Source organism: Leptosomus discolor, chromosome 2, assembly GCF_034619465.1.
Source record: "Leptosomus discolor isolate bLepDis1 chromosome 2, bLepDis1.hap2, whole genome shotgun sequence".
In the NCBI taxonomy this organism is placed as follows: Eukaryota; Metazoa; Chordata; class Aves; order Leptosomiformes; family Leptosomidae; genus Leptosomus; species Leptosomus discolor.
This window is the reverse complement of record NC_141392.1, coordinates 124,131,092-124,201,944: the sequence shown is the minus strand read 5'-3', so window position 1 is coordinate 124,201,944 and position 70,853 is coordinate 124,131,092. Positions and strand designations below refer to the sequence as shown.

General features: G+C 49.4%; 1 protein-coding gene across 2 annotated transcripts; it reads left to right on the top strand.

Annotated features, from left to right (window-relative positions):
- Window positions 1–37,385: 37,385 nt before the first annotated feature.
- Window positions 37,386–63,057, top strand: GATA4 (GATA binding protein 4). Of its 2 annotated transcripts, none has more exons than XM_009948783.2 (6): window positions 37,386–37,911; window positions 57,056–57,222; window positions 59,939–60,064; window positions 61,242–61,329; window positions 61,598–61,740; window positions 62,875–63,057. In XM_009948783.2, the coding sequence occupies exons 1-6, from the start codon at window positions 37,386–37,388 to the stop codon at window positions 63,055–63,057; spliced, it is 1,233 nt and encodes a 410-aa protein (XP_009947085.1). The 2 variants fall into 2 exon arrangements, with proteins under 2 accessions (XP_009947085.1, XP_009947077.1); XM_009948775.2 differs by having other exon boundaries at window positions 57,053–57,222.
- The last annotated feature ends 7,796 nt before the right edge of the window (window positions 63,058–70,853 follow it).

Genomic DNA, 70,853 nt, shown 5'->3' with positions numbered 1-70,853 from the left:
GGGCGGACGGAGCTGAGGTGGGAGGATGTGGCTGGGGGTGCAGCTGGTGGCAAACGTCCCGTGAATGCAGGGATGGGGAGCGAGGATGAAGGATGGAAAGGGTCCAGGCTGCAAGCCTGAGCCAGGGTCTGTGTGCAAGGATGTAGCCAGCACAGATCCCTCAGCACCTCCAGTCCTGGCATGGGACGCTACAATTTTAGTGGCTTTTCCTTGCTGTTTCACCTCCCTCCCACTACCTCGTCCCTCTCCCGTATTATCCCCAGGTATTCTGAACTCAGGAAGGGTGGGAAGTCAGATGGAGAATGCAGGTGAAGGATTGCTGATGGCACTGCCCCAGGTAACTGCAGTCTCACAAGTTCTTTTGGGCCATCTTTTCTAGACCGTGCTTTTGCCAAGAAAGGTTGGACCGGATGACCCTTGAGGTCCCTTCCAACCTGGTATTCTGTGATTCTGTGAAGATCACCTCTTCCGCGGGGCTTGAACAGCACCAGGCACAAAAGGGGATGACTCTTTCAAGTCACAGTCTTACACCAGTCCAAATGATAAGGTGGGAGAGGCATGGAGAAGGACACCATGCCTGCATCCACCCGGGTTCCTGGAGCCAGAGAAGGATGTCTGTCTCCATCCCTCCTGTGAACGGGAACTCCCAAAGCCTGACGAGGGCTGCGATTAGTCCCTTCAGCCGGCGAGTGAGGGTGTTTTTCCCTCTACGGGCTCTGCTCTCCTTTTCCTGTGCTGCCCTTTGATCTCCTCTCAACACGGCCCCAGCCCGCGAGGCTGCCCCAAAGGAGGAACTCCAGATTATGTGACAGGGTTATGTCATTTTTCCAGCGGACGTGCTGGCCTGGCTTTCAGTCGAGAGGGCTTTTTTTAGTGCCGACACTGCACTCATTGGCCAGACAGGTCCTAGAGAAACCCTGCGGCGGGGATGTTGCCAAGACCTTGCGCCCCAGCGAAAATCTGGGCCAGCCAAATGGGACCCAGGACAGGCTCAGGAACCCGCCCCGGTCCTTCTCTCGGTGTTTGCTCACACCTCTGTGGGGGTACGAGGGGTTCAGAGCCTGCCACAAGCCAGCTGCTGCAAGATCAGCCCTGGATGAAGCCCTAGCATAAAGGCAGAGCATGGGTTTTACGCTGGGGAATGGGTGCTGCCTCCTACGCAAGTCCCTGGAGGTCAAGCAATGCTACAAGGACACTGCACATTACAGGGGCAGAAAACATGAAACTCCAGTGACTGAGGATCAAATCTGACTGAAAATCTTCATAATTACCCTTCTGTTTCATCAAAAATGGAGAATTTTGCTGAAAAGTAAACAAGCAAACAAAAAGTTATGTTTGGTTTCTGCAAAGATTTCTTACATATATTCCTTCTGAAAAAAAAAAAAAAGTGTTTTAAACCTTTCTTTTCTCCCCAAACTAGTAGGCTTTCTTATCAGTCTGGACACATGGGGACCACTTCCTCATTATCCAAAGGTGGAAGCAAAACCCAAAAGGTTGAAGAGTATAAAAAAAGGATGATGGAGGGCCGTCATCTACATGATTGTGAAGAAGCCAAGATGGCCAGGCAAAGCAGCTGAAGGTGGAGGACTGTGGAGGAGACCCTGTCATGTAAGGAGCTCTGACTCTTGCATCTTGATCCTACTCTGTTTCAATAAACCGATGTTGACTAACTGAAGGAGCCGCCCAAGTCAGTCCCACTGCAAACTCTTTTGAGTGTGGAAAGACCCAGCCTGAACCTGGCTTCTGATACCAGCCAGATTAATGAAGGGTACTTCTGTGTCACAGAGCCTGACTTCAGTACTTAGGTGTACAAGGAAGGACAGAAGGTCCTCTCCATCTGGAAGAAGAGAGGGGAGGAGGCTCAAGCTCCCATTGCTCATCAGGACTGCTGGGAGCACGGTTTCTGCCCTGGTTGCATTGGTTGTAGAGATGTGCTTGTGAAGGACCAAGACAATTTTCCAGAAAGTGCTCCCAAAGTGCTAGAAGTTTCTTCTGAGTCAATCAAGGTGAAGTGGTATTTCAGAGGTTGACCGATGCTCTCCCAAAACTCAGTATCCTCCTGGAGGTTCCTACCTCTTGTCTGTCGTTGATTGAGGCAAACACGGGCCACACAATCTGCACACATTGGCATGGATCAGGACTTGGAGTCTGTCCGCACTGATCACCTCCAGGACAGAGCAGGATAACAGGTCTGGCTTTGTATGGAAACTCCAGGGAGATGTTCACAGGAGAAATTCATTGTCTGCTCTGGAACACCGACATGCAATGGATTAACACCTCTGCTCCCATGGGAACAACTTTAATGACCACAGGAGATTTTCCATGAAGAAAGGACCATTCCAGACAACGAAAAGCATCACCCCTTCTGGAAAGAAAGGGCCCCTGGAACAGCCACTCTCTTCCAGAAGAAATCATGTCACCTTTGACTTGAGACTACCTGAAGAAGAGGGGCTCCGCAGTTCTGAACTGCAGCCCAGAAGAGGAAGGTGTTTCTCTGTGACACGTTTCTCTGTTGAAAACATCAAAGCTGCCTGAGGGCTCAAACTACAGTTGATGCGACCTCAGTGCTGTGCTGTTTCCCTCTCCTGACCTCATCAGGTCTTAGATCTGGCTTTGAAAAGCAGAAGCTGTGTTGTGTTAGCTCCGGACATGGTCGAGGACTGGGGAACAGGCTTCAGAAACCCAGGGAGAGGGGGTGTGGGGTGATTTCAGGAAACAGAACAGCCAGGGTCTGGTCTCAAACTCTTGCAGACGCCCAGTGCTGTGTTTTGGAAATGCTTCAGTAGGAATAATTACGAAATACAAGACTCTCCTGATCAAATCCCCAAAGATCATTTGAATCCAATGGGATTTCCTTATCAATATGACTGTGGGGGTACCGTGCTCTCATGAAAAACCCTTCACCTCCCACAGTACAAAACCCGTGGGGAGATCTTCTTTATATACAGAGAAATGCATAGTGTTTATCCTCCTGCTAAGATCTTGTATGGGCTTCGACTGAAAGATTCAGGAGCCTAAATGTAGGGCTTAAGATGGTTGTCTTCACTGAAGATGCACTAGAGCAGCCAAGATGCCCACATGGGGCTGGAAGACAAAGGAGATACAGGTGACTCATGCCCTTCTGTCCAGCAACTGGGGATTAATTTGGGATACCCCAAGACTGACCTAAGCCTGGTGCCTGGATTAGTGTGAGAATCTGCTCCTCTGCCTTCATGGACTTGATCTCCAGTGGCTATTATGGGAGCTCAGGCATTCAGAGCCTATGGAGACCCATCCAGCACGTGTACCCAGTGCAGGTGTCTGATCCTGCAAGCTGAATCCCTCCCTCCATCCCCTTCTGCCAGGACAGGGAGGCCTCAAACTAAGTAGAAACTTGTTCCTATCAATTTTAAACATAGTGTTGTTACTATGGACCTTTTAGAAATGAAGGTTGGGCTTTTTCCTTTTCCTCTTGTCCCTCCAATTATACACAAGAGTCTCTGTCTCAACATCAGTGCGAGGCTTGCAGGCCACCAAGAGCTCAGACCATCACCTACTGGTCACCTACTCCCACTGTAGGTCTGTTTACGTGGAAAAAACCCATTGCTGGAACTTATTTTAAAGCCAGCTTCAAAACCATTTAAAACACGCATGTGTTGGGAGAGGAGCTATGAGGGGAGTGCACTCTGGAGAGTGCAGCTGGGCCGTTGCAGATGGTTTAGATCCTGAGAGCCAGGATCCCACCCATCAGCTCACCCTTTTTCAAGAAAGACAAAGACTGCTGAGTTTCTGCTGGGGAAGAAAAATACAGTCTGGCACTCAACCCTTGAAAGGTTTCCGGCCCCTGGATTAGATGACCTCAGTATGCCTTTTTCATATCTGCTACCACAGATACAGGCCTGACTTGAGCCTGCTGGGAACTTTTGGACAAAACTACTCTTTCTTTTTTCTTTTTTTTTTTTTTTTAAATGGAGAAAGCCAGTTTGTTTAGCTAGTATTGTTATTATTATTATTATTGTTACACTTTTCTGTGGAAATGTGCTTGTTTCAGTGAATCCTGTAAGAATTGCCAGTGTTGGATGGAATTTCTGCTCAAAATTATTTCATTTCTCACCTTATAGATTTGAAGGACTTTGCAGTCCAAATCAGGCATTTAATTCTCAGTTTCTCAGTACAGGAATCAGCTTTTACTCTTTGGACATCTCATTTTAATGCTTCACCGTGACAGCCCGGGGCTGAGCACAAGGGCCTACTGCTTTGTGAATAAATGGCCAGAGAACGGCTTCCCCACTGAAAACGGTCTCTGGATTTCAGAGTCCTGCACAAACCCTTTTTTTCGCCTGTCCTGAAACAAAAATAAAAGGAAACACACACCCGGTCAAAAAGCAGCAGCTCATATCAGGTCTCCTATCCCAACACTCTTGATGATGGTGGTGTTTTCTCATCTTTCTTGCCTTATTCCATGCTACTGATGAGGCAGAGGAACCGGCTGACTCCAGTCCCCCACTTGCCTTCAAGACAGGTTGGGGCTTGCTGCTTATGACCAAATATTAAAGCATCTTGGCTCCCTCCCCCTAACCCCTCGTAGCTCGGTGGTTCTGGCCTCCTGTGCAACACCACATCCTCTGAGAGTGCCATGGAAAGGGAGGACAGCTGTGGCTTGAAGCTAACTGTCCTCAAGGAGTAGAGACGGTTCAGACGTGAACATTGAAGACACCATTCAGCCACGCAGTGCTGTCCTCAGCTTGACAGAAGTCAGCTTCTTCTCAGCTGCATCCTTTTCAGTATTCTCAGACAGCTGGTCCAGTCTCTATCGAAGTCAACAGCAAGTCTTCTACAGAGCAAAGGTATTGAAGTTTGCAGGCTGTGCCTTTTCATGGCCTCTGCCTGCGTATGTGTGAATCCAGCATCCGTTATGATGCTCTGTAACTAGAACTAGATATTCTGTATGCTAGAAGATTTCCATATTATTTATTATGAAATGTGGAATTGCCTTCTTTATGGAAAACAGGCTGACTTAAAAAGCTGATTTCATTTTGGAAGTGATCAGCTTGGCATGCCTTAAAAACATCTTGATGTCATACAGCAGCAAATACATTCTCCTGCCCTGAGATGAAATTGTAAAGTGGCTGGAGTCAAATCTTCCCAAAGCCATTATTGAATGTCTTGGCCTCTACAAGAGATCAATTTTCCTGAAGGAGACACTTTACAGTCTGAGCATCGCCACCACCAACCTCCTAAGAGCAGCTGCGGGGTTAGGAAAGATGCCAGCAACCAGAAATCCCCTTTTTGCCCTGGTAAACCAAATCTGGGATGTCAGAAATCCTCCATGCAGCAATCATGTAAAAATACATCTTCGTGAAAGCCGGTTTGCAAAGATGATGATGCCCTATCTGAAGGCAAGCAAGTTGAAAGGTCTGGGTTGTTTCAGTTTATTTTGCTTTTCAGGGAGGGAAAGGAGTTTCATTTTCAATCAATACTTTAGTGTCAAAGTTTGGCGTCAAAAAGACAAGTTGTGGCTCAAATTAATTTGAAACTGCCCTGAGGGAAAAGGAGATTTTGCGGCCAAAGAAGTTTTAAATTAGGCGTATTTGTTTTACAGATTTATTTTGAAGAAATACAATGACTCTCAGAGTGTGTCCTTTCATGGGTGCAGAAAGGCAGACATGCTCTTTGGAGATACTGCTGCTGAATTCCCCTTTTTTTGGTCCGACACGTTCCTTTCCCGTTCTGCCAAGCCCCATGGTGGGTATGGTGGGACGGGACAGCTGCAGCAGCCGTTTGGGTGCTGGGAGTTGTTTCCATCAGCCCAACGGGAGTATCATGGTCTCCTTCCCGCGCTGTCAATGGGAAAGGCTCCCAGAGCTGGAGGTCCTGGCACAGAAGGAGACTCAGGTGAGGATGCACAAGGGGGGGATGAGGATGGAAAGAGCAAGGGGAGAGGTGAGCTGTATCGATTGGTGTGTGAAAGGCCTCCCGGGAGCCCCGTTGCTGAGAGACAGCCCTGGGAGATGCAAGGCTGGAATTAATAACTGCTCCATTGGGGCCCTGTTTGCTCTCCTTGCCCAGAGTCAGAGGACTTTGGTCGCAGCTTATCACCCAGCCGAAAGCCCCAGGAATGCAGTCACAGGCAAATGTGCATGTTCACACGACATCTATTAATCAAACGGCTCCCCCACCCTTTAACCCTTGGCAGATCAGGGAGGGGGAAGGAGGTGAGCATAGCTCTGCTTTGTCTAAAACCAGGGTCCCCGGAGTCTCTTTAGAGCAACCAGAGATAGGGGTAAGTCTCCTGTGCACTTCAGTTAAGATACCATCCTCCTGGTTTGCATCCAGGGCTTTTCTAGTGTCATATCCCCCCACCCCTTTCAAAATGCTTAGGGAATTGATTTTGGTACCTGCATCTGAAGACATCCCTTTTCAGTGGGAGCTAAGCATTTAACCACCTTAAAATGCCTTGAAAGTCCCAATCGTCAGCCCTGAAAAATTATCACAAACTTTTCTTCACTCTGTTTCAAACTTCAGATGCTGTTTGCACTCACACCACGGTGGTTGTTGTACAGCTTCCCCAAGCTGCTCGTGGCTACGGTTCCTCTGCTGCTGTGCCTGTCCGTAAAAGGATGTTCTCTGCTCTGAACAGCACAGAGCTAATCAGACACACTCTTTTTCCCCAGCTTTCACTTGGGGACACAAAACATCACAGGCAAGTGGCTCTGCTTCAGCCTGCAGAAGGCAGGATTTACCTCAGCTTTGCCATCTCCATGGCAAGACCAACCATCCTCTTGCGTATCTATGTTGGGTGCTTCAGTCTCAGCAGCGTGCAGCAGAGTGTGTTCCTGCCTTAACACACGAAGTTGAGGAAGGTTTTCAGGCTCTTGACTTGTTAGCAGTAACTTAGCCAGCTAAATTAGCCAGAGAGTTTCTGTAAGCCCTCCATGGTGAAGGAATAGACAGTGGCACTTCCCAAGAGCAATTTAACACACCAAATTAGGCTTCTGCTCTGAATCATCCTCTGGAAGATTCTGATGACAGAGACTCCAGGAAACCATCACCTACTGAATTAAATGATGCAAGATGGCCAGGATGGATATTGCTTCATTGGTTACCCTGAGATGTCACCTCATCCTTGCCAACATCCCAAAATCCACAGGGTGAATCAACAAGTTAAACACAGACAGACACCAAATAGACCCTTCAGGAAGGCACCAAAGATGCTCCAGTTCTGCAAGGTACATGTGAGCACAGGAAATGTCAGCTGGGCATTAGAAGATGACTTCTATAGAGGAGTGAGGCTCTGGGACAGACTCCCAGGAGAAGCAGATGGGACAAGAAGCCCACCTAACATACAGATGGACTCTGAGAAACTTCTGGTGTGGTGACCTAGAGTGGAGCCTGATGTTGCTCCTCCCTGCCCTCCTGGATAAACAGTGTCCAGTGATAAGGTGCCCATTTGTAAAAGAGGTGGGGACTGAGCAGACTTGGAGAAGTGTGGTCAGTTCCCCATCACCTGAAGTTGTCCACCCAGATTGGCATCTCCTCTCCCAGCGCCACCACCAGCAGCTGTGTTGGGTGATGGGGTGAGGCTGTGGCTTTTGCCACAGGCCAGATTGGACTGGACAACAGGGTGGATGACTTTTAGCCTTCCCACACCAGGAAGGAAGAAAGATTTTGTGCGTCATGTCTTAAGAAGTCTTTAGCACTGGATCCTGTCCTGTTTACCTTATGTGAAGAGGAGGAGCATGAGCTGAAGAAAGGGCTTGAGTGAAGACAGAAGGCGTCACCCCAGAGTGGGATTTGGTGTATTTTTTTCCTGCATTTGACTTCCTAGCCTAATTAATAAAATCCCCCAGGCTTGGCTCCCAGGATCTCACAAGCCAAAGGTACCAGGACAACATCCCCCTTCTCACAAGGGAAGGTTTCACCTGTTAAGTACAGTGATGGAGACAAAGCAGGTTGTTATTAGCTGGCATTTTTAGGTGTGCAAAATTTTGGGTTCTTCTAGCTGTCAAAGAACCAGGAAGATCTTTTGGAGTTGAAATGGTTCATTTCTGAAGCGTCACCACACTCCAATCTCTGTTTTGAGCCTTGAAATACTACCTGTCAGATCCAAATGTGCCTAAAAACCTGGATTCGTTTTGAATGAAACCAACCCAAAAGATGCACTACAGCGGCTAAAGGATCTTTTTGTCTATGGGACCAGAGCAAACCCTTGCTGAAATGTATGCAGCGTGGACATCATGTGCTCAAGACCAATCATTTAGCTATGCTGACATCTACATGGCCACCCCACTGGCTGATGTAGTGTTTCTTCTTGCTCTTCCACAACCTGTTGCATAGGACTTGCCACGTGTCTGTGCAGCACCCAAAGCAGAGGGATGTAGTGGGGCCCCAGCATGAAAGACAAGCCCTAATGAAGACTAATCGTATCACAGGAGCCTGTTGCTTGTTCCTGATGAATCAATGCACAGAGAGAAAGAGGTATGAACAGGAAAAAATGCATTATGAATTCTGCAGTCCAAACAACCTCCAGCAAATCAGGTATTAAGAGAGGGAAGGGGCGGGGGGGAAACCACCAAGCAATTTGACACTTCTGCCTGTAAATAATTCTTCACCCAAACCCTAGCGATAAGCACATGACACTGCCCATGCAGATTAGGACCTCACCAGAGATGAAAACCCTTCTTGCTTTCCCTCTTCCCGTCAAAGGCCGTATTGTTCCCAAAGAGTTAACAGCAAAGCAAGTCTGCAATTACCCGGGAATAATGGGGTGTGATTGGGGCACTAAAGATCTGGAATCGATCTTTTTTCAGGCTTTCAGGCCTAGAAGCCCCTCCCTGACTTCCTAGTAACTCATGACCAGCAGGGTCAATAGAGCAGAAATCCCTCTAAAGGGCCAATCTGTATTTGAATTATTTAAACAATGTAGTACAGCCAAGTTAAATGGGGCTTATCAAACGCTACACCTCTTAAAGCACAATTGGAGACAGAAGGATATTAGCTGCTGAATGCTCCACTGCTGGCCTGAGAGAGGGGAGGAGAGAAAAAAGGGGGGAGAAAGGAGAAAATAAAAGGGGGGGGCAAGGCAGTTTGGTTTGTACAAGGCGGGGAGCAGGTGTCTGTTGCAGCGTTTTGGCCAGAGATGGTCTCCTCTTCCTTTTGGATACCCTCCATGCTTATCCAAACCAGGGTTGGCTTTACCATCCTGACCCAAAGGAATTAAAAACCCAGACTTGGGGTATTTGAGTGCTTAATCTGCATCATCTCCCCCCCAAGGATGAAAGTGGCTGAGTATACGGTTCTAGAGGGAACGGGTCTTTTTTTCACCTTACCCGAAGGAAATGTAGGCAGAGGTTGTTTCTGTGTCGCAACAAGCTGTGGGTTATTATCCCCGTGCAGAGCTTGGGGTGTGCACTTTGCCCAGAAAGGTCTGAGACATGGAGCCGTCTGCAGGGCACAGTGGAAAAAGGAAAAGGAAGCTAAAAAACATAGTAACAGCAGGGTTTTCTTCCACATTTTGGAGCCAAACAAAAAACTGAGAGGGGCTAAGGACAACTAGGGAAAGTCCAGCTTGCCAAGCAGCCCCAAAAGACAGTTGAGAGTATTTTTTCCAATAAAAGCATTGAGCTTGCTTAGGTTTGGGAGCCGGGAATTTGTCCAGGAAAACAGCTCTTGACTTTCTTACAAAGGTGAAAGCAAACAAGAATCCACCTGGATGTTTTCCTGGCCATTTATCCTGCTTTACCCCAACACTTTCGTGGTGTTTCCAGTGACCAGCCATGCATCGGGAAGCTTAGAGGGTCCCTGGTGGGATGCAGCGAGTAAATAATTTGCAGGTAATTCACGTGCTGACATTTTCACATGACTTATTTGACCCAGAGAGAAAACAAATATGCTTGCAAGTAAGCGTCATCTGCCAACAAACTGCAAACAGGCCCCAGAAGAGCCTGATTCACCAGGTGATGCACGGACGGGTGAGAAATAATTCAGCCACACACAACCGCACAGTAAGGATATAGGGGAAAGCATACAGGGGGAAAGGGTTTGTAAAGGATTCATGGGCCAAAAATGTCTAAATATTGGTTAACTGACTTGCAAAGGTTTTATCAGAAAGCCATGAGTCTAAAGCAAAGAAGAAAAGAGGGAAAAATACAAATTAACAACGCCATCTTAATGACCCACGTTCCTTCATTAATATAGCTACTGCGCTGCCTCTGAGCTAATTAACCTTGTTAGTTAATGGGGATTCAGGATGTTTGCTCTGTGCTGTGTGCACGAAGGCACCAACTCCCCGAGAGCTGATTTTGGGTCTTTTCCCACCCCTGAGCTGAGCTGCCATGCTCAGGCTGAACCCCCAGTGGGTTGGGGACGTGCAGTCGGCCAGAACTGGCCAGGAAAACCCGGAGGGAAACATTTCCTGCTGCGAAAGGCTCTCCCATCCAAACTGGAACATTTCAGGAGACGTTGCTGATTTCACTGAGGTTGTGTATTTTTTTTTTTTTTTTTAAAAAAAGAAGAAAAATAATGAGGGGAAGGAGAGGAAAGTTTTCCTGACTCTGTTCCATCCTTTTTATCAGAAGTTAGGAATATAAGAAGGTGCCTCACGGCTCAAATCCAGCCCAGTGCTATCTCAGTATTTGACATTATTTGTCATTTGGGGAAGAATTTCAAAATGTTTAGATTTCGTTACGGTTCAAAATGAAGCCCCAAACTCAGCCCTTCCTCCCCCTCCTCGCCAAGCGGCGTTTGCCATCCTTCCCCAACCGCGATCTCTGCAAACCCAAACGGGTTTTGGGGCCGATGTCTGTAACCTCCAGCTCAAACAAAACCGGCTGCTGGGTTTGCTCCCTCGGCCGTAGCAAATCCAGCCCCAGACACCCTCTGCCTTCCCGTGCACGTGGGGGTCCCGTCCCCGCCGGCTCTGGACGTCACGTCTCCAACGGGTTCTTCCACCTTGAAGGCCAGACGTCTCGGCGAAGGTCACCATCGCCAGCAGCCCCTGCTTTCGCACGCTGCTTTCCCACCCCGCGGCACCGGGCGACGTTGGAAGGGGACGGGATGATCACAATATTGAGAAAGCTCAACCCAAGCAAATGGAGGATTTATAAACTCCTGGCCTAGCCCACAGGCTGCAAGGTCGCCCCTTATCTCAGTTTGCAGAGGGTTTGCAAAGTGCTGGCAGCCCTCCAAATATGTTTGGGAGTTTTTGCTCTAACCTTAGGCTGCCGGACTCCCACATTTGACATTTTCCAAGTGCTGTTAAACGACGAGGCAGCGACCGGGAACAATGTGTGATTATAACAGCCGGCTGGGATAGGGAGAGCCGCTAGCTGAGGCTTTCCAAGAGCCGTAGCAAGTGTGAAGGCTCAGCAGCCTGGCTGCCCGCCCTGCAGGAGTCGTCTTCATCAGGGGCGCTGCGGGGTGGAGGGGGAGTGATGGGCAAAGCCAGCGCTCGCCCCTTGAAGTTCTCTTAATCACGGCCCAGAGGTGGAATAATGAAGTTTTGCAAAGGGTGAAAAGCTGGGGGAACTTTATCAGAGTTGCTCCGGGACCATCCCTGCCTGGTTGCCTCTGCTTTGCCTGCAGATACCCCGCAGGCTGCACCATCGCAGTGTAAGACCCTGCAAGGGATCCCATGTGCTTCTCTTCACCCATGGGGTCTGGGCTGCCACAGAGAAGAGTCTGTCTCTTCACAGAGAAACGAGACAAAAAAGTGGCCGTAGGGATGATTCAGAGGCAATAAAGGAGCTCATGGACTTGAACCCATGTTTCTCAAGGTCTGCATTAACCCCTGCATGGTCTCTTCTTCCCCTTTGTGCCTTAATTAATCCGTCAGTAGCAAGGGCTAACCAGAGAGCAGCATTCATTAGCAGATGTGCTCAATATTGCACAATAATTTAAATGAGCTGAGGTGCCCTAATTCTCAGCTGCGAATATTTCTGTTAATTGGTGGAAAAAAGGGGAAGAGACAAAACCTGTGCTGAAGACAGATAAAAATACAAATTCGTTTGTTGTTTTATTTCCCCTTTTTCTTCCTTTTATCTGGCTGGAAAACTGACTGTGCAGGACAGGGAGTAAAAGAAAACAAAAGAAAAACGAAAGAAAAACAAAAACCAAAAGTGCCGGTTTTCTTCCTTTCTTTCTCAAGAAAACAAGTCCAGAACATTTTTTCAAAAATACAGTTTTTCACCTGCCAGCTGCCCCCATTTAAAAAATATATTTTTGAGAAGGGAAATGAAAGGAGAGGCATGGCTGAGGAGAAGCGGGATGTGCTTGAATACAAATTGGATTGGAAGTGCAAAGGGGGTTATTAGTCAGATAGGGAGGATTATTTTACATCTCGACCACCTATACAACCACGCGTGCGACCGCCTAAATGAAATGTTGGCTTAATCATCCTGGTCAAAGTGCTCTGGCTACAAGCAAGGATTGTTGTACTGTGGATTAACAGGGGGGGTGGAAATTAAGGGACTCTATACACAGGGTTTTTCTGGCTTTGGTTAGAAACCCCAGGGTCAGACCAAAGCTCTAATTTCAAACAACTGTATTTTGAGTGATCCTGTTTATTTCAAGTGTCTGCTGAGGCTTTGACTCCGAGCTATTAATACAAAATAAATAATTTTCACACGAGATATTTTTATCCCCGTTGCCAGAAAAATAAAGCAAAGCAGCCACAGAAGCGACATGTGTGAACAGGAGAGAGGGAGCAAGAGGAGGCCGTGGGCTGCTGTGATTTTCTCAGCTGCTGAATGACACACGGAGCACAGCTGGGGAAGGATGACGAGCGAGACCGCCTCGGCCAGCACCATGAAGGATGCTTTTGTGACACATTCGGGGCAGTGGGAGACTCCCAGGCTGTGTTAGACCACGGGTTTTACGGCGTCTAAATCCACTGCTGTTGGAGAGGGTGTGTGACCTGCAATAAAGGCAGCTTAGCCTCTGCGAGCGCTAGCTTCAAAAGCTGCACGTTGCAGATCCTGCCAGGCAGATGTGAGCCCAGCTGATGCAGATGTGCTGGTCTGACCCTGCGGTGGGTGCAGATGCTTCCAGAGGACTGTACTTCTGTGGGGCTGGGTGCAAATACGTTTTTCAGGAAGCTGCATCCCATCACAGTGCTCCCAAGTAGGAATCCAAGGGAACCCTTGAGGTGTCTCATTCCCCGTGGTGTGGGATCCATGGAGGCTGGCTGGGATGCTCTTGGACCCACCACATTTGGATCCTCAGGGCTGGGGACCAAGAGGTCAAGAGATAAAGTCAGTGGGTCCCTGCTCAACTGTGTTCCCAGCAGATGCCAGGGACCAGCCGTATTTGCACACCTGCAGCCGAGCCCCCTCCCATACCGATGGCTGTACACTCACAGCCCACTTACCTTCTCCACCAGCCGCTTTCCTGGTCTCCTTTTGGCAGGTTGATGTCTTGAGCTTGTAAGGTCTCTACATCTGGGTACGGATTTCATATCTAGTGACAGAGTGAAACAGGAGGGAGGTTCAAATGGTAGCATGCACACCAACAAATGAGGCCTTGGAGATGGGAAATAATTCTACAAAGCCTCTGCAGAGGCTACCTGGGCTGCTTCTGTGGAGTACCTGAAGGACAGACCTGCTAATGTCTTTAAGAACCACTTTAAAGTCTCCACCATGAGCTTGTGTGCCCCATAATAAAGGGGCTTCATAGAATCATAGAATCACAGAATGGTTTGGGTTGGAAGAGACCTTAAAGCTCATCTAGTTCCAACCCCCCCTGCCATGGGCAGGGACACCTTCCACTAGAACAGGTTGCTCCCAGCCCCATCCAACCTGCCCTTGAGCACTGCCAGGGAGGGGACAGCCACAGCTTCTCTGGGCAACCTGGGCCAGGGTCTCACCACCCTCACAGGGAAGAATTTCTAGAATTCACTAGAGTTTAGAGGTTCAGAAATGATGGCAGCGTTAGGGGAGACCAGCAAGGCAAGGAGGAGGCAGCTAGTGAAAGTGCAAAGTGATTGTCTCTCAAAATCACAGCCCTGCACTTGTATCCATGTCAGGCACTCAAGGCTGCTTGGGGAAACGGAGGTCTGTGCTTTCTGCTAACATGGTGCCCCCTCCGTCAAAATGAGCACCAGCTAGAGCAGGAAAGGCTTTCCCACCTCCTGCCTCTGCTGGATATGAACTGTGGTGGGACACAGCCTGACCTCGAGGTGTTTTGCGTGCTCAGACTCACATAGGCACAAGGAAGGACCTTCAAAGTTGCCGGACAAAGGACGTGGTGTCGGATGCTCCCCCCGGAGTGGGCAAGGAGTTGATTGCTGCAGAGATGTGGGAGGCACTCGCTGGAGTCTGTGAGTCTGCAAGGAGAGCACACGGCTGGAAAACTCTGCCTAACATTCACATGTGGGTCCTGCAGTTCTGGTGCTGTTTTTAAGGATCTATTAGACTATGCATTGATCAATCTAGCTGGCTAGCTTAAAACATCAGGTTATAAAAAGACATTAAATGAATGTATTTTAACCTGTAAGATCTCCAAGGTAGGACTGTGTCCTACAGAACTACTGAGTGTTGCAGTGAGATGTAACATCCCTGTTTAAACTACTGGGATGTAGAAGACACAGACAAGGCTTTAGATACACAGATGTTTCTTGGGGAAAAAAAAAAAAATGAAGCTAAGGATTTAAACACAATTATATCAATTCTGGTTCTGGATATCCATTATGGTTCTGGATATCCATTACCTGCTATTTTCTAGAGGCAGGTGGAGTGTACCAGGGCAAGTTGACTTCAGTCTCATCTTTTCCCACAGGCATCTCCTAACAGCCTCTATTTTCAGTTTGGAGGAAGGAGGTATAAACACAGTCCATCACTGTCACAAATTGTACATTTCTGTTTTCCATGTTTGGCAAAACCAGAGCTCAGCATACCCCTAGTGCAAAGCAGCAGCTTGGTTTTACTGTCGCCCTTGGAGACCCCAGGTGGCTGGACCACTGTCACGTTAATAAGGTCTTGATCCCAAATAGAGCAGCTATACACCCCATAACACGGCTGAATACCAATAAAATCTCATGTATGTTCTGCCCATCATTCCTGAAGGTGATCAGCATCTGCAGTGTCGCTAAGGAAATCTGTGAATAACTCAAATCCGAGGTCCCACCAGGACCAAGGCAGCAGAGCAGAGGGGGCCAGCTGGCTTTCGCGAGCCATGAGCTGTAGGCATCTATTAACAATCAGCTTTTTGGCTCCACTAAGTGCACTCAGCCTGACTTGGTTTTATTGGCATCACCCATCTCCCAGTAAATGTGATAAGAGAGTCTGATTAGCTGCGGTGTTCAGACTGGGCTCTGAGCTGGTCTCCGGCAGGGCTGTCTGAAGGCTACTTACCACATGCGCTTTCCATGCCACGCTTCCAGGCCCAGGAGGGTCTAATGAAGATTGTCCCTGGACCTCATTGTTTACTTTTAGGCAAGCATCAGAATTAAGACCAATTTAGCTGCCCCTTCTTTTCCTTTCCTTTTTTCCACTGGGCTCAGTCTAAACATGCATCTCCAGAAAGAGACTTTTTTTATTGCCAAGACAACGCGCGATAAGGAAAGATCATCTGTCTGCGAGGAAATCACTTCTGTGGGGTTCAGAAAGTGGTCCCAAGGGTCTGCTTCCAGAACAGGCACAGCCCCTGGAGAGCATTAAAGAATTATAACCCCCATGATAAGGCACTTGCTTTTATTTTTTTTTTTTATTTCATAGCAATAGTCACAGCTTAAAGATAAGAACAACATACGTTTTGTTTAACTAGGCTCTTGTTCCTTGGTGTGGGGCTCACTGTGAACTGGCATCCATCAAACTCTTTTGTGATTTAGATGAATACCTGATTCTTCTGATAAGGGAAAGTGTAAGTCAACACAGTTCTGTTGTAATTGGGTGTTACCTGTTTAGATACTGAACTGCTATCTCAGCATCAGTTCACAGGCAAGCTCGACTTTACCTTTCCTTGCTAGGTGCAGAGAGAATGTCTCTCGGTTTTGCATTGGCCCCCAGGTGAGGCAGCAAGATGGCTGGAAGCATCTTTTCTCTTCAGTCTGGTAGAGGTGGCCACAGGACTTGGCGGATGCTAGAAGTCAATGTGCGTTCAAACAGTGATGGGAAATATTTGTGGAAGAAAAATCCCCAGTTAAACCCAAAGTCCCCACTTCAGTTTCAGCATAATCCCTGGCCACAGACTGGTGGAGACTGCATGGTCTAGGAAAGGGGTACTACCATATCCTTGTTTTGCTGGTATAATTATTTACCTCAGTGAGCAGCATTTCATGCTAACAGCATAAAAAAGACTTTACTGATGTGTGTATGATAGCAGCAACCCCTGATCCTCAGCATACCAAGACTTCTTTGCACTAGGTGACAGAGTTACTAAGACATCTCCAAGCCTGGTAAGTTTGCAACCTAAAAACAAACCAAAAAAGAAGACCAGTAAAGGATTTGATTACTGCCATGAAACAGAACTTCTCAGAAGAGAGACAACAGCTCTTTCCTTAGACTGTACCACCTTTAATTAGATGCCAGTGTCCCAGGAGAAAACTGCTTTGCTTCTAACAAAAATAAGAGCACCTGGCCTTCCATAACAAGAATAACTAGGGGGAAAAAAAAAAAAGGAAGAAAGAAGGAAAGACACAAATCTCCCACCTGCAGGCTCTGAGGGACAGAGGACTGAAGGAATGAAATGCAAATCACTAACCAAAACATTCATTTTGGATAAGGAACAAGCCAGTGACTGCCCAGTGTTTGCTCTCTCTCTGCCTGACGTCCTTAGCAGAGCCAAGGTCAGGAACCTGAAATGGAGAAGCAACGTGGAAGTCAGCCATTAGCAGCAAGATGATCTCTTCTGTTTCTATTCCAAGTCTTAATATCAGCCTACAACTTGTCACGGTTTCCCTGGCTTAAGCTAGGGCCCCACCAAACCCGCTGAAGCTGCAGAGGTGTGGGCAGCCGCACAGGACTGCGGAGGTCTCTCAGGAACTGCTGGTAGAGGGGCCAGGAGACCATCAGTCAGTGAGATGCATTCTGGGAAGATCCCATACAAGGGCTGTAAAGGGATGTTTGGATGTACCTCCCTCCCAAAATCAAAGATGAGTCCAAGTGATTTGCCAGCTCCTAGCTGGGATGATACAGGGATGCCCAAAGGTCTTTTATTAGGCCAAATTCTCCCCTTGGTATGAACCCATCTGATTGCAGTGAAGGTGCAGCAGCGTTTTGCCGTGAAAGGGCTGATCACAGCAGATCTCCCCAAACCCCAGTGACATCCCCCGCCCTAATCCTACACCATTGCCCAGGTGGAAGGAACGTTTCTTCCTGCCAGCAAACACTCAGGGCTGGATAAATGAGAGCAGGAGGGTTGATACAGCCTTCTTCCTAGAAGTGGAATCCAGGCCTTCAAAAAGAGACTTAAAGCCTGGTCCTTCCTCAGCCTCCCCAAAAGCTTCTGCTCAATGCAAAGTCTTGGTTGAGCCCTCTCGTCCAAGTGTTGGGCAGTAGGTCATGCCACACCTAAAACATCATCTTGGCCATGCTTGGCCATGCTTGGCCAAGACCTCTCTTTTTGGAATGAGCTACAGGTTGGGTGGTCACCTCTTGGCAGGGGGAGATCACGGCTCTGTTGGCCTCAGGTGTCCTCAGAGGCTGGGAATGTTTGACATTGGGAGAGACCTGAAAAAATGCTCCAGCCTACGTAGTTGAAAAGGCAGCAGCTTGTTGTATTGGCTTGTTTTTATGAGTTTAAAAGAATTTCTTGGCCACCACACTGTTAAAAGACAGGGATTTTATAGAGAAAGAGATATATAGATATATAAAATGCTAAACACACTTTTAGCACGGGAGAGCTGAGGTTTAAGAGGCTATTTCCTGGCTTAGTCTAATTCTCTTACTAGACATTTTCCTTCACCCTAAGTGAAATTCTGGCTGAATTAAAGAACCACTTTTCCTCTTATCTGTTGTTCTCTTATCTAAGTCCAAGGCAAAGGCTGGGAGCTGAGAGACAGCCAGGGCATACCATTTTACAGCTCACCTTCCTACTATTCCCCCAGGCTTGCATCAAATGCCAGGAAGATTTGTTAAAAAACAGTCTGTCATTCTCAACCCAACCATACGGGGGGAACAACAATGGGAAAACCACAAAATATATTGCTTTGCTGGATATCTTGACTTTTTGGGGGCTGATGTCTCCCAAAGTCTCCTACAGACCCCAGTGAAATAGTTGCACTATGATCTCTGTGGAGAACGGACCATCCCTTCCATTAAAAGGTCCAGGTCCATCCACGTGTGCGAGCCTCCTAGGGTGTCATGAAAAGGGAAGGAATAAAAACCACCAACCTGTTCATTATTTACTGTCACTGATTCTTTCTGGCTTCTGAGGCAGGCTGGTGAAACCAGCAGGAGCCAAGAGACCTCAGCTCCCTCCTTGACTCCACCACTGACTTACTGCTTAGTCCTGGGGAAGTCCCGCCGCTTATTTTCACCTCTTTCTTCACCTTCAGCAAAGTCTCTATCTTGGTTATAAAGGTTTCCAGTTTTGGGCGAGCAGGCTATGTTTGTTCAGCACCAACCACAACCAAAGCTCCTATTTCCAACTGATCCTCTTCATGCCATAGTGAGAACAATACTCATGCCCAATTAAGGTAACCCTTAACTAAAAACCCTCTTATATCCTTGGATTTTTCATTAGTGTTTTGTCCCAGAGTTATTCACACACCTCTCTCCAGGTTTCCTCCAGGTCCTCAAGGCATCATCAGCCTCTTCCATGTCTGTGTGTCCCAGACTTTGCGACTGATTTAGCTTTGCCAAGAGCTGCACTTCTCACTCAGGCCAGGTTTATTAGGTTTGCATTGTTATTGTGTGATGGGTCTGTTCCCTAAATTAAGAATACACTGCCAGGCAGAGGTGTTTAGAGCTCTTGAAACCAAATTAGCAACTGTCCGTTCTGCTCACATGCAGGTTCCTTAGAGATATCCTTAATTCAGGGTTCTTGCAGCCCACCTCCTTGAAGCTGTCTCTGCCAACACCAAGTGAAAAACCACCAGCAAAATAGGTCTTTTCTCACAGGGGCCAGACATCCTTCCAAGAAGGGCCCTGCTCTATGGTCAACTGAGCGTTGCAGCAGCCTCAGTGTCAAAGCCCAACACTACCCAACACTGGGTCTCAGGAGAAGCTGTTATTTCCAAGGTTTTCCAGAAATGGACAGGGCAATATTGGTATAGGTCTATGGCAGACTGCACAAGCTGCCATTGTGCCACTGTGAAGTTCTGCCTCTAGAGAAGTGTCAAAACAGGTATTGCCACAGGTAAAATGTGTCTGTAGTTGGACATACACTGGGGGACACTGGGGGGGACTGAGATGGTGCTGAATGCCCAGGTGTTTTGTTACTATTCTTTTCCTCATTGTTTTCACCATCCTTTCGCACTGTCAGTGTTCATCTGTAGACCAGGAGGCCAATAAAATTCAGGAAGTAGAAATCAGCAGATCCACCTCTGAGGGAGCCAAGAGGTCTTGGGTTGAAGCATAATCTCATGCCCAGAGCAATGAAAAGGCACAAAGCTCTGCTAGTGCTCCCAGCCCTCTCCCTCATCTCATGGGGAACTTTAGGAAAGTCTCCTGCTTTGATTTCCCCTCCTGCAAAACAGGAGTGAAATCTGCTTCCTCTCAGATTGGCTAGTGAAAAGGGATGTACAGCATCATAAAATGATGGTGGTTAGAATGACATGCCTCTTCCCATTCGAAACAGATACAGATCTGGCCCAATAATTCCACAAAATAATCTCGGTCTGAATATCTTTAATACACTGATCTGATTTAAAAAGAAACAGAAACCTGGAGTTAAAAAGCAGGTGGGTTTTATCGCCTTTTTTATTATTTAATTTGGCTGGAATGTCTTTCTTTTAAGATGAATGAACCTTCTGTTGACAGCAACTCCCTTACTTTTTGCTTTCAAACCAAAATTGACGGGACTTTAGGGGATTTTCTGTTAAAAAAGCCCCACCTTCCTCATAGTAGAAAGTGTGTTCAGCTGCCGTCATGAAACACTCTGGCTAAAACCACAATATCCTTCTGGGGAAGTTACACCACGTAGAGTAGTTGCAGCCCAGAACATTTCTGGTCTCTCCTGCTGCAGCAGGTTTAGATGTCCAGTCCTTCAGATGTCCACATAAATTCAGGCTACGGTAAGGACAACTTTTAGGGTGCCTGGGACCAGGTCAGCATCCCTGAGCCTACCTGCCACAATGCACTAATCAGGGCTTGGACCTCTTTAAAGTTACGGCGAGTCAGATGGTGTGTACCTTGGCCAAGGCCACCCAAGCTCCAGGGAACTCTGCCTCTAAGACACACAAAACTTGGTACAAGATACCTTGCCATGGTATATGTCTTCCTAAGACTGAGCACTTGCTCGCACGTTGCCAGAAAAGGTGTACATAACAGCACCACCTCGTGACACTTCCCTAACAACGGGCTCGGCCCCATCAGCCTTCGCTCTCTCAAGTCCTCCCATGTGAATCTGTGGGGGTGCTCACTTGGATAAGACAGGTTAGCTGTGAATTCAGCTCAAAGCCAGCCCTCAGAGAGGTGCAGGCAGTCTGGCCTTCACAAATACGTAGAACAGAGAGGCTGGCTCGCATTATTGCTGTCCAGCTCCCCAAGAAGTAATATCACCAGTAAAACATCATGGCCTACTTGGTTTAGGTGAAGATGTAAACAAATATAATCATCGGCATTACCTCAGCGACAGCTAAGCAGGGCTAAACCTGTGGGTGCCCAGTATTTGCTAGTAAAACTCTTTTTAAGCAGGAAACATGTGGCTTCACCTCGAGGCAAATCTCCTCCTGAGCATCAGTGGGGGAGATGAAAAACCTCCATCTAGCAGAGCATAAACTGGAGACCTCCAAAACTTTCCCGAGCAACTTTAGATTTCCCCAATAAAAATAATACGGTCGCTTCTTTGCATTTCCTCTAGCTCATCACACGGACCTGCCCAACCAGCCGTTGTCAATGCCTTTACCTCCCTCCTCTCACCCTTGGGGGACACCACTGCTTGGCCCAGCAGTGAAGGACCTCAGCTGACCCAGGAGACCTGTAAAGCAGAGCAGCAACCTTACAACCCAAACAGAAAATACAGCAGGTAGCGACACATTTTCTTTAGAAAAGGCGTATCAGAACTTTGCTTCTTCACATTGTGTCAACTGTGAGGGTTTTTTTCGTGCTGCAGCAATAGCCCGTGCTCACTAGAAGTAACCTCTGCATCTTTAAGTGCGTAATTCATGAGCTCTGCCAAGTGGACACAAAATTAATGAAGTTTAAATGAAGAGCTGCTCCCTTTTCTAGCCGTTTGATTATTTCTTTTGATTTAGTGTAATCCTGGCAGAGTGCTCCTGATCTAATCATAGGAGCTTGCACTTCGTGATCCAATTACCGCCAAGTTTCTGGACGTTGGTTTCGCTTTGATGGGAACTTTTTAAATGTGTGAACTTCGCAGGGGCTGGCTGACAGCTGTCAGCTCTGGGATCTCATTTTAATTATAGACCCAGTGGAAATGGGTGAAAATTAGTCGTCTCAAAACATTGTCTTGAGCAAGCAGGTTTCTTGTCCTGGGAAAGCTAGAATCCTTTTGGTTTTGGGGAAAAAAAACTAAATAGTATGATTTTCCACAGACCAGAACCTCTACTTCACCTTTAGCCAGTCTTGTAGCCTGTTTGTAGCTTAGACATGCAAACAGCTCCTGGCTCAGCATCGCTTCTAGCCAGAGTCCATGAATCCTGATACCTGGTACCTGTTCATACTCTCACCTACAGGTCTCCACCCCTCTGCCAAACCTGTCTGGAATGAATTAGTAACTTTAAACGCTATCTGGACAAACGTGCAGCCAGCACACTCACGTAGTTTCGTTTTTTAAAAGGAAGTTACAGACACAGAGATAACACTGTTTTCCAACAGCCTTCCCCAGCCCAAGCTTGCACAAAGTTGGGCTGAGAACTGATGATTTCAGTGCTCTGGGTGACAGAGCCCAAGACTGCTTTGCCCACCGATTTTCCAGTGCCGCCACCTAAACACCGTCACGTTGTACCCTCAGTCTTTCATGACCTACGGCTGCTGCCATCGCCAACCCCCTCCCAACACCCCCGAGAAGAGAAAGCAGCTCCCGGGATTCTGCCTTGAGAGACAGCATCACCCCCCTCCCCAGCTCCTAAAGCCTTCCTTGTGATGCTGCTGCTCCATGTTTGCTCATGTCCTCGCATTGTCCCCAGCCCTGATAACTCCTCTGGTCGACGTTATCGCCTTATCGCCACAGCGGCACTGCCGAGCCACCAGCCCTCCACGTTCCGCAGGGAGGGCACCAAGCTCCAGCCGCTGATAGACCTATCTATAAGCCCCTTCAGGATCGTTTTGATCAATGGCTTAATCTCTGTTTGTACGGTCAAACCCCTCCCTCCCTTGTCTGCGAGCTGGGTGTTGGGATGAGTGTCCCCTCGGCTCGTGCCACCTCAGAGATTGGCTACGTGGGGAGCACGTCGCATTCAAAGATCCACGATTTGCACCCCATGAGGCTTTATTACCCTTATTGTAGCAGACGGGCAACTGAGGTCTCAAGAGAGACGCAGTGGCCTCTCCAAAGTCTCAGGACAGCTGAGAATTGAGCTAGGGTTTCCCAAGGAACATCCTTCTCCTCCAACAGTCCTGTAAAGGACTGGCCAGGTCAGGGCATTGTTGTGCTGACAGCCGAACACAGGAGCCTCAGCCAGAGACTACTTCCATCTAAAGTCCTGATATCTTTTGAAGACGTGACCATTTGCTTGGCTTTATTTACCGAGCAGCCCTCTTCCAGTCAATGGAGCAGAGATAAGTACATTTAGAGATCTTGATGAGATCAGGACTCATCTGACAGGATAAGAGTAGGGTGGAGAAGAAGAAAGCAACAAAAGTAAAAGTAAAAGCTCATTGATGATCCAGGCTCCGAAACAGACCAAATCTGAAGGGCAGAGTTCTCCCTCACATGCTTGGTATTTTTTTTCAAAAATGGCCATGCAAGGCATCTGGGCTTCAGCACTGAAGCAGCAGCAGAGAGAAAAAAATGAGAGTAGGGGAAAGAGAAACCAGGAAAAATGGATCAAAATGGGAAAAAACTCTTCGTAATTTCACCTCCTTTTCTTTTTTTTTTTTTTTTTGTTTTCCCAAACATGAAAAATGTGAAATTGGCCAATAATTCTGAAAAAAAAAAAAAATCCAACACCATCAGATGGTGTCCTCACTCTCCACTGTGAGTTTAACATAGATGTCCAACTTTATGCAAGGGAAGGAAACAAAGCCTATTTCACAGAAGGAGGACCTGCCCTGGAGGCCCAGCTGGACTCATTTCAAATGCTTCCCGGTGGCATCTAAAGTATTGTCAGTAACTGATGAAGAGGGACAGTTTCTTCAGCTGAGAAGCACCCACCTCTCTGGAGTGACTGCAGAGCGACATGATTTGCCCAGACGCTTCTGGGCAGCTTTCAGCACAGGTCAGGGAATTGGCCGCAGAACCCTTAGAAACATCAAGTAAATTATAACAGAGTCCAGGCTTGGGTTTTGGCCAGGTGGCCACATCCAACCTGTTCAACTCCAGCTTCCAACTCAGAGTGGCAACAGCCAAACCACCTTGTGGGAACAGTCCTGGCAAGTTCCCACAAAGAGTTTGGGATATGTCTGGTTGGTTGTCCTTATAGCTGATGTCCAGCACCCTCGCTCCAGTGCAGCTAAACCTATGGGGAGACATCCTGCCTCAAAATCTGGCAGGAGACCCTTAGCAGAGAAATCATCCTCCCAGGGAACAGCAAAGCAAAATGGATGCGCAGCTGCTAGTTGCCACCATCTCCTGATCTCCACATTTGATGGGAATCCATCAGCTTCAGCCCGTGGGCCTCTGGAGAAAGGGAAAGGACTAGCCCTGGAAGATAAGTGGCCTGACTCTGGCCTTGGTTTCACCAGTTGCACCTCAGCCATGGTCCCTGCCTGGCGTAGATGCGGTATGGGTATGACTTGATTGGATCCTGTCCAGCTGAGGATGAAAATGGGACATCCATTTGGCCATTCACAGGAGGTATCTGGGCAGCAGAGGAAAGGAGTGGACCAGAGAGATTTCTGTGACTACGAATAACCCCTGAATTTTGCCCACAGCCTTGAGTGTTGGAAGAAAGCACAGATGGTAGGAGTAATTCTCCAGGCATCTGCCCCGTTGACACAGTGCCCGGGCTCCATCAGATGTGAACAGCTCAGCATGGCATCTTAACTCACACCGCCTCTGATTTGGGGCTGCAACCCCAAGGACTTGGGGCAGGAGAGGCAGGCACAGCTAAGGCTCAAAGGTGCCCTTTGTGTAACCAGTCACTGGAAAACGAAAGATTTTAAGGTGCCCTTGAAAAAAAAAACAAAAGTGATTTATTCCAAATGGTATATGAGGATGCTCAGAACAAAGAGGAAAACCTGTGTTCTTAAGTGCGTCCCGCCTAAAACCTCAAGGCCAGGGCTGATGTGACCCAGCTACGATACTGAGATCTGCTCAAAAAACAGGTGAGTACCAGAAACATCTGCAAGGGGTGATGACAGCAATGTGCATCTGATGCAAACGAGTGAGAAAAACAACACTGAGGACTTCCCTGTTATCCTGGGGTTTGGGGCAGAGAACTGGGCTTTGTCGTATTTTTAATAACATTTTCCATGGAAGATGAAAAGCCAGGAAATAAATAGTTAAACAACAAAGGCCTCGTTGGGGTTTTTTGTCTGTGTGTTCGGTTTTTGCCTGCAACAATATAAAATGTAACATCTTTTGCATGTTCTGTATTTTTTCCACTGCATGCTGTTAACAGCCAAGGCTTTCTAGACTTGCAGGAATGCAGTAAGAAGGCAGAATTTTGAAAATGTTTTTTATTCTCTATATGAACCCAAAAAAAAGGAAGACTCTTGAAAGAAGGAATACATTTTTTACTGAAAGTTAAGGAAAATATTTCAACATTTTTTCAGCTAAAATGAGTAAAGCCCATCTAGATTCATGCTCCTGTTATATTGTCCTTTCAAGAACCAAACCTCAACCCTAAATGTATGTGAGAACAATTAGAAAAGTTTAAAATTCCTGCTTACAGCTGTTCAAGCCCAGCTTTTCTTTTTATTGAGTGCAACCAGCCATTCATCCAGAAATGTCTTCAAACTTTCTTAAAACAGGCAAACCAACCAAAACCAAACCAAAAACCCCAAAGTGAAAGTGAAAGTGAAATTAAATTAGAAAATATAAATTTTAACAAAACTATTCCATTTTGGAGCTTTGTTCAGCCAGGAACAAAAAAATGTTGAACCTTGCAGTCTGCTGATTTTGTATTTCTGCCTCTTCCAGACAAAACACAAATGGCATTTTTCTGAATTTGGGGAGGATTTTCCACCGAACCAAAACAATGCATTTCCTAATCAGTCCTACTTCTGACACGCGTGTTTGTCTGGATTGCACATTAGACGTACGGCTCTACCGCAGTCTATACGGAAAGGTGCTAAAAATTTGCATGTCAGAAGAAGACAGCATACCAAAAGTATATATTTTACAGAGGATCCCTCTGTGGGTGCATGCAGCCGTTTCCTCATGGTGGTTTACGTATCTTTGGGTGTCGACAACTGGATGCCTCCAACGTCCCACTGGCATTTCACAGCTGTTCTGCCAAAAATACATAATCCTGTGTTAGTGCTCTGTGAGAGATGGGTCCTGTCCTGGATCTGCTATCCCCCACGAGCCTTTTAATCACCCTTTGCCTTGTCTTCCCAGATAGTGAGATCTACCTACCCTGCAGTGCTGCTGTGAGGCTTAACTTGGTAATCTTCATAAAGTGACCAGGGATTCTTTGTAAAGAGAAAAAGAAAAGAAAAAAGAAAAACATATGACCCAGCCTGATTTTGCTCTCACATGGCCAAGGAGCGACTCCCGGGGAGCTGCGGCTGGTGGGCGTGAGCAAGCCCAAGATCAGCTGTCTCTCTTGGAGGTCTCATTGCAGAGCACAGGAGCCATCCTTCCTTTAGCAAGGGTGACACTGCGGTGACACGTGTTTTTCCAGCCCATGTGAAGACCTGTGATTTTGCAACATCTCTGCTGTTATGTACTAAATCGAAGTCTGCTTTGTTGCTCTTGCTCGAAATGCTGTCAGTGCCTCTTGTCACCAGCTCTATATTCCCCTTAGAGTCAACCACGAAGATGGTGGCCACCTAGACGGGAGAGCAAAGACCTCTGCCTCCGCCCAGGGCCCCTGAAAGGTCAGAGAACCCTGCTCACCCTAAAAAAGGTGAAGGCTGCCAGGCAAAAGCGTACTTTCCTTTTCCCCAAAGATATCAACTGGTCTAATAAAAGCTACACCCTCTCCCTGCGCTCCTGCTCCTCCTTTACCACTGCTTTTATGTGACTAGCAAGAATGCAAAGCCAAAGAAATCTCAGACTGGTTATGGGATAAGACCCCAAGGGCAGGTGCAAGATGCAGTTCACACTGTCCACCTCAAGCAGAGGTTTCACTTTCCTTAATGGCAACAGATGAGGCTCTCCCACCACGCTCCTTACAGCACCATCCAGTCCCTGGTACCTGGCCAGGGTAGGACAACATGGGGCTGAGCCCGAGCTGCTCTCTCCTGCAAGCCAAGAGCTATATACACCTGGTCAAGCCCTGTCTGCTCAGCCAGGTGAGCTACAAACTCAAATAGATGTGTCTCCAAGGCTTTATCTAAATCTGTATCTTTACTTTTTCCACCTGGGACAATAAATAAATGGATGGATGGATGGAGGGATAGATGGATGGATGGACTGATTGACAGATGAAAGCTAGAACGACACAGACATTCAAGTCCAGGCTTCTCCTGCATCTAACTGGCTTGCTTTTTTTTATTTCAAATAAAAACCTCCAAAACTCAAACGATGCCCAGGAGTCCCCCTCTCCCCCTCCTGCACCACCAGCCCCAGGATTCAGAACTTTCCTCCGGACTCGTATGATGCACGAAAAATCAGAGGTGCGTCTGTCTCCAAGAGTATTGGCTAACAGATATTACTGTTTATTAACATCAACACTGTATTAATGATTTAAGAATGAGAGCTGATTAGATAGAAATTTGCCAGCATACCTGAGTGTTCTTCCCATGGTGTGCTGCACTGGAGTTTTGCCTAACGGCAACAGCACCATGTCATGATAAAACGAAGTTTCCCGTTACAGCACCTTTTACAATGACAGCATGTCGTGGGTTTTCTTGCTTTTCCCCACAGATGACAAGATACCACCTTCACCCAAGATTTTCCACCCTGGTCAGCATTCCTAGGTTGATGTGAAGCTGCTTGCTGGGTCTGAAAGCGAAAGCCAGGCTCGGTTTCGGCAGATTTGAGGGATCATCAGCTCTGCTGCTCTCTAGTAATGCCAATGCATTGGCAATATTAACACCTGTGATATTTTTCTTTGTGGTACAAACCCAAAAGAGAAGAAGCAGGAGAGCGAGCAGGCTCTTCCCAGCGTTAAAGCTGGAAGCTTTATTTGTGCAGCGATGGGAATCGTGGTGGCATAGTCTGAATTCCTGAGCGAGGCTGGGGCAAGTTGCAACGTTCGCCTGGCTGGAGAACGGCAGCACAAGGGGTGCTCTGAGTGGGTTTTTGGTGGGACATTTCTGGAAAGTTGGGTGGACCCATTGTTAGGAAAGGAGAAAATGCCCACGATTTTGCCTCAACTCCAGAAATTGTTGTGTAGATCACATGGAAATGAGATACGATCCAAAGAAGCCCTGACAGCGCTTGGGGATTAATGACTATTTATTAGCACCAGCTCTGCTTATCCAGCTGCTGATCCTAAACATCCCGAGCGCCGAAGGAGCCGAGTCCTTCCCACGTGCAGCTGTTCTAACACCTCTCAGGATATCTGAGGCTTTTCAACCCCCAATTCCTGCAGGAGTTTGGGTCCTCCTTTGCTTTGTGAAGCTGAGGCCACGGGATTTGGAGGAGGCTGTGAGAGCATATTCTGAGCCCCAGCCCAGAGTCCCAAGCTCAGGGAATTTTGTCTGTGTCAGATGCAGGTGAAGAGAGGAAGATTTCCATAAAGCTTCCAGCTGCCTCTGCTGTCCCTTGTTGGAGGACACTGGTCAACCTCAGATCACACGCTCATCCTGTGCCAGAGGGTTTTCTTCCTTATTGGAAAAGAGTAGACATTTTTATGCCTTTTTTTTTCCCAAGTTTTCCACTTTTAAAATTGTCAATATTTTTTGTTTTTTTGACTGGTAATCTAGTCCAAGGTCAAACCAACCTCCTGCTTCACCGCTTAGTCCTGCCAGCACTTGCCTGCACGTGAAACCCTACTTGTCCTTTGCTCACGTGAGAGCATTTCACGTGGATTTGGCACTTGGAGCACTGAGCATCAGCATGAAAATCTACCGTTTGGCTTTGTGGTTTCACTGTTGCTTCTTTTTTTTTTTTTTTTTGGTTTGTTTGTTTTCCTGTTTAGAATAGGTGGATTAATTCAAACCCATGCAACCCACCGATGTGTCAGTGCAAGGAGAGAAATGTTTTTTTCAGCCTAGAAGGAAATCAGTGATGACGCCTCCATCCTGACACTGCATCTGCCACCCAGGGGCGGAGAATTTGGGTCGGGTTTGGCCCTTTCTCATCATATCCAACCCCACCGCTGCACTTCCCACAGCCCAGTGCCCGGTGGGTGATGCTCGGAGGGGGAGCAGGGGCATCCCGTCCGGGTCCAGCCCTTCCCTTCCCGGCGGCGACGGGGCTGGCCGGGGCACTGACCCCAGCGCCGGGGAGTCTGGAGTGGAGCCGGCGGCTGCCGTTCCCCGCCATCAGCCCACACCTCATCAATAGGGGCTGACAGCCGCGGCCTCGCCGCCCCGACGGCACCGCTGACGGCTCGGCATGGCCAGGAGTCGGGGCTGCAAGGGGGCAGCCCCCTAAATTGGGGTTGCAGGCAGACCCAAGGGTCCAAAGTGTAGGCAGCCCCGTCAATGCGGGCTGTTGGGAGATCAATGGTTTTGGGATACAGGCAGCTACACGGGGTGGAGTGCAGGCAGGGAGGCGGGTCTGAGATGCAGGCAGGGCTGTGGGTCCAGGTGGAGGCAGTCCCAGGGGGTCTGGGGTGCAGGCAGCCCTGTGGGTCAGGGTGCAGGCAGCCTTGTGGGTCAGGGTGCAGGCAGCCTTGTGGGTTGGGAAGCAGGCAGCACTCCTGATCTGGGGTGCAGGCAACCCTGTGGGTCGGGATGCAGGCAGCACCATTGATCTGGGGTGCAGGCAGCCCTGCGGGTCAGGGTGCAGGCAGCGCTACTGATTTGGGGTGCAGGCAGCCCTGTGGGTTGGGATGCAGGCAGCCCTGCGGGTCAGGGTGCAGGCAGCGCTACTGATCTGGGGTGCAGGCAGCCCTGTGGGTTGAGATGCAGGCAGCACTCCTGATCTGGGGTGCAGGCAGCCCTGTGGGTCAAGGAGTATAGGCAGCCCCATGGGCCAGGACACAGGCAGCCCCATGAGTCCAGGGGGTCCAGGTATCCCCACAGCCATGGAGTGCAGGCAGCCCCATAGGTCTGGAGTAGCGGCAGCACCACTTGTCAGGGGGTACGAAATGCCCTGTGGGTCTGGGAGACAGGCAGACCCAAGGGTCCAGGCAGGCGTGGGTCTGGGGGGGTGTTACAGGCAGCACCACTTGTCAAGGGCTGTAAGGAGCCCCATGGGTCTGGGGGCACAGGCAGCCCCATAGCTGAGGTGGTACTGACAGCCACGTGGGTGAGGGCTCAACAGAGAGACCCGTAAGAGGGATCCACAGGGAGGGATACACCGATGCAGCCACATGTGACAATACAGTGACAGGTAAGGACATATAGTGACCGGGTATGGACAGACAGACACATAAGTGAGAGACAGAGGCACACAGATAGATAAATAAACAGGTATTTCAGCAAGCAGACAGGCACAAATAGGCAAATAGACATAGAAATAACTAGGAAGTTACACAGATACATGGATATATGCCTAGGTGAACAGGTTGATATATGGAATGGATATAACGATATATGGATAAATGGGTAGATGGATACATGGGTAGATAGATGGACAGATGGATAGATGGACAGATGGATGAATGTACAGATCCATAGTGACACTGCTTGAAGTTCTGCGCTGCCAGGGCTCCAGCCTATGCATTTCCAGGCAGCTCAGCCTTCTGCCTGATGCAGGAGGCTTCTCCAGCCCCTCCGACATGGGAAGGGGCTTGTCCTTACTGCCAGACACGAGGGGCTGTGCCGGGGCCTGAGCCACCGGCCGGCGCCCAGCAGGCGGGAAGGTGACAGCATACCGCGGGCGTGCTCCCCAACCCGCCTTTGGCTCTCATGACGTCAAAGCACAGCAGCTTTGACCGTAAAACTGTGCGCGTGGACGGCGGTGTGAGTGGGCCACGGGAACCCCGGCAGCGATGCACCCCCGTTCATCCCCTATGGGCTCCCGCCGCCCCTTGCAGGCGATTCTCACTGGGGGTCGCGGGGGATCCCCCCACCCACCGGTGACGTGCGCCCGCAGGTTCCCATGCGGCGCAGCCCCTCTTCGCCGGGGGAAGCCTCCTCTGTGCTGGGCTTTCATGGCTCCCCGCCAGTTGAGAGGGTCCCAGATGGGGAAGTGCAGAGCCCTCGTTTTTTAGGCTCAATTCACTTGATTTTGGCAGTAAAGCCAGAGAGAAACGTAGCACATCGATCCACACTGTATTTTCAGCGTATCCTGGGACACCTCTGGCAGCAGGGATCCTCCAAGCACACGCAGTGACACAGACACACGTGGCATCACGCAAGGGCACACATGTTCACATCCAGAGGCCCCAGTTTCCCTAAAGTTCCCAGTTCTGGGTGGGTTTTGGACCCTGACTCTCCTCAGCGCTGACCCTCATCGCTCAGCCACTCTCCCCTCCTGCTGCATGGGAGCACGAAACGTGGCTCCACGCACCTCTGCATCCCACGGCTTTGTCCTGGAGGAAGCAATTTGTATTTATTTCCACCAGGAAAAAAATAATAGAATAAAAGAGATGTAATAACACAGTATTTGGGGGCAGAGGGGGTGGTCAAAAAGGATGTTAAAATGCCCCTGACTCACTGCTGAACCGTGATGCTTTTTGGGCACCAATCTCCCAAGCGGGAGTACCTGGTTTTTGCCTGGGGGGAGTGTAGGCGAGGGGGGTGGTGGCATTTTAGGACCACTGCCATCCGCTGAACAGATACTACGTGTGCTTAGGAAAGTGTCTGAAGGTGCGACAAGAGACTTTGATAAATCGGGGGGGGGGGGGGGGGGGGGGGGGGGCTGGGGAGGGTTGGTAGCCAAAGCAGGGCCCCCTCCAGCTCTGATACCTCCCTGCTCACACTCTCCCTCAGCTGGGGGTGGGGGGGGATTGTGTGTGTGTGTCCCCCCAGCTGTGGGGTCGGCTGGCCGCACTCTCCTGTGGGGATTCCTTGGGTCGGGGTGCCCCAAGACACGGGCAGGGGTGCAAGGGGGTGCCCCGGATCAGCCCTCCCGGGAGGTCCTAGCAGCACTCCACTGGGGTTTGATGCTCCGGGGTCGCCCCCTTGCTCTAGATCGGGCAGGAGCGGGCAGGGAGGGGGGGCAGCAGTATCCCCCCCCCCTGCCTCCATCCCTAAACCCCCCCCCCCTTCCCAAAAGGCGGGCGGGGGAGGCGGGGGGAGGCGGGTGCGCTCCACCGCGGTGCCTCCCCGGGATGTCTCCAGGGCTCGCAGGGCGCCTCGCCGCCCCCCTTCCCGGCCAGACACACCCCCCCCCCTCCCTCACCGGGCCTGATCCTGCTGCTGCTCCCAAAAAAACCAGCCTGTCCCAGTCCCCTTGGGACACCCCCCCACCACCACGGCGCTTCCACCTCCCAAATTGCACCGGCTGCTCTAAGGCAGCGCCGTGCAAACCCCGCCGGCTGCAGCTCCTCATCCCCTACACCTACAGGTCTGGACCTATAGATATATACCTATGGATCTATACCTCCCGCAGATGTCATCCAACCGAGGACATTGGTATTTTGGAGACCAGTTGCTCGCCCCTCGCTGCCCCGGGGTGGCCCGTCCCCTCCAGCAGCCCGTGACGCCCAAACACCCCCAACACACTTCTCCCCTCGTTCCAAGACCCCTTCCAAGGCATGGAATAAATAAAATAATTATTTTTTTTTTAAAAAAAAAAAGTTCAAAAATACCCGTGCACTCTCGGCGCAGCCGCCGGCGGCTGCGTTTATCCCTTTTGCTCTGCTAAAACCACACTTGCCTGCTGGGTTATATTTTTTTCTTTTCTTTTCTTTTTTATTTTTAACCGGTTTTTTTTGTTGGTTTTTTTTTTTTTTTTAATCTTGAATTTTCAGCACAGCTCCGCGGAGAAAATTTTCACTCAGCTTTCCTCTCTCTCTCCCCTCAGCCCCTATTCCTAATGTTTTGGGGGTTGTTTGGGTTTTTTTTTTGTTCGCTGCCACTCGCGAGTGCATCTATCAACACCCGGAGATTTAACTCTAAAACCGCCGCGGCATTAACAGCGATGCGGGGGGAAAACAACAACAAAACCAAACCCCAAAACCAGCATCGCATGGATTTATTTCCTCCCGGGGGGGCGGGGGGGGGGGGCGGGGGGGGGGAGGGGGGAAGAGCGGGCTGGAAAGGAGAGTGGAAAGGCCGAGGTTTGTCCCACGGGGTGATTTTCAGCCAGATTTCGTTAGCGGCTCGGCTTTGCGAGAGAGCGCACTCCAATCGCAGGGAAAAAAAGCTCCTCCGAGTGCACGGCAGAGATTTTCTTTTCCCTTGTCGCTGCACTCCGCTGTGTCCCATCCTCTGCTTTTTTGGGGGGATAAAAAGCGTCTCCGAAATTCATCCCCTCCGTCGTGGCTGTTCGTTTACACCGGGCTCAGCTCCTCACGGCATTTTTCGGGGTGTGCACCCCGCCGAGGCGCGATGAAGGACCGATGTCTCCCCGCTGAAAGAGGCTGGGTCCGGCCACGCACACGCAAAACCCACCACGGGATTAATTTTTTGTGTGTGCGTGTGTGGTTTTTCCTGGAAGAGGCAAAGGCAAGGCAGGTCTTTGAAACCGTCTCTGCTCCTTGTAGAGCTGCTCGGGATGTTTTAATCGTTTATAATTGGATTTTGGCTTGGGTTTGGGTTTTGTTTTGGTTTTTTTTGGTTTTTTGTTTTTTGTTTTTTTCCAAGGAAAGCGCTGATATTCAGTAGGAACTCAACGAAGCTTCAGCAAAGCGCTGGTTTGGCAGAGAAAATCGCCAGAGGTTTTGCAAGGCGTGGAGAGGGAGATGCGTGTCCGAAACCCATGAACATCTGGATCCGCAGCTGCTTTGGGGAAGGAAAAGACCAAAATACATCGATATATTTAACTCTCCCTGCTTTCTTTACATGCCGATGGCCCGGTGTTCATAAGCATATATATATATATATATATATATATATATACACACACATACACACAGCGTGGTATAAATTGCGCTGCATATATAGGTATGGCAGTATATATATATTTATTTTAACGTAGTATTTACACGTTTATTTTAAGGTGTTTTTAACACACGTTCCCGCGTCCAATATGCGTTAAGTCCCACCTATATGCGATATTTGTATTGGTATATATATAACTACACCCTGATTATTGCACAAATATCCCTCCCGTGTGCTTCAAGCAGAAATACCCCCGCCGCACGGAGCGGCGCCGTTGCCGATATTTCTGCGTATTTATGCGCCTGGAATTCTATTTCTACACGTGCCTACAACCATCTTCGTGCCGATATTTGTGTATTTGCCCAGATTTCGCTTTAGCCGCGTTTTTAGCCTTGGCCGGTGCACACACGCATCCCTCTTTTTTTGGGGGGAAACCCTCCTTTTTCGGGCTTTCCCACCTACGGAGACCTTGTGTCCCCCACCTCCTCCCCGGGGGCCGCGGAGTAACGGAGTGGGGGGCTGCGGGCGGAGGATGGGGGGACCCCACATCCCCCAGGACACGCTCCCAGCCCCAGGCACCCCCCGAGCGCTCCCTTCGCCTTCTGACCCCCCCCCAATAAATCGCTCCCCCCCGTCTTTTTTTCACCCCCTGCTCCCTCCGCGTCTTCCATACAAAGATTTTTAGTTTCTTCAGGGATTTTTACTATCCGAGCCCCAAAAGCCGCTGCCAGCCCACCCCCCGGGTAGAACCCCCGATTTTCCAAGGGGAACCCCCGAGCCGGGGTATAGGAAATATTACGGGTGTGAGCGTTATTCCCGGGAAGCAGGGCTGGGGGACCCCCCCGTCTGGAGCCACCCCAAGGTGAAATGAGCCCCTGGGAGAGGCGGGGGTGCGGTGAGGGGCTGAGCCCCCCCCCCCCCCCCCCCGTGAGCTCGGTGCCCGGTGGGACCCCCGCGTTGTAGCGGGGTGCAGCCGGCCCCGGGCTGTCCCTGCGCTTCACCATTAACCCTGAGACCCTGCAGCGCACAGGGGAGGCAGCGGGACACACACACACACACACACACACAAGAAATGAGTATCCAGTTTAGGGGGGTGGGCACCCCCAAACGGGCTGGGGTGGAGGGGAGAGCAGCTCCCCTCTTCGCTCTGCTTGGACCATGAATGAATTGGGAGCAGGAGCTTGGAGAAATCCCCCTTCCCCGCCTTGTGCAATATCCCCAAGGAAGGGGGGGTGCCTCCAAAGGGATTGGGGAGGGTGGACGGGGACATTCCCCCCCCCCATCCCCCGAAAATACTCCTAATTATTTCTGCGAGCTGGGCATGGGTGTCCCCTCCGGGTGCGTGGGGAGATGCAGAGCAAGGCTGCCCGGCTGGACTTTGCCTGCAGCCCGGGGCGCCCAGGTGGCCATGCCCGGGGTGGTGGCGTGATTTTATTATTTTATTCTTTTTTTTTTTTTTTCCTTTTTTTTTTTCTTTTTTTTTTTTTACCGCCCGGCAATGAAACCTGGCGCCCGGCTGATGGTGCAATAGATATTACACCCCCCCCCCCCCGCTCCACTTACACCCCCCCCCCGCCCTTTCCTCCCGTCACCGCCCACTTCCACGTGACGTAGGCAAACCAGTCAGCGAGTGGGGCTGGGGAGTCTGGCCACACTGGGGAGCCAAGTTGGGGGGGGGGGGGGGGGGGAGACAGAGCCCCGCTTGCCCTAACACCCTTCCCTGTCCCCCACCCCGGCTCCAAGCAGGAGCCAGGCATCTCATAGCCCTGCGCCTTCCCCGCAGCGAGGGGGTGTCCTGCCCCACGGCCTCGTCCCCCTCCACCCCTTGCCCCCCCCTCAGCACCGAAGGTGGGTAGCGCTTCTCTGTCCCCTCGCTCCTCTTCCTCACTGTCACGCCGAGCCCCTTCCTACGGGCCTTCCCTGAAAGCTTCCTCCTATTATCTCCTCGGGCTTGAAAACGGGCTCGATTTTGGCTTTTTTGGGGAGGGGGGTGTGATTTTTTTCTATTATTATCATTTATTTTTAAAGCAGGAGGGGAATTCACTCCTTTTTCCCTTCCCGTGGATCCTGCTCCTCTTTGGAGAGTCCTGTGGAAACGCTCCATCCTAGGCTGGTTACATGCACACAAACCAACCGCTTCTCTGTCCCCTGGGTTTCGGGGCTTGGGGGGGAAAGCAAAGCTCCCGTAAACCCCCTTCTTCCCGGCTCGCTTCCATCCTTACCCCTTCCCCAATGCTGCCTCCAGCTTCTCCCTTTCCTCGGCCGCCGGCCGGTCTCCCGCTGTCCTCCCGGGTATCAGTCCTTATCTCCCAGTTATCTCTTCTGCTGCTAAATTCAGCCCAGCGGAGGGGTTCAGCCTGGGGAATCTGCTGGTTAAATCTAAATCAGTCCCAAGAGTTATTTCTCCGGCCATAATCCCCCCACCACCACCACCATGCCCCTAATCCAGCCCTTGTCCCAGTGTGAGATGGTTTTCCAGGCTCCTTCCATGATCTGCAGAGAAAACAGCATCTCAGATCATTTCACTCTCCTCCCAGACCCTCCTTGGGGAACGATATTTCACCCCAAACCCCCTCCATAAGTGTTTTTTTTGGGGTCTCGCCATTGCAAGGCCCCAGTGGCACCCCATGGCCTGTGCCCTGCCTGAAAAGCAGCCTTTCCACCCCACCCCCCCCCCAAAAAAAGGAGCCCAAATCAGAAAAATCAAACCAACATGGGAAAAAAGCACCCACCCTGCCCCTTGGGAATGCCTCCCCATCCGCACCCACGGCATCCCCAGTCAGCCCACTGTGCTTCCAGCTTCTCCCAGCTCCCCGCGTGGGAAAAATGGGGGGGGGGGGGTGTGTGTTAAAAACACCCGGGAGGGGGAGTTCTGTGGGAGCTGCTCAGGCTCTGCATGCAAGTGGGTCTGGGCAGCATTGATAGGGGGGTGCAGCAGTTAATCCCCCCCCCCCCCCCCCCGCTTTAAGCACCCCCTTTCCACCCGTGGCCGGCGTTTTGGGGGTGCAGACACACGTGGGGCGGGCGTGGGGTGGGAGGGTAAAGCCAGCCAGCCTTCCTCCTCCTCCTCCCCCCCCCCCCCCCCCCCCGTTTTCCCCACCGTCTGCCTAATTTAATTCTCCCCCCCCCCCACCCCCCACCCCTCCCCGCCAGCCCACATCAAACGCCAGCCTCGGGGGCCATTAACAACTTAAAGCACCGATCGTACCTGTGGGACAAAGGTGGGGTTTTTTTTTGTTGGTTTGGTGGGTTTTTTGGTGGGTTTTGATGGGTTTTTTTTTTTTCGCTCCAGGCCCTAGGAGAGAGCATCGCTGTCTCTCACCTTCCAGGCTGTGTATCCCCCCACCTCCTGGGACTGCTCTAACCTTATCTCCTCCGCCCCGAGGGGGGGGTGGTGGTGGGGGGGTGTCCCAGCCCCACCGCCGCCTCCTCCTGCACCCCCATCCCCCCCACACCCCCTCCATCCCGGCCGCATCTCCCCCTGCCTCCCCCGGAGGTGTCGCTGGACGGGGCGGGGGCTGGGGGGTGGTGGTTGTGGGGGGGAGAAAGACGGGGAGGAGACTGACCGAGGGTTTTAAGCAGCCCAACCCCATCGTGGAGGGTTCGGGGGGGGGGTGGGGTGGGGGGCAGCAGGAGGTGATGGATGGAGCCCTGTGGGAGAAGCTAAATCCAGGCGGCAGCTAAATCTCTCCTCCGGAGGGGACCTGGACTTCTTGCTTGGGGTCTCGAAGAGGCGGCCGGACCTGCTGAAGGTGGGGAAGGTGGGCGGTGGGGAAGGGAGGGGGGGGAGGTGGAGGAAAATTGCATCGCTGGTGGTGTTTTGGTTTTGGCTGGAAGGCTGTGCCCACGCGAGAATCGCTCCGGCCATCGCTCGCCGCAGGGGAAAGTGGAGCCTGGGGTTTTTCACCCGCTCCTCGTCGCTCTGGATTGTGGCCGGGGACCCGGCTGGGGTTTGGGGAGGCCAGTCGCGAGATGTACCAGAGTTTAGCCATGGCAGCTAACCCCGGCCCTCCGGCGTACGAGGGGGCAGGTGGCTTCATGCACAGCGCGGCCGCAGCGTCCCCCGTCTATGTGCCCACCACGAGGGTCACCTCCATGCTCCCCAGCCTGCCATACCTCCAGAGCAGCGGCTCTTCCCAGCAAGGCAGCCCCGTCTCCAGCCACTCCATCTGGACTCAACCCGGAGCCGAAAGCACCGCTTACAACCCTGGATCTTCTCACCCTCCCGTGTCACCTCGGTTCTCCTTCTCCACCAGCACCCCCATTCCTGCCACCTCTTCCCGGGAAGCCGCGGCGGCTTACAGCAGCTCCTTGAACCTTTCTGCTAATGGGAGGGAGCAGTACAGCAGGGGTTTCGGCAGCTCCTATTCCAGCCCCTACCCGGCTTACATGAGCCCCGAAATGGCCACGACCTGGACTTCTTCGCCTTTCGACAGCCCCATGCTGCACAACCTGCAGAGCCGAGGGACGCCCGCGGCCGCCCGGCACGCCAACATCGGTGAGCGCAGCCAGGGTTGGGGGTAAGGGATGGGAGGGTTTCACCCCACCAAAAAATTTGTGGGCACGCGCCCTTCTTTGGGCAGGGCGAGAAGGCGCGAAGGGCAGGAGGGAGAAATTCAGCCTATTCGGGACGTCGCTGCCGGGGCCACCCCTCTGGCTGCAAAACCTGGGGGTCCCCAGGGTGCTGTGGTTGCTCCCCCTGCACGCACACATTTTCTCTGCAAAACCATCGTTTCAAAATCCCGACAAGGACCACAGCTTCCCAATATAAATATCATTTAGGGTAGGCCCGGAGCTGGGAGAAACGATGTGCCGAGCCCCCGCGCAAGGACCCGCGGGCTTCACGAATAGCTCCGAGGGGATTTAGGGGCTGCGATGGGGATCTCCGTGGTGCGCAGGACCACAACGCTCCGTGGGTGTGCAGGCAGCCCCTTCCCCGGCTTGCTTTAGGTGTAAAATGGGGAAAATTTGTTCGGAAAAGAGGGATTGAAGTTTGGCCCATGAATCCGAGATTCTCCCTTTGGGCTGTTTTATGTTACGTCCTTTTTTTATTTTTGGAAAGATCTGTTAGGCTAGAGAAAGGGAAAGTGAAAGGAAATTCGGTGCCGAGGGGAGAGAAATGATGGAAAATGAGGAAAAGAAACATATCCGCATTTATTATCACACTTTTGGGGAGTCTCACAGGCACATCTGAATGACCCAGTCCTGTATTCCAGCGTCTCCTTGCCCCCAAAAAATCTCAGCCGGGATCTCTTGTGCCGATCCCGATCTCAGAGCCTTTTATTTCATTAAGCGCCTCTGCGTCCTACAACCAGAAATCGTCCCGAATGGCTTAAAATACTGCTTTTATATTTTGTACAGTGGAAGAGGGAGAAAGGGGGAGAGAAATGTGGGACACATCTTTGCATTGTGGTTTCATAAACCCTTTTTTCCTCCCCGCCTTCTCTCCATGAAGGTATTTCTGTTGGCTTTGGGGTCGGGATTAACAAAGAAAATGACTCAAATTTGTCTGCAGATACGTTTTAAGATCGTGTTCTTTAACCTAAATTTTTGAAGGTATTTTTTCCATCGTGTCTAGTGAGGTTTGCTTTATCTTTAGCATTATTTTAAGATGTTAAAGAAAGGCAAGTTGGGTGTCGGTGAAGGCTTGGCCTTGCCAATGCTTTTTCTTTGGGTGTTATGAAATTGCTTAAACTGAGGAATAGATTATCCATAAGGATAAAGTTTTGTCCAACCAGGCAATGATTTTAGGAAGCCATGGGAAGGTGTAAAGTATAGGAAAAGGGCAGGATGAATCGAGTAATCAAATAGTAATTAAATATTAACAACAAGGACGTACGTGCATTTGTATTTGACTATGGTGCCACCTCTTTTTCGGGAAAAAAAAATAACACCACCTTTTTGCAGCAGTCTCAAAAGGGCTCAGAGTAGTAAAAATAACTTCAAACCAAAATAATGCGAACGAAGAATTGCAGTTGTAAAAATACTCAGCGGCTTTTAAGGTGCCGGGGATTGAGCGCAGCGCTTTGGGGGTTTGGAGCCCTGTGTTAAGCAGCGGTTCGCGTCGCAAGTCTCGCAGCCTGCCTTTGGGTGGCAAAAAGTGGGTTTTATCTGGGCTCTTAAATAGCACCGGGCAGACGGGATGCGTTGAGCCAGTCTAGAAAATGTTAGCAGTCGGTAACGAGGGAGGAAGAAACCGGGAACCTTTTCCATCACCACGTCCCGGTTGGGGTGCTGGATGCAGGGTATTGCCTCCGGCATCGCCGAGAGCAGCGCGGCAGAACCCCGGGGGATTGATTAGCGCGGGTCTAATTATGTCTCTGCCTTAAATGTGGAAGAAGCACTTGGGTTTTAAATAAAAAGCGCTTGGGTTTTGGTAAAGTAAAAAAAAAAAAAAAAGAAGCTGCCTGAAAGTGGGTGAGTTTTAAATTCAGGATTAAAATGGATTTTTTTGGATGGCAGCTCCCTCAGCAAGTAGTTTAAAGTCCAGACCTGCCCCTTCCCTTCTTCTCCCCGAGTCGGGATGCGGCCGCTGCTGGGCTGCTCCCAGCTGGCTCCTCGACGCCGGAGCGATGCTGTGGGTATCGAGGGGGTCGTGTGAAGCACGTAAAGGCTGGCTGGTGGTTTCTGAGCAGGGAGAAGGTGTTTTTTTGTTTGGTGAGCGAGGGTGAAAAGCCCTGACGGGCTGAAAAACCGAAGGCACTGAAAGATTTAGTGGGAGGGAAACACCGTTGTGGATTTCACCCATCCAAACCCGATTTGGTAGCACGCCTGAGCCTGGCTCAGCGTCTGAGCAGTCCCTGGCCCCAGACTCCTTCCTTTGCCTTTCCTTAGGACTAAAGAATTTTCTTTCCTCTGCACAACGACGGCTCTCAGGGTGGAAGCAAAATCCTTCACGCAAGGCTGTATGAAATCAGGCGATTTTTGCAGCGCTCTCATTTCCCTCCAGCGATTTTGCTTCCTGGAGAACCGTCACCTTTGGATAGTGCTAATTGCAGAGCACCCCTGGGATCATTAGAAAATTAATTATTATCATTTTTTAATGGTGAGGATTAAGTCTATGCAGGTGTAGCTGGGTAGGATACGCAGCCTATGCAATTGGGGATGGCATCTTTTCCCCCCACTGTAACACGATGTACTGGGGAAAGAAGTTTAGTGAAAATATATTCAAAGAAAATGATACTAAAAGAAATAAAGATCTTCTTGTTTTTTCCCTGATAAAAGGAATTTTGGCCTGGGTTAAAACGTGCCAGCACAGCTCTGTGGTATAAAGTGCTGGGAAGGATGGGTGCGTAAATCACATGGGCCTATTGGAAAAATTTTCCCCGGTGTGAGTTCAAAATGCCAAATTTGGGCTTTTCGGGGTAAGTTTGGCGAATGATTTCATTACTCAGGGATCAGACCCGGCGCGGCTGAGGCCGTGAACTTGCTCCAGGCATTCCCTGGGATGGCGTTACCGTGAATTCCCGACTTAATGAGGCATGAAAAGGACCCGCTGCAAAGCCCCCTTTCAGGAGATTTCCCTGCCAGAGCCAAAAACTGCTTATAATCTGTCCCCAAATTACCAGGGATGGGCAGCTTCCCCCTTCCCCACGCAGAGGGGAGCGGGGATAGAGGGCGGCACAGGAGCCCAAGCGCATCCAGCCCGCTGCCACGCTTTTCAGGCTGGGAGGGGAAGGCCAGATCCTGGTTTGCCACCCCCACCCCTTGTAAAGTTGCTTTTTGCAAAAAAAAAAAGCGGTGGGGTTTTTCTTTTGCCGTGGCACTGAGGAGGTCGATGCTGTTGGGAGTAAACGGGCGTGAGGGGCTGTGGGCACTTCTGACGGGCGCTTTGCATTGTGTTTCGAGTAAATCAGGGTTCCCTGAGCAGGCACCGTTTGAACCCAGCAGCAGTATCTGGGAAGATCAAAGCCTGGAGCAGACGCTTGGTTGGAAAATGTCTTCTCCGCCGCTGGTGGGGGAGAGATTGTGAACCAGATCTTAAGCTTTCCCACAGGGATGCTAAAAGATTTGCCCTGTAGCATCCCCGGGGCCAGCATTTCCAGTGACTCATCGGCATTTGTTACAACCCTCTGCCCTACAAGCAGCCCCTGACCTTCCCTGTGCACCTAAGGACGAGGTGGCTGCTCCCCACGGGGCAGCGGGTGACGTGGGGAGCCCAGCACCTCTGCTGTGCCTGTCCTCGCAGGCATGAGACCGCGGGATGGAGGGACGGTCTGCAGGATGGAGGGACGGGGCTGTAGGACAGAGGGATGGGGCTGTAGGATGGAGGATGGGGCTGTAGGATGGAGGGATGGGGCTATAGGACGGAGGATGGGGTCGCAGGATGGAGGATGGGGCTGTGGGATGGAGGGATGGGGCTGCTGGATGGAGGATAGCGCGGTAGGATGGAGGGATGGGGCTGTAGGACAGAGGGACTGGCCTGTAGGACGGAGGATGGGGTCGCAGGATGGAGGGACTGGGCTGTAGGATGGAGGATGGGGTCGCAGGATGGAGGGACGGGGCTGTAGGACAGAGGGACGGGGCTGTAGGACGGAGGATGGGGCTGCAACACGTGTCTGCATTTTGCACGGGACCCTACAATCCCCCGTCCTGCAAGCGGTTGCAATTCTCACCTTGGCTCCGCCAGCGGGGGAAGGTTGGCCCAGGGCTTTGTTCCCCTCTGCGGGTTTCAAGCCACCTTCTGCTTGCTGCCTAATTTAATTGTCACCAGTCAGTCTGGGGTTTGAGATGAAACCCACAGAATTAGGGTTTCTAATCTTTCAGCAAGATCAAGCTCAAACACACAACTGATCATTACCGCCCCGAATCCCCAAACAGTATATTTTAAATTGTAAGTAAGGCAACAACAATAATAGAAATATCATCATCACGGGCACTGTATCACCCTTATTAATAATACAATTCCTTAACTGAAAATTGCACTTTATTACCAAATACAAATGCATATTACGTTGCATAGAACAGCCATGGTGTAGTATATAATACATTATAAACGCTCATGAATTTTTGTAAAGCAGTAAAATTAAGGCAGTGGAGAGTGGTACTGAATCTAAGGCTTTATTAAGCCAGGATTAATTATTTTTCTCCTCCGCGGATGCACTCATGTATGTGTCTTTATCTCTGTAACAATAACAGCAATACTTTTTTTTAAGACAGCCCTTATTTTGCTCTCTCCATATTTATTTCCACCAATTTTGGGGGAAAAAGGCAAAATCCTTGGAAATAGATGAGTGTTTTATCAGGCAGTGTATCCCAAAGGAGCTTGGGTCCGATCCTGCTGCCTCCGTGCTCTTGGGATGATGGAGAAACCTTGGCTCGGCAGGCAGAGAGGAGCTCCCCAAAACTGGTTATCCTGGACACAGCCGGGTTTTTTGAAAGTGCAAAGCATCTCCCTCTGAAAAATTAAGGATGTTGCAAAAAATAAAAAACACCCAACCCACCAACAAAGCACCAACGAGAAAATAAAATCCTAAATAGGATGAAAAAGCAGCAGCGCGGCGAGATGAGCAAGTTTTTGTGCCTGAAGGTCGGCCGCTTGCTGCTGCTGAGGGAGGGTCTGTGCAGGGGCTGCTCAAATACAGGTGGAAAAATGTAATTTTTAAGGAAAAAAACAATTAAAAAAATATTTGATAGTATAGCTCTGAAACGTGCAGAGACTTTTTTCTCATCGGCACAGAGCTGTGGGACGAATTTTTTGCTCCTCGAGCCCCGCACAGCTTTGCGTACGTAGGAAAAAGGGGGTGTAAAAACAACACGTCACCTTTCGGAGGTTTTGTTCCCAAATTCACACATCACTCCCGTGTGTCCTTCCCGCCCTACAATTTCCTTATTGAAAAGAAGGTGCAGAAATGGGGTATTTGGGGATCGCTCCCTGCTCGGCGATGCTCCCGGGGGGACGCGGGGAGAGGAAGGTGGGGAGATGCAGCTGAACATCGCAGGTCCTTCGAGGTCTTTTGCAACCCTATTACAAAAAGTCTTAACGAAGCGTCTGCCTCCCATTTGGGGCTCACCGCTGCCCGCGAAACCAGGCAGCGATCTGTGTCGAGAGCTTAGATTGTGGGCTTAAAGCAGCCGGTTTTGGTCACGCTGGGAGGGCAGAGGCAGAAACGCAGAATTCTTGCTGGGACGGCCACACCAGCCCCGTGTTACAGCAACGTGTGATCCCCAAAGAACGCGATTACACAGCCAAAACCCCTCAGTCATGGGAAGGTTGGGTTGTTACGGGTACGGCTTGCCTTGCAGGGCGGGGGATGTGTGTAAGGATGCCTGTAGGATTGCAGAAAGGGAGATTGGAAACGCCAAATATTCACCTTGTAGACGGATCCTGAATTCATGCTGCTGTCTGGCAGGAAGGTGTAAATACGCCTTCTGCGTGCGAGTGTGAAATGCTGCTTAAATAAGCAAGGAAATAAGTGAGAACGTGCTCTTACCTCCAAAATTAACCCGAATTACAAGAGCAAATTTCATCATAAGGTTGGACTGAGGTTTTTTTTTTTAATTTGAGGGGGGAGATAAAAACCTTGTGGGTCCCCTTTGTGGGACCAACCCCTCGCAGCTGTCTGTGATAACGTCCAGCGTTATGGCAAAATACTAAAATCTCTCTGGCCTTTACAAGTCTTCCCCACATCACCGGTCACGGTGACCGGTCCAAGCTGTAAATACATCTGTAATGACAAATTAAACCCAATTATCTGCCATGCCTGAGCAGTGAGGTCTTTATACGTGGGTGCTTACACGCGCGTGACAGCGCTTGAAAATAATTCGATCCTCATCATTGCCTTCGCAGCGGCTGGTATTAAGGGCTCTTTTGAAAGCCCCCGTGTTCCTGCCGCGCCAAGAGATGCCGTTGTCAGGTCTCGTACAGCAGAAATGTTGGGGTTTGGTGGGGTTTTTTTCCCTTGCAGTTTTTTGGAAGGGCACTTACTGCAGAGATCGCTTGAGTTTGCAGCAGTCCCCGTGCTACTGCACCCTTTTAAACACTCGGGGCATTTCTTTTTCAATAAGATAAGCTGGAATTTCTCATCCCAAAAAAAGCGCAGGCGGGTGGGCTCTGGGTCTGTTAGGGAAGAAGATCTGGGCAGAGGTTTTCAAAGCTGGACGTAGATCTGACCCCGCCATCAGCGCTGAAACGTTTCAGCTTTCAGGTTTTGGCAAGGTCTGGATTTTAAAGCCAAGTTTGGGGCAGTGTCCATTGGAAGCGAAAATAGGTATTTTTCAAGTGCTTGGGGATTATTATTTTTCTCAATTATTCGCTGGCACAGAGGGGCTTTTTTGCTTAATTAAGTGGACACTGAAACGTAGGATGCACCTTTTGCTTGGTGAGGGAGGCAAAGTTCTGTCCTTCCCACGTATTTCTGCTGTTTTCTCTGTCTTCCTAAGGCCAATCCTGCTGTTTTGCCCAGGCAAGGCTTGCAGGATCAGCACACACCCCCCACATCCCCGGCCCAAACAGATTCAGTATGGATTGCGGAAAAAAAACAACCAACCTCCCCAAACCCCCACCTTCATGGCTCAGAGCTGAAACCATCCCTGTTTTAAAGCAAAGAGAGGTTCGCCGAGAGCTGGTGCAGGATCAGGCCCACGCCAGAAGCTTCCATAGGGAAGAAACGCAGCCCCCACCCCCCCCCCCCCCATGTTATGTAGGGATCTAAAGGTTTTCTTGGGGAGGTGAAGCCCCAAAAACCGGTGGGACCTTTCTTTGTCTTACCTGGAAGTGGCCACGGGGTTTATACATTGCAGCATGAAGGGATTTCTGCCTTTTTTATTTTTTTTTAATTATTTTTAGTGACCTGGAAAGCTGGTGAGCCCCTTATCGGAGCCAGCTGGGCTCAAAGAGCTCACGCCAGCCTTGGGAGAGACTCGGTAATTCATTTTTGTTTGTGAAAGAGGGAAAACAAAATTATTCATGGAAAGTCGAGGAAAAGTGCGTTTTCCACCAGAGGTGGGGTGAGGGCAGCGGGATGAGCGGCGCAGCGGGGCTCGTCTCCCGTCTCCACCAGGGACTGGTACTGGACGCTTCTGAATCTGGGATAACAAAACTGTTGCCTGGAAATGTTTCCTTCTAATCCCTGGGAATGAGGTCGGTGTCTGCTGGGGGAGCCTTTCAGGAGAGGTCCCGCGGTGGGAGGCTGCTGCCTGCTCTTGCTCTTCTTCACAAAGCTGAGCCGTTTTCCTCCGGTCGACGTTTCCAGCCGCAGCATGGTCTGTTTACAGGGTGCTGGGGTAGGGCTGGGTGCCTGTTGCCGTCAGGCTGTCCTAAAAGGTTAAAACCCAAGCCCAGCAGAAGAGGTTGGGGGCAAAGATGGAGCAGGGGAGGGAGAAGGAGGCCACGCTGCCCCCTCAGAGCAAGATTTTGCCCATTTTGGCGCTTTTTTTTTCACAGTTCCTGCTTGCACGGCGCTCTCTGGCTGTGTCTATAATATTTAAGCAAGTTCCAGGCTGTCCTCTGGCCTCGAGGCTGTCTCCTTTGGCTCTGCAAACATCTCCAAACAGTTCTGGAGACATCTCCCACTTGTCTGCCTCTCAACTGCCTGCCTCTGGCTGTTGCCAGGAGTTGTGCCGCCATGCGCCTCGGCTTTCCTTCAAGCTCCGGCTTCTGGAGTCATGTTATCGTATGTCAGGCTCTGGTTTTGCAGGAAGGGAAGAAGCAGCTTTGCTGGACAACAGAAAAGCTGGGAAATCCTGATTCCTACGTGCTGAAACTCTAGAAGAGACAAAAAAATAACCTAATATTTATTATTTAAACTCTGATGAGTTTCCAAGGCAGGCTCTTGGGTTTGCAAGCCAGGGAGCCATCATTGTTCAATATTCAGGGCTTGCAGCGCTGGAGCTGTAAAAAAATCAGCGACGCGGGGAGCCCCAGACATCAGGACTCCTCCGAATGACACGTTTGGCCCCAGATGTCTGAGATTATTTTGGGAAGGGAGCGCTGGCCCCAGGGGCTAGCTGCTCGGGCGACTGGCTGCCGGAAAGGACGCTGAACTGGGACAGGCCTTGGTGATGGGGAGCACGAGAGGGGTTGTTGGCTTGGGGGGATGTCTCCTCCTCATGTTCCCCTGGGCTGGGAGGATGCCTTGGATCGTGAGCACGACCGAGGCTTTTTTCCAGGGACTTCTTATGTTTGGTGTTTCATTGCTTCAATGGAGCAGACCATTGATGCTGTGATTTACCTCGACCCTCTGGATGTGAAGATTTGGCCTCGAGGGTTTTCCCAGTTCCCAGAACAAGTAGAATCACAAGCAGGAGGGTGAAATCCCCCTTGAATCCCCTTCCCTTTGCCCCCAGCCAGGGAAGGGTCTCACTCCAGCAGGGCTACCTGCCCCACTGCCTGACCTCCCCAGCCATTTCTATTCCTAAACCAACATCCCAGTCAGACTCTGTCACCTCCCTTCACGCAAAATCGATAACAACGGGTGAGCAAGTTAATTATAATCACAGAATAAACGCCGCGGTCTCAAAGTTCACTCAACTTTAGCAGCGTTTCAAAACGAGTGGACGGCGCCAAGAAACTTTCATTGATTCCTCCGGGGCAGGTGTGGGAGTTTGAACCTGTCCCCATGCTGATCGTGATTCAAGACCTACTCGATTTTCTTCCTTATCTTGACTTTCGCCTATCTTATAATGCCTGTTATTTTAGATAAAAAGTCCAATCAATTGAGTTAGAAAAACTGCAAGTTATATGTTGTCCTGATAAGTTTGGTACCTGCCGTTTTATTGGCCTGGGCTGTAGTTTCTGAGTGAACTGACCTTTGCAGATGCTTTATCGGCAGCCGGGGAGAATCGCTCCATCCTCCCGCCCTGCTCGGGGGCTGAGTTGACTTAACGTTCAGAATAACTAATAAAAGAGGAAAAGAGAAGGGCCAGGGGTTAAACAAACTGACTGTCCCCTACAACGTGATGAACTGTAGGAAACACCTTTTTGTTTGTCCCTGGCTGGCGTCCCGTAGGGAGGCCAGGATCTGGCCTAACTTATTTTGGTGTAACTCCTCTGAGTGAGATTTATCAGTATAACACCTCCAAATTGGAGTCAGAGCCTGTCTCTAAATTAGTGAGCTGCAGAAAACCGGGGCAGGGGTTTGGAAATGCACACGATGGTCAGTATTGGTTAGTGCCGTCATGCTCAGAGAGGGCTTAGACACGTGGAGAAGTATATACCCTCTTTCATATATTTCATATATTCCTACACATGGTATATATATGTTTTATAGAGAGAGGAGTTTTTTAATATATATATATGTGCGTGTGTGTGTCTCTGTGTGTTATATTTGTGCATGTATATATAAATATATATACACACTCACAATTCTGTATAGCTATGTTCTATGTAGCCATAGAATAATAATTCTGACAGCAAAACCAGAGAGAATTGATTAGAGATGACTCCCAGCTTGCTACAATGGCATTCTTAAGGACACGGTATATGTGTACATATATAAATTTGTATGTTTATATATATACATATATATATATGTACACATACATGTATAATACATGCACATATATGACAGCAATAATACAATTAATTGTATTCCTACAAGCAGGATGATGCCCATTTGACTTGGATAAATGTCTTTCCTTCTGATCTGCACCAGTCTGGGGGAAAAAAAAAAAAAAGAAGGAGATTTTCTGGAGCCACAGGATTGCAGAAATGCAGGTTGGATGACCTCCAGTCCAGCCTCCTGCTTGAAGGACGACAAGCACTAGTAGTGGCTGAGGTCAGCTGTGGCCGTACCTGGATAAGGCTTGGAAAAGCCCAGGGATGGAAATTTCCCCACCTCCTAATGACAACGCTTTTCCTAATGCCCAGCCTGCGGTTTGTGCTGCGTCCCCTTGTGCCTTCTCCCACTATTGAGAAGAGTTTGGCTCTGTTGCCTGCATACATCTGGCCAGCTGATGTCCTTGTGATGATCCCAAACAGCACCCATTTCCCTGGGCCCAGAGCTGGCCCTGGCTTTGGTCCACCTGGGTGCTGGCAGTCACCTCTACAGACAGAGAGATGGTCACCATCAGACAGACAGAGGACATACGACCACAGACCATTTGGTTCCCATAGTTTAAGGAGTTTCAGCTCATCAGCTGCTCTGTAGGAGCCCGAGCGAGCCAAGAGCCCACGAAGGCTGTGTTACGCTTGATGATGAACTGCTGTAAGATTTCAGCCATGGGAAGTCAACAGACCCTACTCTTCAATCATCAGTGCAGCCCCCGGCACGATCCGAGCACAGACCATCTCAGCCTGACTCAAACATCTCCTGGTGCAGGTCCTGGGAATCGCTTTGGATGTGACCACTGTAGATTGGGGTCCAACAGCATCTGAACGTGTCCAGACTCTGCTAGGTGGGCTTAGGGTTCACTAGTTAGCCAGTAGCTGGCCCCGGTTCACCAGTTACCCAGTAGACATAAGGCCGGTTCCCATGGCTCAGCCATGGAGCAGCAGCTTGGCATGCCTCCATAGCACACCTGCTTGTGGTCCCCTGTGGGTACATCAGACATGATCCATTGCCTGTGCCCAACTCAGAAAGAGCTGCCCAGGTGGGAACATGGCATTGCAAACCCCAAGATTTTCTGATGCTCTACATTTTTTTCCCCATCATCCCTTTCCCTGCAGTCATCAAAGAAAAGCCTCTGACAGGGCACGTCCATTTAGAGATGGGATGTATTTCAAGGAGGATAATGCTGCAGCTGTTTTTCCTTTGTCAAAAGAGAGAAAGACCATTTCCAAGTGCCTTCTGCCAAGTAGACGCCAGGCGGTGGATGGCTCCGTCCTGGCCATTGCCTGGGGTCTCCGTGCTAATCTAAGATTTGTTAAAAAATATTTGGACAGTCGAAAAGCAGAGGAATCTCCTGTTTATCAGAAGAGTCTCAGATATTTACAAGTGTAAGAATTCTAAGTAGGAGTAAGAAAGGGGAGGTCACCCTGGTGGGTGGGATCAGGTGTGCATCCCAGCAAAAGAAAGCAGACCTTGGAGTTTGCTCACGCACCATTTGACAGAGTCAGCAGAAGTTGCTGTCAGACACCACGTTGCTCTCAAAGGGGTGGCCAGCAAGTGCTCTGACCAAAAGCACCCTACATCCTTGGGGATGTTTGCATGCGTGTCTCCTGTATAGCAGACTCTGTGCCTTTTGGATGTGGGACATGGTACTTCAGTGTGTGGGTCAACAGTCTTTCCAGTCAGCCCTGGTACAACCATTAGGCTTGATGGTTTGGGGGTCTGGTGGTTCTGGTGTGCTTTTCCAAGCAACCAGGTTGGCCAGTCCCCCAGGAGTATCTCCTGCCCCTTCCCAAAACAGGCAGCTTGTTTGAATCTCCTTTAGAGGAATCCAGCCCGTTTCCACCCACCCTTCTTCCATCCACTGCTTGTCTCCACATCTATGACTGTGGCCTTTGAAAGTTGCCTTGTTGCCCCCCCATCCAGTGAGGAAGGGAAGAGCTTTTGCTCCTTCTCATGGGGGAGGAACAGTGTTGCGGGGAGATGAAAAGCCTTGCTCAAGGGAAGCCTGTTGCAAAGCCAAGACTGCACTCAAATCCAGGCCCAGGATTTGACCAACCTTCCCGTCGTGTCCCTCTTGCACATGATTTCAGCTGGTCCCTTGGCTGCTTCTACCTCCATCGTCCTTCAAAGCGGGGAAAACATATCCACGAAGGAAAGGAGTATTCTTGGCTGTTGGCAATGGTGTGTGCCACAGACCTTGGCTTGCCGCAGACAGAGGAGGGAACTTTGCAGGGGAGGGACGCAATGTTCCCTTTGCCTTGACGTGAAACATTTGGCCTGGGAAGGGTTGCACAGGAACAGTCTCACTGTGGAGTTTCACGAAGCAAGAAAAAACCCAGTTTTCTTTGGCTTTTTGAAAGCAGCATGTGGCTCAGCCAAACTGTAGGCTGAACGTTTCCTAAGCAATAAGCAGGGTCTTTAGGTTTGCTGGGGAAAAGCTGTTGGGTCTAGGGCAGCCAACTGAGTAACCAACCATTTTCTCCATCGTAGACATGTCAGATAAACCCCAAAAGATGCTGGGACAGCATCAAGCCATTTCTGTGAAGACGTACAATGATGCATTTTGCCTGAAACTGTGTTTCTGGCTAAGCATAGGGAATTTACATGCTTTTCCATTTCCTGCAGATCAGCAATCACACAGGTGATGTCTTCTGGTAATCCCGATCAGAGGAGAGCAGGGAGCCACATTCCCACTAGCAACCACCCCAGTGACAGGCACCATTCAGACAGGCGCTGTCTTGCTCTCCCCATGTCTAGGTCCCATTAGTCTCTAAAATAGTGGGGCCCTGGATGAATTACCCCCAAATTCTGTCAGAGGGGAAACAGGCAGAGAAGAGGGAGGGGGGAGAAAGCCAATGGGCAGAACCTGTTGTTGCAGAAGCACCCTCGGCTCCATTAGCTGAAGGACAAGATAATGCACATGAGCTTTCTGATCCCAGTCTGTGTGTCAAGCTGACGATGTCCCCGTCAAACAAGGAAAGGTTCACTGACAGCTTTCTTTTGGCTACAGATCTCTCCCATGCATAAATTTGGGCTCTTTTATATACAGTTACTCCCGGCCCCTTCTACTTTTGTCTCTCCTTGTTTTTTTGCTGCTGTCTTCCTTTCCAGTTCAGCCCTGCTCTGCCACGGTACTGGACCAACCAGCACTTTCAACTGCTGTGGTCTGACCAGAAACCTTTCAGTGGAGGTTTTTCCCTTTTAAACTTCAGCTTCTGGAGTCATGCAATTCGTGGGAGCATCTCAACCCATTCAAAAGACATACAAGATGTGACTTTCACCTCCAGTAGCTGCAGCAAAATACTTATTAAAAGGACCCCTAAAGGCTTGAACTGTAGAAAGGATTTCCACACTGTCACTTTTTAACAGAAACAATCTTGGGATTTGGGACAAAACATCCTGAGCAGCTGGGAATGGCAAATACTGTTTTCTCCTGCCATGCTGTCATGGCTGTCCCTTGAAGCAGAAGGTGAGAGTGTCTTGGGTGGGATCCCAGGGTGTTCATGTGTCTGAGGGGACAATGTCCTTTGCCTCAGCTGCGAGTGCCCCTGAGAGTCCATTTAGGATTCATGTATAAACAGGACTGTGGCTCTCACCTCTTATCATAACAAATTGTTTTAGGAAACTGCTTCTCTGCGGACAAAACTCCTCTCAGGGTCTGTTTAGAGCCTGTAAGTGCCTGGCTGCATTTGAAGGACAGCTTGTCCTTTGCTGAGTTTCTTCATTGGGTTGAGAAGACACTTCTGTAGGGGGAAATGTTGATATCAAATATCCCTCCAGCTGTAAACAAACTCCAGTGCTATATTAATGGAAGTCTCTTTCCGTTCCTCTTCACCCAGAGGGGATGAAGGCAGGAGGGAGCTGGCAGGCAGAAGACACAACCTCGTTGTTTCTCATGCAGCAGGGTCTGACTCCAAACCAGAGCAGGGAGGACTCTTTGTCCTCTTCTAGAGGCTGGTTTGGGAACAGAAACTTATAAACAGCTGGCTCTGAACTGAAGGATTCAAAATGTATCAAAGAGGCTTTTCTTGTCCTGATCCATCAGGTTTATATGATCAGGAAGATCTCTCCAAGGTTAACAGCTGTAGTGTTGTTAAAGAAAAGCCCAAATAAATCCAGAAGGTCTGGACCTAGGAACGGACATACTGTCAGGCTGGCAGAGTTGGGGTTGGCAGAGTTGGTGGAAAGACCCAGGAAAGGCAGTTGTTTGAGCCACTCTTCAGATTCAAGCCCTGGGCAACCTCCCCCTGATCCCCAGCTGATTTGGTTGCAAGAGGGTATCTGATCCTCCTGGTTGGGAAGGTAAAAGTACTCAGACTTTGGGTGGGGAGTGTCCTTGGTCAGAGATGCTGTCATGTCCTAGCCATGCTGGAAAAAGTGCCTGTAGGTGTGGGCTAGCTGGGCGTGCTCAGATGTGCTTTCGGCTGAGCCCTGCATTGTCTGTACCCATTGATCTCTGTGGACCTGGCGGTGGATGTGAAGGACCACTCCCAATGACTAAGAGCCATGAAGAGCCATATCCACAAATGTTTTTTTCCTACCAGACCCCAATGCCCCACTTAGGAGTTACTCCTGGCTCCCTGGGGACTGAATGTCCCATTGTGGAAAGTATTTCTGACATTAGCATACTCAAGGCCTCACCCAAGATTAGGAGGTTGTTGTGCAACACACAAGTGACATTTCCTGCCCTGGGGACCTTGCACTCCTCATAAACAGTAGGTGTGAGGGGAAAAAGATCTCCTTTTACACAGCAAGCTGGTGACCAGGATAGGGACAGGACCCAATCCATCCTCTCCACCGGCCGGGTCATTCAGCAAGATTTCATGATCTGCTCTCGTGTGAGAAGTTCCTTGATGGTCTAAAGGTAGGGTCTTTTGAAGAATTAAGTAGAAGGCCATCGGCTTTAATCAATGGTGGGGACTCAACCCATAAAAAGGACGGAATGATCCCAAGACTGATATTATCTGAGATAAGGGCTAGGCAAAGGCACTTTTGGGGAGCTGTATGTTCAAAGAGGAAGATGAGGCCATTCAGCACACATGAAGCTACTCCAGTCATGGGCTGGTGTCCTTCTCAGCCTAACCAGCAAACGTTACCCTTTCCTCAACCCTGTCCCAGGGCTGGCCATACCTGGCTTTGGGAGAGCAAGTAAATCTTTCCAGCAGAAAGGCTATTACAGAGGTCACCGGACGGACCCATAAATCTCCATTATCAGGCAGCGGCTCCTGTGCCACGAAACGGAAATTATTGCCCTGAGTGCGACTGGGGGAGCCTTTCCTTCCCCCCTCATTGTTCAGGGCCCTCCGGGAGCTGCTCGGGCAATTTGCTGCCTGAATAAACGTTTCCTTTCCCGGCTGCTAAGTACAAGGAATAAGTGTCAGGGGATCTCATAATGCCAGGATTTAGAGCTCCAGCCCCGAGACGGAAGCCAAGAAAACACTTTGCTGCTATTTCCCGGGGAGCCTCCTTAATCCCCATTATTAATAACAATGGCAAATTAAACAATTAATGCACTTGAAGCCCAGTGACCTCCATGCCCAATATAGCTCAGCCTGCTGGTGGATTACAGTTCCTGTGGGCTCTGAGCCTTGCGTTTCCTAGGTCTTGGACACCCATCCACGTCAAATCGCATGGCCTGCAGCTCTTCAGGTGCAACTTTCTCATCATGTTGTAGACCCTCAGGCTTTCAAGAGTGGCTGGGATGTCTCAGCTGTGTGGCCAGAAGGTCAGCTCAGAAAGATCCCCCCAGCAACTTCAGTTCTGGGTTCAGCGATGCTGTGAATTCTTCTTTTAGAAGGAAATACAGTCCTTTGCCTTCCACTTCTCCACTGGGGCCCAAAGGCCCTTCGTTCACTGAAGGGCATGCACTAAGCCTACGTCATCTTCTCTGAGCCAGTATCCAGCAGTGTCCAAGACACATCCTCTGCCATCATCAAGCATACTTTGAAGCAGGAGAGGACATTTCTCCTCCAGGTGACACCTCTTGAGGTCAAGGAGCTCCCTCTGCTCCTGACAGGGCTCCAGGAATGCTTTTAATGAGGTTGCACTCTGGAGATGTCATCTTCTGACTCAGCACTGGGTGGTGCACACAGGGGACGCACCCATCTGATATCGCCCCATGAGGGCTGTGATTAGAGAGAGCCACCCACTGTGTGGAGCCTCAGTGTGCGCTGGGAACAAAGTCTGTTCTTTCCCCGTCTCAAGCACCAGTGATTCCTGTTTATTAACTTTCACAAGGATCACCTTTGTCTGCAGCTGGGAGGGGAAAATCACACAAATGTTATTACTACAGAAGCAGAAGAGGGTTTTTTGAAACTTAAACCAGTGAAAGTCCCTCAAGAGAGAAGCTCCAGTCCAAATCCTATGGAAACTGAAAAAAATAAAGCACCCCCGAAACAAGAAGTGAAGAATATAGCCCAAATAAATACAGATGAAAAAGGAGAGCAAAGGGAGTGGGCCTCAAGACTGCTTTGTGCTGAGGTTTTAGATGTCCAATTACAAACCAATAGTGGAAAATAATGTGGACAGTGGAGATAGGTGTCACATAAACTCTTAAGAAACAACACTCAATATTCAGTAGCAAATTTGGTTATTGTCAGAAAATAAGAGACTTACGTTTTGCCTGGTTTCAAGTCCACATCCTGTTTTTCTTCTAAAAACAAAAGTATTCCCATGCTTGGCATTTCTTCTTATCATACCCATTTTGAGGGACCTTCTTACTCAAAAGTCAGTCCAACTTTTTCTCCAACATTTCTGAGGCACTGTTAGGAATTTTCTCCTCTTTCTGTGGTTAAAAACTTTCAGATTTTGATTATCTGGTGAAAAAGTCTCCAGGAAAGATTATATTTTGTAATTAGTCACAGATACAACTTATTCCTGTCAAGAGTTTTAACTGTTACCTTTGGACTATCGCTGCTCTGCTAAATTGTCCCTGGATTACGTCAACAACTTTGTATTGAATTATTTTCAAAGAAGAAAGGGTGTTCTCACAGGACAAAAGTTACTGTGAATATAACTTGGCTTTTTCATTGGAAAATGATAATCAAAAACCTCAACAACTTCTAAGATGAAAAAAGCAGTGAAATGCTTTCCTTTCTTGAGATTTTTCAAGGAAATGAGTTCTTTCCTGACAAGCTGTCCCAATCCCTAATATTTTCAAAGGAAGTTTATTTGATCTAGATTTTGGTTGTGACTCAATGGTGATTGTTAAAGGGGAAAGTAAGGCATTGTGGTTGCAGTATCACTGAATCCACGTGTACAAAAATCATCTTTCCTAAAACACCAGAATTGCTCAAAGGTAATGAGATTTTCCTAAGCTGCTGAGATGATACTGGATTCCTTCTTTTCTGGCTCCAGAGCCCCTTGGGTACACTCATTTACTGGTTTCTAGTATTTCCCCATGGGCATATCGTGTAATCTCTTGCCATTTTTAGCCTGGTTTTCTAGGGAGAATTAGGCTCAAGTGAATCTTTTTCTCTTTGTTTACTGGCGCTACTTTAGTAATTTTGCAATCCTTTGGTTGCTTCACGGTTATGTAGTTTCCTACAGATTTTCCAAAAATAATCTGGAGCAAGGAGAAAATAGAGCTGACGTTTGAACATAGCCCTTATCGGATATGAGAGAATCCACATGGGATTGAGACACAGAACAGCAAGAAGCCAAATTTTGTTGGTTGGCTGTTTGGGAAACTATTGTCTTCCAGCAGAAAGCTAAAGACACTCATATAACAAGCAGGTGGCCAAGCACAAAATATAGCAAGCTGCACATTTAAGAGTTAATGTTATGCTGGGCTCTGATGGCTGAAGGTCTCAATGCAAAGGTCCCACCATCCTCCAAACATCTCCTGTGCACTGCAGTTGGGAATTTTTTCAGCAGCCTTGTTTATTCCCAGCCTATGCTAAGTAACGGAGCCCTTTGCTGTCATTTGTTGTTTTCTTCTTGTCCCCAATTATTTTGCCATGTAGTGTTGCCTTTTTGGTGCCCACAACAGGGTGTGTCCATGTGCAGGAAGGAATGGTTTTGTAACAGAAGAAATACATCCCTGAGATGAACTCAATAGCTGATAACCTCTGGGTGGGATGACCATCAGCAACACGCATTTTCAAGGGCCATGCCATCTGGATGCAGCTGTATTTACATCTCGGCAAGGCCTACAGCTTATGCTCATATATTATTAGGTGAAAGTCTTGGCTTCTCGAGGGCATTGTACCCAACGGTGAGCTGACCTGTCTTTCCAAATGACGACGCAGTCGAGGTGCGTTGCGTTGACCTCTGCACCGCCTTGCAGAGGATACAGACCTGCCATAGCCAGAGAGATTGGACTGGCCCAGCCCAGGGCAGTTGTCCTCACCTGGTGGAGGATGAAGCGGGAACATAGTGGGTGAATGCACCAAGCTCTGGAGGGTGACATCAAGCGTGACGGAGATTTGCAGCAAAAGCTGAGTCTCCGACACACACGAACGCCCAATGATGTCTGTTAGCTGACAGCCTGAGCTGGGGTTGTACGCGTTGGTTCCTGTAGTTCAGGAGATGCTTCTGCAGAGAATAGGGTGAAGGCACATGAACATCCCTCCCCCTCGGCTCTCTGCAGCCCTTCCCCTCTGCAGAGGGGACGGGCTGGGTGAGGAGCAGTCCTGTGGGGGAGCAGGGTGCATGGCTTTCCCTGCCCACACCTGCCTGAGCCCTGTTGAGAGATGCTCGGTCAGGTGTCTGATCTCTGCGCGGTTCTGCTTTGTGGGTCCAGGCTTGTGTTTGTCCGCGGTCGCGGGCAATTTGTCTTGATTGTAAACACGGCTGTTTGCCTGCCCCAATCTGTTTGCCCTGGCTGTGTCCAATCTTGAAAATTGGATAACGTCAGAGCAGAAGGGAAGGTTTCTATTTCTGTCTCCCTGTATCCCTGTCCCAGCACATCCCTGCTGCCATAGAGGTCCTGCAGCCAACACTGTATGGCAGGGAAAGGGGTTCTTCTTCCCAATAATCCCAGAGGCTTCCTGGAGAAAGGAAGAGCAGTTTCTTGCAACCTATAAAATCTGAATATTTGTGATTTCTTGAAATGTCACTTCTGGGCTAAATTGAGAACCAAATCAGAGATTAAATTTATGTCCGCCTAATTAACCAAGCCTTTTCCCTCCTCTCCCATCATGGCAGCAGAATTTTTTGATGATTATTCAGAAGGGCGAGAATGTGTCAACTGTGGGGCCATGTCCACCCCACTCTGGAGGAGAGATGGCACGGGGCACTACCTCTGCAACGCCTGTGGGCTCTACCACAAGATGAACGGCATCAACCGGCCCTTATTCAAACCTCAGAGGAGGCTGGTAAGTCAAGATCACACAATGTATATGGGGCAAGGCTGCGTGCGAGGTTGGGGCAAAAAACCACCTCTTGGCTAGGTGGAGATGCCAGGGGTGTTTTGACTCCTTGGGTCCCCATCTGCCCAACCTAGGTGGTTTTGGTCCAGGTTTCCAAAATAAGCCAGATTGTCTTATGCTTGGTACACTGCAAGACCTTGTACTGTCCAGACCAGTTCTGCAGACACCCAGGTCAGGTAGTGGAAGGGTCTACAGACACAGGGGCAGAAACCATGGCGTCGGTTTAGCAAAAGCCAGTCTTTGTCTTAGTATCTCTGTAAGTACACTAGGACAAATGGAAACCCTTTTTAGCTCCACCACACTACCAGTCCATCTTCTCTCACCCTTAGAGTTTTTATTCCCTGGTCATTGCTGGGGAACCCCTTGCACTTCATGGTGACTGCCCACCTTTTCTGGATACCCTGCTCACGGCTCCATTGGGAGAGCTGAAGCAGAGCTTGTGGGGCAGGTCAGGGCGCCCCAAAATCCATAGGGTCAGGATGGGGTGTGCACGAGGAACCTGAGGGATGGGATCATCTCAGTGTTGATACCCTGCTCATCCCTGCCTGCTTTGGTGAGGGATTTTGAGAAGGTCTGTCATCTGTGCCCCAGGGACACAGGTCCATCATGAGCTCAGGCAGAAATAAGCCAGCGAGCCATCCCTGAGGCCACGTTTCCTCACTATTTGCCTCCCACGAGTTCCCATCCCCAACCTGCCCTGCCCTTTGCATTGCTCAGACCTGTCCGTCCTCAAGCCCAACCATCCCCTGCAAGGATCAAAAATGACACTGGCAGCTTGAGCGCTGCCACCAGCCGCAGCCACCCAGCGCCCTCTTGTGAAAACCTTTTCCTAGACACCGCACGGACGGCGCCAGGCAGCGTCCGCCACCTGGCATCCAGGCCCTTGCCCTCTTTTATTTACTGGTCCACAGGTTATCCTTGGGCTTATCTGTGGAGTCAGGAACGCCCCATTGTCTACCAGGTTCGGTCTTTTACAGCAAGCAGCAATGCATGCCATTAACGCCGCACAGCCTTGGGGTAAGGCTTGGAAAACCGTGTGAGAAATATAAATATGCATGAGCTGCCCAGATCTGTACATGCACTTTTGTCACCTGGCTGAGCAGCTGACAATCTGGAAATCTTGCAAAAATGACCAAATGCCTGCTTTTTCTTCTCGAAGAGAATTTCCATGAAGAAAAGGAGGATGTATCTAGGGGTGCAATGTAGGAGTGTGGTTAAAGAAATGACAATTGGTTGACCTGAATAAATACACTCAGCATAAGTGATTTGGTTGAATCTCTCACTGTGTAACCCCTTTTTTTTGGACACTGAGATATGCCAGAGAGCCCTGCAAGGGAAGATCTTTGCCTTTGCTGCAAGCTCTCTTTTAAGCTCTCAGTCCACTTACAAAGGCCAATGATTGATGTTAATACATGGTGAGGTTACAACTAAAAAAGAGTGGTTACTTTGCACCAAAGGGGTTTCCAGCTTTCAAAGTCTTAAGAAGTACTTGAATTTCAATTTTGATTGTCCTGCAGCTGTAGATTAACTGATCCTGTTCATAATGAGGGAGAAGACACAGAGAAAGCTGTGGCAATGGTCACCTTGGAAATCCCTGGTAGCTGCCAGGTCCTTATCTCCCAGGGTTTCACCCCATCGCACAGCTTCCAGCTATGCTGCTCAGGTCTGCAGAGCTGGTGAGATGTCCAAGACCACAGGATCTCCTCCCTATAGGCTCCTCTTCAGGCACCATGAGAACGAGGCATCTTCACACAGCTCTAGCACTTCTGTTCAGTCCCCAGTTTACCGGCAAGCAGAGAGGGAATTTGACCCCAGCCCATCCAGACTTTATTCTCAGCCTCTAAAGACCTGAGCTCTGAAGGATGCTGGGAAGAGTCAGGCAGGCATGGAGGATGTGGCTTTTTCTTCCTCCACCTCCCACACTGCTTCCAAGCTCAAAACTTGTATTTTATACGGTTTCAAGCCCACTGTCTTTTTCCTGTGGCTTTTTGAGCCTGGCTAAACCAGTTCATGCAGAATGGGAACCTCAAAAAGGCCTGTTCCCTGCACTGCTTCATTAGTGGGGATTCTTATTAATTATCCCTCTTTATCTTTAGGAAGACGATGCTGCTGGAAGCACTCTTTTTCTTATCTCCCCCTCAAGCCACACGAGCAACATCACGCAAAGCCAGCAAGGAGTATGTAACATTCATGGCATTGATAACATCTTCTTGGGGATATGCCATGATGCTTGGAAGGTGAAGTGCTTGGGTGCCTGAAAGGGCAGGACGGTCTGAGATCCAGACACCTTAGTGTAGGTGTGTGTGCATGTGCAGTGGGTCTCTAAGCTGCTACTAGACCTGCTGGAGACTTGGGTCTCTGTTCAGGTGATGTCTCTGGCATCATCTAAGATGCTCCAGGACAGCTGAGATGTCTGTGCAGCCCTGGCAGGCTGGAGGCAGTGGAAAGGCAGTGGAGCAGAAGCTGAAAGACGAGAGGGGAAGAAAAAGGCAGTTGTGTTATCGGCTGCAGCAACGCAAAAAGAGAAAAAGACAGAGAAATTAGAGAGGCAAGAGGAGATGAAAACCCGAGGCGCGCTGGAGTGAGCTCGTTGGGATCTGAGATGCTGCTGGTGGTAGCAGTGTAGGGCTGACGCCTTTTCTTCCTCTGCATTTCCTCACAGTCGGCTTCCCGCCGCGTCGGCCTCTCTTGTGCCAACTGCCACACGACGACAACCACGCTCTGGCGCAGAAACGCCGAGGGAGAGCCCGTCTGTAACGCCTGCGGACTCTACATGAAGCTCCATGGGGTAACGCCTTCATTGATCTCTACTCTCTGCAGGGAGGGTATCGATAGCACCAAGCTGGGGATTGGGTTCCTGGCACAACTCCGTGCTCTCCTGGAGCTGTTTTTCCTGCTGGTCCCTCTGCGCTTTAGCCCCCCTCAACATTGCATCATGTTTATATTGGCAAGGTGTGATGCATGCAGGGCATTTCTCACATATTAATTAGGTACCTCTTGCATCAGAGTCTTACAAGCCAATAAAATTAGGTCCAGATTCTTCCTTCCTAAATTCAGGCACTTCAGTGAAAAATCTGAGTCAGAAGCACAAAGAAGGGCTGAGCTCCTCCACACGGGGTGCCAGATTCCAGCTAAGACTTGGCTGTAGGCTTGTCATGGGACTGATAAATGACTTTTCTTGCATGGGTGTCCAGATAGTCTCTTCCTGTCAGTGGAGGTTTCGTGTATCTACATCACCTCTGATATACCCAGAAGAGTCCTGTTTGAGTCCAAGGCATAGCAGGACCTCAAGATGCAAATCTCCAGTGCTCCTCCCAACAGTCAGTGGCTACGGAGCCACCCCCATGGCAGAGACAGAGGCCTTCAATACCCTGGCAATTGCCTAGTAGCAAACCCCAGTTCCACTTCTCATTGCTACTCACAGGGTTTGTATACACACCCGTGCTTTCAATGAAGTCCAGTGCTTCAGAGCAGATGAAGAGCACTCATGAGAGGCAGGTCAAAGCTGGAAGACAAGGTGGGTGAGGGGAAGCCTTACCTAACCCAACAATTCTTCCTAGAAATCCCAGCATGTTTCTGACTATCAGGGTGACTTGCCTCAGTGGGATCAGTTCCTAAGGGAGGTCTCCCCACACAGGCTTGGTACCTTTCCAGAAAGCAGATATTAGCCAGAAAGGTGTCTTCTGCTCTGAGTTCAACAGGAAAGAGAAACAGATGAGCTGTAAAACACTCAATACCTACGGTGTCAAAACCCCATCTATTCCCATTTGGATGCACACCTTGTAATTCCGACATCTCTCTTCACACAGCAGTGCTGACCAGCGAATTTAGGCTCCATCTCGTTGTTGCTTTCTATTAAATCAGCTGGTTTTCATGGAGCCTACAAGCCAGAGCTGGAATCATGTTCTCCTAGATGACCTTATGGACATACAGAAACCAATGTTCTTTTATGTTTGGGTCCATAGGTTCCAAGGCCTTTAGCAATGAGAAAAGAGGGCATTCAGACAAGGAAGCGCAAGCCGAAGAACCTTAACAAAACAAAGACACCAGCAGGTAAGTGTTGCATGGGGGACTTTATTGTACGTGTATATGTGTGTGCACTTGTGTTTCTGACCACCATGCCCTGTAAGTCAGACACCCAACCACAAAACGGGCTGATTCTTCAAAAATGGGGGATGTCTGAATGCCTTTCAGCAGTAACAAAGCCCTTCCTACTATTTACTTTTTTATTTTTACCCACACTAACTTCTTGGTGAGTGGGTAGAGCTTTGTACTGAAAGGGCTTTGGGAAGAGCCTGGTTTACCATCTGCTTTCTCACAGGTCCATCCAGCAGCGAGAGTCTTACCCCGACCACCAGCTCCACCAGCAGCAGCAGCAGTGCCACGACCACTGAGGAAATGCGCCCCATAAAAACAGAACCTGGGCTTTCATCTCATTACGGGCACCCCAGCCCAATTTCTCAGGTACAGAGGGGAGATGCTGGCAGCGGGACAAAGATAGGTAACTAGGACGGTAGACATGGTGAGAAGAACATCCTCAAAAGCTCTGTGGAAAAAGGCTGCCCTTTTTCAACCCAGGGGTCTAGGAGTTCACAGTGAGAGATCTGTCCTCTGGGATGGGACAAAACCCCACATTCTTGTCACCATGTCTACAGCACAATATAGCTTTTTAGTGATGTGTAGCAGTTCTGAATTGGCAAGAAGCAGCAGCTTTGTTGAAAACATGAAACTCCTTCTAGCTGGGCAGCTATATAGGTCCCATAACAAGAAAACGCCCATTCTCTTTTTATGATTTGATTTTATTTGATCTGTCTTGAGCAAGGGAAAACTTGGCAATATTACTCTACTTTCTCTGCACTGGCTGGCTGCGTGTTGAGCGATATCAGAAATGCAGGGTGAGGAGAATAAACTCACACAGTCCCAACTGAATGAGTCGAGTCCCTGCAAAGGTAAAGCACGAGGGCAGATTGCTGCAGGGTAAAGCGGTGTGCTCCGTACCACGTCCACCACTAGATGTCTTGGGAGCAGCACTGCATCCACACAAAGTGCGTATCCTGCTGAACAACACCCAGACCTGGAAGCTGATCTGTGTGGAGGTTTAATACGCTTGCCTTGGCTAACGATCCCCATCGCACAACGCGACCAAAAGACAGCGATATATGACAGTTGCTCTTCTTTTGGGTTCATACAGGGAATTTCAGTTTTCTCCCGGGAGAAAGAATATGTGGTTGAGTGTTGTGCTGGACTGATCCTGCACCTGCAGTGCTTTGCAGCACTGTTAATGTCTCCTGCAATCCACAGGAGGCCGTGTGAAAGCTAGCAGAGCCCAAGGCCAATGAAATCTCGAGCCTTGGGAGGTAAAATTATCATTTCTGACATTTAGAAGAGAACAAGATGCCCTGTATGCTGTAGTAGGAAAGAATAAGGTCTACAATGAGAAGAAAAGAGCCTGTCCAAAGTATTATGCATAAGCTGCGATCTGCATCTCTACAGTAAATCCACAGACATGTTATTACATTAACACCAGCTCCCCCTAAAGGGATTCATATGGTCCTCAGTGGTTTGAAGCTTTATTCACAGATTTTTCTTTTCCTGTAGGCATTCTCAGTCTCTGCCATGTCCGGACATGGATCATCTATTCACCCTGCGATTTCAGCTCTGAAGCTTTCTCCGCAGGCTTACCAGTCAGCTATCAGCCAGTCTCCACAAACCAGCTCCAAACAGGACTCCTGGAACAGCCTGGTGTTAGCTGAAAACCATGGGGACATCATAACTGCATAACCTGGTCTTCCACCCATGAACTTCAGGCTGATCCTCTTGAGAGATGAAGAAGATGCCATGTAATCATCAAGTCAATGTTGTTTCCCACCTCCCCTGCTCTTCTGCCTTCTCTCCCCTTGTGAGATGTTCCAGCAAAGAGGTAAAGAGGATTTATCTGAGGTGTATGAGAGCTCTTGTGAAACAAACAGAGAAGACTCAAATCTCAAAGTATGGATTTGAAGCCTTTTTTTCCCACTTTAAATGAGCCTCTCTAGTTGATTGTCACCACCTTCTATGAAATATCCAGAAACGCAGACACAGTTCTTGAGTTTTGTTTATTTAAACATATCTGGCATTTAAGACTCAGACAACGGTGGAGCAGAGACACTTTCTTTCTTCAATCATCATCTGTTCTTTTCCTGACCAGAAGAAAATGTCACCATCTTCTCATTACCCCGGTTCAGTGATCTGCCACCAAATGGAGCCAGGTCCAGAACAGTTTGTTGAACAGACTTCGCTAGACATGCTGTGGTGGCTTTAGTAGATTTGATATGATCTAAGGTAGAGAAAAAAAAAAAAAAAAAAAAAAAAAAAGACCCTCCCACACACACATCCTCAGCTCACACATCTAGAGCATTGTCTTCATTTTCCTAGATGGCTCTGAAAAGCTAATGAATGTCTGTATTTAATAGTAACTCCTTTCCTATTTATCATTACAAAATCACGGGACTGTGTTTCCAAAAGGATGTTGGCTGAGCCTGGAGAAGGTCTGTCCAAAGTCAATGTGGGATTTTGGAAGCAGGAACCTTCTGGAAGCAGGTAGAGGAGACCCACATTGGTCATCAAATCCTGGAGGAAATTGCTGGGCTCTTCCCTTACAGATAGCTACAAGCCAGGCTCAGAGATTATTCAAGAGCACGGCAAGTGAAAGATGCTCTTCTAACACCGCTCTGCCATTGCTTTTCAGACAGTTAATTTAATTATTTTGCATACTTTTATGTCGGTTTTGATGTCATGGATGAAATCTGCTTGTCATTTATTTTTGGCTGTACTGTGAGTGCCCACTTTTCCCCTAACAGCTGGCTCACGACCATTTCACACATCTAACCCTTTAGGATTTCACCATTTGCAACAAGCAAAGGCTGCAGCCTCTAATGGAGGTTTTCTTTACCAAACACGCGCACAGACTTGCTTGCCTGCAAGAGAAGCAGAACTCCGTTCATGCATGAGTATTAAACAAGACTCGTGGGTTTTCTCGCCCATAAGGCTCTCGGCAACCAGTGAATCCTAGCAAATGGAGTTGGAAGAGATGCTGAGAGCTCACCAACTCATTCCCTTTACCCAAAGGGATCAATTCTACCTAGCCTAGCCCTGACTGCTCTTTCTCTAGCATGTGCTTAACAAACTCCAGCATCGCAGATGCCACCGCTCCCCTGTGCAGTCTAAGTGCTTCACCAGATGCTTGCCATGACGTTTTCATCAACATTTCTGAGGAGGGGCAGCTCTTCCTGTCCAGGCAGAGAATTTCTGGGAGACCTCATCATACAGGATTCTCCACTTTTGTTTCTGTCCGCTCCCAAACTCTGTTACCTTTCTTGCCTTCACAGCTCCTCTCTTTTTCTCCCTGCATCCAGAACTTGAGTACGGAACTACCACGTGAAAGTCTAGAAGAGGGATTGTGCCTCCCTCCCAAATGTGCCATCGTCTCTCTCTCACTGTTTGGCGGAAACAAAGAGAGTTTCCACTCAAATTGTCTCCCACTGTTGGGTGGAAACAAAGAGAGTTTCCACCCAAACACCAAGATACATGCCTTGGTGAAGAAGAAAGCCACATACATGTTTGAAGCAAAAGAATGGCATTGTATTGTCTTCGTTTGAACCCACAATTTTCCTCTTAATGATAAAAAAGCTTCTTTAAGGAGAAGGATTCAACTGGACTGGTCATGATAAAGACTGGGACTGGAGTCACGGTAGAGACCTGGGCCCTTCCACATTCCCTGTGCTCTGCATAACTCAGATTCACGGGGTTTTGGAGGGGTGACAGAGCCTCTGCACTCCCCAGAGAAAAACACCATGGCAGTGAGGCCACGGGAATGGCTGGATGGTGTTTGCACCAGAGTTTCCACTCTGTCTTGCTGAGCTAATGCAGGGTCTAGCCTCACGAGTGTTAATTACAGACAAGGAAAAGACATTCATGAAACATGAATAAAAATAAATTAAATTCTGTGATTCTGCTCAGGCCTGGTAGGCTGCAGAGAAGAGGTCAGAAATAGCACCTAAAAATATGAATTTGGGGTGAAAACATAAAGGCATTTCTCTTTGGGCACGTAGGTCTTTAGTGAGCCACCTCCTTGAACTATATTCCTTTGTAAATGGCAGTTGAGCTCTCTTGGGACCCGGCTGTGAATTCCCATCTGTAACAGACAAGCATCCACCACAAAGATGCCACTTGGCTAATGCACACATTTGAGATGCCTAGAACTACCTTGGACTACCCGAGAGGGAGGGAAGCAGGTAGCCTCCTGGAGAGGAGCTGAAGTCCAGACCAACCATACACCCCATTTCTCTTTACGTACGGATGCTCCCAGAGGCTCTGTCCATCTTGCCTTATTACTGCGCTCCTCCTACTGCCCTCAAAGCTAAACTCCCCCAGCTGAATTTTTCTCCTGCCCTTAAAACACGTTCCGAGATGCCATAAAGGAGCCTGCTTGCAACGCAAGAGGGGAAAACCCTGCAGGACATAAGCCTGCCTTATGCTCCCTCAAGTTATCTAAATGACCATGGCAGAGATTCGTTAACTGGTTCTCAGCCTTAAAAATAATTCTTGAAATGCAATGAGGAGCCTTTACAAGGTCCCTGATAACAGAATAAGATGTTTGCATTAAGAAGGTGAGGCTCTGCGGGCTGTGAGGACAACTTGGCTCTCTTTAGTGGTAGAAATTAGCTCTTTTGTCCCTTGCTTTTGCACCACGAACAGTAGAAGTTCAGATATGCCTGGTTCTGTTGTTCTTTTCAATCACCCAAACCTGTTGTAGAGCTATTGACCACCCTCATGGTGGAAATGTTTTTCCAAATAAACGTTAGGTTCTAATGAGAGGCAAAATCGTTGGTAAATGAATTGCTTGGACCTGGGGACTCCCAAGCAATGAGTCATTGCAGGAGACTGAACATTGTCTACAAGCCCAGGAGTCACACTGAGCCCCTTCTTGTAGGCAGAAGCCGGGATGTCCAGTACAGAATGACAAACACCAGAAGTGACAGATAAAGGGATACTTGTAGGACGAGAGGATGAAAGTGCTACCAGTTTCAGGACACTCTAGCAGGAGGGACAACTTACAAAATTCTGGGTTCCATCTGAGCTCTGCTTTCCTTCCCATAATGCGGGAAGAATTTAGAACCTGTTTTGCTAATTAAATTAGATACAACTCTTAGGCAAGATAATTATTGCTATTATTATTGTTAGAATGTATTTAATTGCAGTGTAGCTGAGGAACCTAGTGAGGACCACACCAGGCCAGGTCCTACATAAATGCAGGACCAAGAACCATCCCTGCCCTGAGGAGTAAGAGGGAAGGGCCCAGTCCTGCAAAACACTTAAGCATATTAAAAAATGCAATTGTAGGATTTGTTCCCTTAGAGGTCATCACTAATCACACATGCAAATTTTGCTGTCAAAGGGTTTGCAGCACAAGGTTTGATGGTGCCAAGCCAGACCTTTGCAGTGGCTCAGTGGCCATCAGAGTGAGATGAGCAGACAAGAAGCAGGACGGGCAGCCAGAGGGGTAGAAAGGTCATTTAACCATTTCTAAATGTCTTTCCTCTTTATGGAAGTGCAATATCTTGAATCACTTCAGTTCTTCTTTTGTAAATTGATCAGAAGAGATCCACATCTCACTTGCAATGTTACGGGCTGACTGGAGAGGGTACAATCAGGAGGAGCTCAGGAATATTGTAAGGGAGCTTTAAAACCAATCAACAACTCTTAATATAACACTGAAGCTGTGACTATGTCAGGGGTGGTGTTCTGTTTTGCGTTTTTTCTCCCCCAATGTGTAAAGTTTGAAGCTTCCCAGGTCATCTGGGAAGGTTCCATGGAAAAACAGACACTTACTTGTAAGGGGGAAACCAACCAACTGAACAAGCTGTAATTATTTAAAGATGTAAAAAAATATATATTATGAAGTAGTATGGCTACCAATCCACATAACTTCTACACCTTTAGAACTAATGGAAATAAAACAATGATAATAAAACCAGAAGGCTGCTGCTTGACTCTGTCTACCCTCGTGGGCTTCTTGGAGAGGGCTGGGGGTAAATGAACACATATGCAGTGCACCTGGAGAAGCCGTGGTACAATGGGCTCTGTCCTAGGGAGCTCATAATGGTAGAATTACAGGGGAATTTAAACCAGAAGGGACTAGATCAGGTTTCTCAGGGGTTTGGTCAAGTGTTGAATATCCCCAAGGATGGAACTGCTACAACCTTTCTGGGTTCCCCTTCCTGTGTTTGACCATCCTCATGGTAGAAATGTTTTTCCAAATAAACATTTGGTTCTAATGAGAGGCAAAATCATCGGTAGATTAATTGCTCAGACCTGGGGACTCCCAAGCAAAGAGTCACTGCAGGAGACTGAACGTTGCCTCCAAGTCCAGAGAATCACACAGAGCCTCTTCTTGTAGGTAGGAACTGGGTCATCCCACACACGATGACAAACACCAGAAGTGACAGACCCAGCAATGGAGCAATTCAAGGTCAGGTCAGATGGGGCTTTGAGCAACCTGGTCTAGTGCAATATGTCCCTGCCCATGGCAGGGGGGTTGGAACTGGATGGTCTTTAAGGTCCCTTCCAACCCAAACCATTCTCTGATTTTAATACAAAAGGGGAAAAAGCACCCAGTATGTTTTCCATACAGTAGGTAACCTCCCTAGCACAGCAGAGAGGAGAAAATCTCCCCAGGAGACTTTAACACCATCACAACTTACCTTTTTTGGTCTTCCCACTAACACGGTTTTGCAATTTTCAGCCTCACTGCTCCCAGCTGCATTTAGCGACTCCACCCTCAAGCCAAAATCACATTGCCAGCAAGGGCTGTGCTCAGCTACCTCCACCCTCTAGCAGAAGCACAGCCCTCCTACAAGCACCCCCACCTTCCTCCCAGAGTGCCCAGCTTCCTTCCCAGTTCAACCAGTCCCTGGACACCTGTTTAACTGGTGGCGTGAGTGTGGCCAGCACTTGAAACCCCACCCATTCCTCCCCCAGCAGCCAACTGGGGAGCTCCCCTGCTGGGGGGTGGGGGGGAAAGGGTCCTCCTCCCCTATAAAAGTGGGTGGGTGGGAGGGTTTTGGGTGTAGAAAGTGATATTGAGGGTGGGTAGGTTGGCTATGGAGAGGGTGGAGCTGCTGTGGGAGGGGGCTGGGGGTGTTAGAAGGGGAACTGGGGGCAGGGGAAGGGCTCTGGAGCATGGAGGAGCAGAAGGGGGGCAATGAAGGAGCAGGGAGATGCTGCATGGGCTGCTCCCCAGATGCATGCACAGGGCGGGCCTGGGAAAGGCAGTGGTTTGCAGGCTGGGTACAGGAATGTGGGGCCTGGGGGAGTGCAATGGGTGCCTCCACTGTCCTAGGGAGACATGGGTGTGAATAGGGTGGAAACTCTGGGCTCAGTTATTTTGGAGAGCTGCAAATTGATGTTTGGCTGAGTGTGAGAAGATGGGGAGCTCTGTACTGCCCCTAATTGCATACAGAGGGTTAGGGCTTCACCTTGAAGTCCCTGCATGAGCTTGTATAGAGGTGTAAAGCCATGGTAGGGCTTCCTCTGCAGCAGGGTATGGGGCTGCAGACCCCAAGCACAGGTGAGCTGGCTGTGTGGGTGTGTAGGTGAAGCTGGGTTGAGGCAGATGAACCTGGTTCTTGTTATGTCCCGGTGCGGGTGCTTGGTTTCTGTCTGAGCACAAGGACTGGAAATGAGCCCGTGCATGGGGAGGGCTTCTCCTGGAGGCTTGCATCCCTGCTCCAGACCTGTAGTGCTCGGACAGGCTCTGGGGAGCAGTGGTTGTGCTCTTGGGGAGATGAGTGTCATGGCCTGTGGAGGGCTGGGGCTTGTTATCCTCCTCTCCCTCCTTGGAGTGGGGAGCATTTTGGAAGAGACAGCAGTAGGTTTGAAGTGAAAAGGTGAAGTAGAGAGGCCCACAGAGAGAAAGAAAAGACCAGAGACAGCAGATTCTGGTTCTTCTGGTGTCTTGGGGGAAAGGGCAGACTTTCCTCTTGAAGAGCATTACTCTGCTGCCCAGAGTGGCTACAGCTGGGGGTCCATGTGCATTAAAACCCTACAAAGTGCTCAGCACTTGTGGTCTCTCACAATGAGCTGGTTGTGAACTGAATCAGCTGCAACTGGAACTGCGCAGCTCTGGAGATGAGTTTACTTGAGGGCTGAGCTCTGGGCTGTCCTGGGGCTGGACATGAAGTCAGTGCCTGGATAGTCAGGAGGAAGCCCCAAAGGGCCATGGGCAGACCCCTTGGATGACCTGTGTCTAGCAGCTAAATGCTGCTCCCAGGGATCCAGATTGCTGCTGGTGCTTGCAGGAGCAGGTCTTCAGCTGACTCCTCATCCACAACTGGCTGTTGACTCGAGTCTGAACACAATATGCAACTGTTTTGGGTGAAACTGGAACAGTTCTGTGAATAACTATCCCATGCCCTGGGAGACATGGGAATAAAGCTTAGTCTTCTGGTAGAGCTAGTTTGTATGACCAAGTAATATCTTAATTTATGTTGTGGATCCAGGTGATGTTCCCTGAATATTTTCCTTTTGAGCTTTTCCAAAAAGGGATTTGGTTTGTGCTGCAGCACATAAAGGCTTTTACAGTCTGCCTTCTTCTGTTGAGGGTATGTCCACACGTTGCTGCTGTTTACAGCCCTGTGGAGGGGACTGCTGGCTTAAATGCCTCTTCTGGGCTAAGAGCTCTGGTGGACAAGGATGTCCCCTTGCTGTGGCAGGAGCATGTGGCACTGAAGGCTTTGGTTTCACGGTTGCTCTGAGCTGATATAAGCGTGGGCTGCTGTACCAAGCTAGCCCAGATAGCGGAGAAGCTGAGATGCTAGCGGGAGGTGAGAATGCCTCTTCTGGTGGGGGACCATGCAGATTGCTGTTGATTGTCACATGCAGGTAGCTCAGAGCCTTGTACCAAGTGCTGTGGAATTTGAAGCTGAGCCTCTGGTCAGTGCTGGACTCTGGAATTAGTCTGTAGGGGGAGCTGGCACTGTGAGATGAAAGCCAAACTGTGCTCTCCTTGTCCTGGAGCCTGCTTTCCTGTACACCCAGTCCTGGCAGAAGTCCTCGGAAGAACTGCAGGTGACATGTGGCTGGGATTTCATGCCAAAAATAACTTTACGTACTGGCGTGACTTCCTGGAGGGAGCTACAGGATGCTCTAGGATGGTGCTGCTTCATCTCCCACTCATCCAGAGTCTTCTGATTCCAGATGCTGCTAGCAGAGCGTATGAATGCTCCCTAACTGGCCCCATGCCATTGCAGTCATTGGGGCAAGCATCTGGTAAAGCAAGGGGAAGGTATGAGCTAATTCCAGTGCTGAGTGGGGAGCAGCACTTGCCACGGTGGCTGTACAAGGAAAAGGATGGCTCACCATGGCCTGTGTTGATTCTGGTTCATTAATGTCCATGTAAGGTTGTGTTCCTCCTTGGTACTGGGACACCAAGGCTGTGGCTGAGGGAATGTTTGGAGTTAGGTAAGCTGCTCTTCTTGATGAGGAGAGAGATGCTAAACTCTCTAATTTAAGGTCCTCTATGGCTCCTGGAGAACCTG

Bases quoted from the DNA above. Each gene is read 5' to 3' on its own strand.
- GATA4 (XM_009948775.2), top strand. From the start codon at position 37,386: ATGTACCAGAGTTTAGCCATGGCAGCTAACCCCGGCCCTCCGGCGTAC. The intron at 60,065-61,241 runs GTAACGCCTTCA...TTGGGTCCATAG, and splicing joins TCTACATGAAGCTCCATGGG to GTTCCAAGGCCTTTAGCAAT. The intron at 61,330-61,597 runs GTAAGTGTTGCA...GCTTTCTCACAG, and splicing joins CAAAACAAAGACACCAGCAG to GTCCATCCAGCAGCGAGAGT.